At 41.9% G+C, this 72089-nt stretch overlaps 1 non-coding gene across 1 annotated transcript; it reads right to left on the bottom strand.

The window, feature by feature from the left end:
- Positions 1–50163: 50163 nt before the first annotated feature.
- Positions 50164–50238, bottom strand: Trnas-cga (transfer RNA serine (anticodon CGA)). The gene has a single exon. It is a non-coding gene; the product is annotated as a tRNA-Ser (tRNA).
- Positions 50239–72089: the final 21851 nt, after the last annotated feature.

Below are 72089 nucleotides of genomic sequence, written 5' to 3'. Positions count from 1 at the left end.
CCACGAAGGTAATTAACCTCTTGAAGTAAATAAGTTGTGTATACTTTTGTACTACGGAGGTAGCTGATAGAAACCTACGAATTACAAAGATGAAGAATTCCTCACGGTCAGAAGGGAGAATAAAACAACGTTCACTGGAGCACATGTAAGATGACATATTCTATTCGCTTTCTGTAACTTCATATAGCATGAGTCTCAGCATTTTTAACATATGAATGTAACCCCTAAAGTGGCGCTAACTGAATAAATATTTTGATACAATGCAGGAGCAGACGAAATGTTGCTAAAGACACATGTCATCTAATATAAAAGTCCCAGCCGTCTGAAGATGGGCATAGTTGCCCGAACCCTGTAATGACGATGAAATAAAAGCTTTTTAACTGTATTTGTGGCTGGTTATGGTCACTATTACCTATATTTAAAAGGTTTGATTTCACGATTTCCAGTAAAGAATGTGGTTCATATTTAATACCTAGGAGGGGGTCACCAAAATAGCCCTAATGTGATGAAATTAATTACAGGTTTGCATAACATTGCATAAAAGACGGACACACACACACACACACACACACACACACACACACACACACACACACACACACACACACACGTATCAAAGGCAAAAATTTAGAGCTCGTACCATCAATGACACAAATTTCCTGGGATATAAAGTTTGAAAATAATAAATTGCATCGTATGGAACCGTTCTGGGCTGATTCAGAACGACCAAATTCACTTCACTTACTCATCACTGCTGTATGAGTGTTTCATAAAACTGCTCACATACAGACTATAGTAATTTTCCACTCTGTTTTGTTGCTGCACTAGCTCGTCATGATACTGTTTTTTATTTTTTTATTATTGTTTTTACCGAAATATGCCCTCACTGTAAATTCGATAAATTTGAAGTTTGTACACTCGTCCATTGTCTATTCCCTGAGAAGTCTCTTTTTCGAAAGACTCATAAATTATACTCTATCTGATGACAAGCATCCGGACACCTGTTAGTGGTCATTAATATGGGGTGCGTCAACCCTACATCTTTATTATGGCTTGAATTCCGATGGGGATACTTTCAGTGAGTTGTCGAAATGTCTATGGAGGAATGGCAGCTCATTTTTTCTCACGAGCGGGAACCTGATAAGGTAGCGATTTTGGACTCTGGGACCTGAAGCGAGATTGACGTTCTGACATATACCAGACGTGTTCTATTAGGTTCAGTGTAGGACTCTGGGCAGGACAGTCAACGCCAGGATCGTTTTGTCCACAGTACTTTGCCTCGCGGAAGCTGCTTTATGGCAGGGTAGAGTAAGACAGCCTACATTGGACCACATAAGGAACCTCGTAATTTAACAAAAGTTTTAAAGCAAGACAAATTATGATTATATGTGTACATAGAACACATTTATAGTGAATCATAACATACAAATATTACTTAAATTGAAAAATATTTTGTTTAAACATATATCAGTCCAATTTAGGGATACACAGTCTTACATGTGATCTTCAGTTCCCTAAATTGCACTATGGCAATAAAAAAAATTGTTCAAACTCTAACACAATCTTGATGTGATCACTATGAAGAAAAAAGAAGATAACTTTGTAATTCAGCTAAACAATCTAACTAAGTTTATCACATTAATATTTCTTCTTCTTTTTCCCCGCTCCACGGCTGACAGTTCATACAAAAAAAAAAGGCTCCTAGCACTATAGGACTTAACTTCTGAGGTCATTAGTCCCCTATAACTTAAAACTAATTAAACCTAACTAACCTAAGGACGTCACACACATCCATGCCCGAGGCGGGATTCGAACCTGCGACCGTAGCGGTCGCGCGGTGCCAGACTGTAGCGCCTAGAACCGCTCAGCCACTCCGGCCGGCGACAGTTCATACAGTCAATCATGTCCCTAAGGTCATCTTTCTGGGGAATTTACTGAACAATGTGTCTGCACCACTCTTGACACTTCCTTGGCGAGAAAGTCGATCTTCAGGTCCTTGTTTACCAGCTTCTTTTTCAACGGAGACGAAGTCAAACCTGTACAGTACGCTGTTTCCTCTTTCTCACTTCTCTTCGTTTAGGTAGCTGAGGTATTTCCTTTGCCTTTATGTAGTGGGTGCGGGGGTTTCAACCTTGGAGGGCTTTCATATTAATGATAAATGGTATCAGTTTCAGTAGACTTTCTTGTATCAATCTTTAGAGTCGCCGGTGCACGAGCTTCCGCTGTATTACCTCCAGAATTTTCTTGTCCAGTCAACGAAGGAAAATTAGAAGAAAATCGTGTAGCCACTAACTTCTGCACGGTGCTGGGAGGGAGTGCTTCGAACAACACGCCAAAATTCCTTCCCAATGGGGTGTGAGCTTTGGGATGGGGATCACTTTAAAGGTCACTTTACGTTTTTCGCAGAAAAAACTAAAACTTCTAGCGAAAATGTTTCCCAGTACAAAATTAAACTTCATGAAATCTCCTTAAAGAAAGTCGTATTAATTGTTTTCCAGGGCTAGCAGTTTACGCGTTCTGGGGATAGAAAATGGTGGCTTTTTTTAAAAAAATTGCTCTATCGTTTATTAATTGTCTTTATTTTTATTAATGTTTATGTTTAAATGGGGTGGGTTAAAACAAATGTTGAATTTGTATACCACATCTAAGTGCAAATTCAACATTTGTTTTAACCCACTCCATTTAAACATAAACATTAATAAAAATAAAGACAAAAATTAATAATCGATAGAACAATTTAAAAAAAATGTTGAATTTGTATACCACATCTAAGTGCACCCCCCGTGAACAATGGACCTTGCCGTTGGTGGGGAGGCTTGCGTGCCTCAGCGATACAAATGGCCGTACCGTAGGTGCAACCACAACGGAGGGGTATCTGTTGAGAGGCCAGACAAACATGTGGTTCCTGAAGAGGGGCAGCAGCCTTTTCAGTAGTTGCAGGGCAACAGTCTGGATGATTGACTGATCTGGCCTTGCAACATTAACCAAAACGACCTTGCTGTGCTGGTACTGCGAACGGCTGAAAGCAAGGGGAAACTACGGCCGTAATTTTTCCCGAGGACATGCAGCTTTACTGTATGATTAAATGATGATCGCGTCCTCTTGGGTAAAATATTCCGGAGGTAAAATAGTCCCCCATTCGGATCTCCGGGCGGGGACTACTCAGGAGGACGTCGTTATCAGGAGAAAGAAAACTGGCGTTCTACGGATCGGAGCGTGGAATGTCAGATCCATTAATCGGGCAGGTAGGTTAGAAAATTTAAAAAGGGAAATGGATAGGTTATTGTTAGATATAGTGGGAATTAGTGAAGTTCGGTGACAGGAGGAACAAGACTTCTGGTCAGGTGAATACAGGGTTATAAATACAAAATCAAATAGGGGTAATGCAGGAGTAGGTTTAATAATGAATAAAAAAATAGGAGTGCGGGTAAGCTACTACAAACAGCATAGTGAACGCATTATTGTGGCCAAGATAGATACGAAGCCCACACCTACTACAGTAGTAAAAGTTTATATGCCAACTAGCTCTGCAGATGACGAAGAAATTGAAGAAATGTATGATGAAATAAAAGAGATTATTCAGATAGTGAAGGGAGACGAAAATTTAATAGTCATGGGTGACTGGAATTCGTCAGTAGGAAAAGGGAGAGAAGGAAACATAGTAGGGGATTATGGATTGGGGCTAAGAAATGAAAGAGGAAGCCGTCTGGTAGAATTTTGCACAGAGCATAACTTAATCATAGCTAACACTTGGTTCAAGAATCGTAAAAGAAGGCTGTATATATGGAAGAATCCTGGAGATACTAAAAGGTATCAGATAGATTATATAATGGTAAGACAGAGATTTAGGAATCAGGTTTTAAACTGTAGGACATTTCCAGGGGCAGATGTGGACTCATGAGCACAATCTATTGGTTATGACCTGTAGGTTAAAACTGAAGAAACTGCAAAAAGGAGGGAATTTAAGGACGTGGGATATGGATAAGCAGAAAGAACCAGAGGTTGTACAGAGTTTCAAGTAGACCCTAAAGGAACAATTGACAGGAATGGGGGAAAGAAACACAGTAGAAGAAGAATGGGTAGCTCTGAGGGATGAAGTAGTGAAGGCAGCAGAGGATCAAGTAGGTAAAAAGACGAGGGCTAATAGAAATCCTTGGATAACAGAAGAAATATTGAATTTAATTGATGAAAGGAGAAAATATAAAAATGCCGTAAATGAATCAGGCAAAAAGGAATACAAACGTCTCAAAAATGACATCGACAGGAAGTGCAAAATGGCTAAGCAGGGATGGCTAGAGGACAAATGTAAGGATGTAGAGGCGCATATCACTAGGGGAAAGATAGATACTGCCTACAGGAAAATTAGAGAGACCTTTGGAGAGGAGAGAACCACTTGTATGAATATCAAGAGCTCAGATGGCAACCCAGTTCTAAGCAAAGAAGGGAAGGCAGAAAGGTGGAAGGAGTATATAGAAGGTTTATACAAGGGCGATGTACTTGAGGACAATATTATGGAAATGGAAGAGGATGTAGATGAAGACGAAATGGGAGGTAAGATACTGCGTGAAGAGTTTGACAGAACAGTGACGGCCTTGGGAGAGCCAGTCCTGACAAAACTCTACAATCTGGTGAGCAAGATGTATGAGACAGGCGAAACACCCTCAGACTTCAAGAAGAATATAATAATTCCAATCCCAAAGAAAGCAGGTGTTGACAGATGTGAAAATTACCGAACTATCAGTTTAATAAGTCACAGCTGCAAAATACTAACGCGAATTCTTTACAGACGAATGGAAAAACTGGTAGATGTGGATCTCGGGGAGGATCAGTTTGGATTCCGTAGAAATGTTGGAACACGTGAGGCAATACTGACCTTACGACTTATCTTAGAAGAAAGATTAAGAAAAGGCAAACCTACGTTTCTAGAATTTGTAGACTTAGAGAAAGCTTTTGACAGTGTTGACTGGAATACTCTTTCAAATTATGAAGGTGGCAGGGGTAAAATACAGAAGCTAAATGCTATTTCCAATTTGTACAGAAGCCAGGTGGCAGTTATAAGACTCGAGGGCCATGAAAAGGAAGCAGTGGTTGGGAAGGGAGTGAGACAGGGCTGTAGCCTCTTCCCGGTGTTATTCAATCTGTATATTGGGCAAGCAGTAAAGGAAACAAAGGAAAAATTCGGAGTAGGTATTAAAATTCATGGAGAAGAAGTAAAAACTTTGAGGTTCGCCGATGACATTGTAATTCTGTCAGAGACGGCAAAGGACTTGGAAGAGCAGTTGAACGGAATGGACAGTGTCTTGAAAAGAGGATATAAGATTAACATCAACAAAAGCAAAACGAGGATATTGGAATGTAGTCAAATTAAATCGGGTGATGCTGAGGGAATTAGATTCGGAAATGACACTTAAAGTAGTAAAGGAGTTTTGCTATTTAGGAAGTAAAATAACTGATGATGGTCGAAGTAGAGAGGATATAAAATGTAGAATGGCAATGACAAGGAAAGCGTTTCTGAAGAAGAGAAATTTGTTAACATCGAGAATAGATTTAAGTGTCAGGAAGTCATTTCTGAAAGTATTTGTATGGAGTGTAGCCATGTATAGAAGTGAAACATGTACGATAACTAGTTAGGACAAGAATAGAATAGAAGCTTTCTGAATTGTGGTGCTACAGAAGAATGCTGAAGATTAGATGGATAAATCACGTAACTAATGAGGAGGTATTGAATAGGATTGGGGAGAAGAGAAGTTTGTAGCACAACTTGACTAGAAGAAGGGATCGGTTGGTAGGACATGTTTTGAGGCATCGAGGTATCACAAATTTAGCGTTGGAGGGCAGCGTGGAGGGTAAAAATCGTAGAGGGAGACCGAGAAATGAGTACACTAAGCAGATTCAAAAGGATGTAGGTTGAAGTAGGTACTGGGAGATGAAGAAGCTTGCACAGGATAGAGTAGAATGGAGAGCTGCATCAAACCAGTCTCGGGACTGAAGACGACAACAACAACAACAACAACAACAACAACTAAGTGCAGCAGAGCCGTATAAGGGATAGATTGTGTTCAGGGGGTGTAAGAGGGTCGAAGGGGGAGATTTGTGGGGTAGAACTACGAGGGAAAGTAGATCGCCGGATTGCGTTCATGCCTTTATCCCCTTCATATATTTGCAACTGAAGGTCGAGCAGGTGATTCCCCACTTATCTACTCCACTACTTCGCAAGAAGCAACTACAGTGTGTTTCAAAAAGTTATACGGGCCCTCCACGACGCGCCTTATGAATCACAGGCATTGCAGTGTGCAGACATTCCCGGGGAGTACTTATTTTGCACAGAATCAGGTAACACTACATGGAATGCATATATAAGTTGCTAATAACAGTAACGCAGGTAGTGCATATGGACCGAACCTACGTAAATCTCTACGCACTGTTCTGCGCTACTAGAGGAGAAAATGAGTCTTGTTAGAAAAAATGGCTCTGAGCACTATGGGACTTAACTTCTCAGGTCATCAGTCCCCTAGAACTTAAAACTACTTAAACCTAACCAACCTAAGGATATCACACACATCCATGCCCGCGGCAGGATTCGAACCTGAGACCGTAGCGGTCGCGCGGTTCCAGACTGTAGCGCCTAGAACCGCTTTGCCACTCCAGCCGGCTCTTGTTAGTCATCGTGTGCAGCAGCTGCAATGCTCCTCTGGGAAAGGCAACTTGTCACACGATGAACGTTGCTCCCTTTTCAATTTATATAGAGACTATACCTTCCTGGCACTTCCCAATCAGTTCTCGTATGTGAGGAGACAAAATAATTTCTCTCAGCTCGTGTTTATATAGTAGATTTATTTTTGGTTTATTAAGTACGTACTTATTTGCAGTTGCTAAGTAAGCTGTTACAGAAAAAAAGTCAACATCTGAAGCTGTCAACTGTCTTCCACACTGAATAGCCTTTTCCATGTGTAACGTGCTGTCAATATGTATTCGACAATGTCGATTTGTCTCTGCTACCACTGACTGAAATATTTTTCACAGCATGAAGTGTATAAAAACCCATCACCAAAGCCTCAGTTCTCTCAAAATCTGAAGAGGCCCAGAAGCTTAAATTGTCTACCTCTGCAACAGAAGTATGTCTGTCACCTAGGTGTTATAGAATTTCAGATATTTCAGCTTAAGTCAGGCAATGCATTACAGCAGATTACTGTTCCATATTTGAACATTATCAGTACCATTCCATCAAACATACTTACCCCATCGTTGAAGTCGTACTGTGGATGTATCGTAAGTGGCTGAACTCAGCGCAGCCCACCCTTCAAACGGCAGCAACTGGTGAATGGAAAAGATTTATGTAGTCTGCCAGCAACTTAATTAATGGTGAGAGTAGTAACTTTTTTGTCAAACATCAGTTCATCACCAAGTGACTAGAACACAGTTACGCGGCTTTACAATACGCTGTCAACGATAAACAACAGCAGGGTGCAACATTTACCAATCCAGTACTTTTACCACCAACATTACATGGGTCACTGACAGCTTTATACTTGCAAATTAAAAACAGTCTTGTATTTTACGTAATAGTTCATTTTAGAACTGCAAATAAGTGCTTAATAAAGTTAAAATAACTCTGCTATATAAACATGAGCTCAGTGAAGTTATTTTGTCTACTCACGTGTAAGTAGGATGTTTAGGTTTTTTATTGGTAACGCCGCCGTCACGTAGCGCTCTGTATGAAAATCACTGGCTGTGCCGTGTGCAGTCTGTGGCTGGTTTGCATTGTTGTCTGCCATTGTAGTGTTGGGCAGCTGGATGTTAACAGCGCGTAGCGTTGCGCAGTTGGAGGTGAGCCGCCAGCAGTGGTGGACGTGGTGAGAGAGATGGCGGAGTTTTGAAATTTGTAAGACTTGGTGTCATGAACTGATATATATATTATGACTATAAAGGTAAATACATTGTTTGTTCTCTATTAAAATCTTTCATTTGCTAACTGTGCCTATCAGTAGTTAGTGACTTCCGTAGTTTGAATCTTTTATTTAGCTGGCAGTAGTGGCGCTCTTTGTATTGCAGTAGTTCGAGTAACGAAGATTTTTGGTGAGGTAAGTGATTTGTGAAAGGTATAGGTTAATGTTAGTCAAGGCTATTCTTTTGTAGGGATTATTGAAAGTCAGATTGCGTTGCGCTAAAAATATTGTGTGTCAGTTTAAGCACAGTCGTGTATAATTGTTCAAAGGGGACGTTTCACACGTAAGATAACTATGAACAGCACTCATGACCGGTGTAATCTCCCCGCCTCCCCCGCCCTCTATCCTAATTCCAGCTATTGTCCACAATATGCAAAGGCTTTTATGAAAAATTGGAGAGAAGCGAGGATTACAATAAACTTTCTAGTTTACTTAGCTTTTCGTGTAGAGTCGGCTTCAGTTCTTCTTGGCTAGAGGTCTGATTCTTGATGCTGAAATTCTCACATTTTAGGTCCTCATGGTTGAATTGATCTAAATAAATTTGAAGATTGTTGTTGCAGAATTTTTGTGTTACATTAATACATTTTTTCACATTTTAGTATATCATACAGTGTTTCGAATTTTCACATTAGCAAACCCGAAATTACACTGTTCGCCCAAAATACAAAAATACGTCCGATCACTTCAGACGAAGCTTACTACTACTTCACTCTCCGGTGGTAACTATATTTCAAAGAGTTTACAATTTTTCTTGGCAAATGAATTTCTATTAATTTCGATTATTATTTCATAAATGAATTCAGAAATAAACATAGTAAACAGTACTACACTGCGCAATTAATGATATAAATTTTTTAAGTGTGCTAATCCGTAATTTCAAATTTTTCTAAAAAAAATATTTTAACTGCACATTCAGAGCTAGTGTTGATCTATTGTATCATCGAAAATAAAGTAATTCCTTTTCATAAATTTTAGCTTGAAATGTGACAAATGGTTCAAATGGCTCTGAGCACTATGGGACTTAACACCTGAGGTCATCAGTCCCCTAGAACTTAGAACAACTTAAACCTAACTAACCTAAGTACATCACACACATCCATGCCTGAGGCAGGATTCGAACCTGAGACCGTAGCCGTCCCTCGGTTCCAGACTGAAGCGCCTAGAACCTCTTGGCCACACCGGCCGGCGAAAAGTAACATTTGTGTATAAAATTATATCAAAGTTTTCAAAAAAGCAGCTGAGATAATACTGACCTGTCAAAAATTCGAAAAAAATTCTGGTCTCGACAAGTACTGTTGAGGAAAAGTAAGGCTAGAGGAGGACGTCCCGTTACACGGGGAAGTGGCCTTTCCCGGAAGGACATTTCAGCTGTCGTATCGGATGACGAAGAATCAGTTCCTTCTCTAGGAGTGCAGAACATTTTCCAGGGTGCATTACTGTTATTAGTAACTCATATCTGTGTTCCATGTAGTATTAACGCATTTTGTGGCAAATGAACACTTCGTGGGCACGTCTGCCAGTAGTCATAAGGCGTGCTGTGAAGGACTCATATAACTTTGTGAAACATTATATAGTTGTTCTTGTGACGTAGTGGGGTAGATAGTGCGGAATCGTCTGCTTGACCTTCAGTCTCCAGACCTATGAAGAAGGGAAGTGCATGAACAGTCTGGATACTCAGCTTCCCTCGCGCTTCTGCATCACTCATCTGCTCCGTGTTGTAACATCCTTTGCACGCTTTGTGGTTTTATAGTGGATACAGGAGCGAGGAACAGATACGGTTCGTGGACAGAGAAGTCAGATATTAATTTTTTATACATCTAATACCAAATAGTGAAAGTAGTACATAACTTTGTTTACTGCAGCTGCAGCGTCAGTTCTTAACAATAGATTTTAATGTTGAAATATATATACAGATGCAAAGGTTTACAATCCAGGTAGTCTTGAATACAGTGACTATTCCGTAGATGACAAGTCTATAAATGTTATGAAATGGTAAACACTCAAAAATGGGCTTCGTGCTTCGAAGTTTGAACTTAAGTAGACCTGCCACTGGAGCTCAATAGAGACAATGCTTTACATATCATTGGCAGCGGCGTAAGCGTTCGTGGCAGCGATCTCATGCTGCGGTGGCGGCTGTAGGAAACACGCGCGTATTTTAAAGAGCGGCCGAACGGATGGCGGCCGATACCGCACCGCCTTCATCCTGTTACACCCCCAGGACACAGTTTATCTCGTGATATGGCTGTACTGCACTTGGATATGGTACTCACATTTAATATTAGTTCTTACCTACATTAGTTCTTACCTACATTTAAAGATAAACATTAATTTTATGCCGTGACAGTAATATTTTTAATAATTTGCGACATTTCGATCCCTGCAACGTAGAAATTATTATTCTTAGAGAAAAAATTAATAAGACCTTTTTTTGTAGGAAATTAATGTAGTTTGATTTTGTACAGGGAAGCATTTTCGCCAAAAGCCGTGGTTTTCGAGTTATTCGAGAAAAGCGTAAAGAAGTGACCTTTAAACCCATACCCACCCCAAAGCACACATCCCACCGGCCAGGATTTTTGGTTTGTTTCTCAGAACACTCCCTCCCAGCGCTGTGCAAAAATCTGCGACCACGCGATTTTTCCTCTAACCGAACAGTTTTGGTCTTCATTGGCTGGCTGAAGAGTCTGCTAAAAGTGGTGCTGACATCAAACACCGTTCCGTTAACAGACCGAACTCCAGCACTTCTGAACCCATTTACAGCATTGGCTGCTGTTGCAGCTTGCCCATATGAATTGCCGAGCATTTCACTTATCTGAAATAGGGTAACTTTTATCTAAGAGTCAAAAGACTGATCTTGGAACACAGAGAGGAGCTTCAAAATGGCCACATTCAAAGGTTACGGGCGTTGGGTAATTTGCGCTCTAAACGAGAGCATAATGATCCAGTTATCTCTTGCCAAGGTAATTGCAACGATGTCCTTAATGTGTGTAGTGTGTCCAACCAGCTAAAGCAAAAGTTCCTTGTCTTTTTCGGTTTTACATTTCTGTAATGTGTTCGAGCCACTACACAAATGTCTCGCTTAGAGATCCAGCCACTTTCTGAGCATACAAATTTAGTTCTTGGAGGTGCTCTTGTTGAGGGCTAAAATTTAAACCGGAGCCTCTTAAATATAAGCATGGTTGGCACAAACATCCCGGTAGCAACGGACTGCCCTTGCGTTGCTTTCTCTATCGCCCCTTGTTATCGCACCAAAATGATGTTTTTTCTTCCGTATCAGCTGAATATGTCAGGTGTCCACTATACACAGGAGGCGGCTACACGGGTAGCAGGGGCTGTGTGGCGTGGACTGGGGAGTTTTTTAGGTTAGAGGGTGTCGGGAAAACACAAGAAGGGCTTCAACCACAAACGGTGCAGGCTGAACACAGGAAGAGCTAAACACTGTTGGCGGTGGCGTGTTTGTTGCTGTTAGAAGTAGTTTAACTTGTCGCGAAATAGAAGTAGATACTTCCTGTGAGTTAGTAGGATCAGAGGTCATTGTTGGCCACCGGAATAAAATAATAATAGGATCCTTTTACCGACCTCCTAATTCAGATGATACAGTTGCTGAAAGGTTCAAAGAAAACTTGAGATTGATTTCAAACACGTACTCGACTCATTCGACAATAGTTGGTGGCGACTTTAATTTACCCTCGATATGTTGGCGAAAATACATGTCTAATTTCAGAGGTACGCATAAAGTATCATCCTAAATTGTGCTAAACACATTCTCTGAAATTATTTCGAGCAGGTAGTTCATGAGCCCACGCGAATAGTAAACGGTTGTGAAAACACACTTGACCTCTTAGCAACAAATAATCCTGAGTTAATAACGAGCATCAAAACCGATTCAGGGTTTAGTGAACACAGGGTTGTAGTAGCGAGATTGAATATTGTAGCCCCCAAATCCTCAAAAAATAAGCGAAAAATATACCTATTCAAAAAAGCAGATAAAAATTCACTTGACGCCTTCCTGAAAGACAATCTCCACTCATTCCAAATTAATAATATAAGTGTAGACCAAACGTGGCTTGAATTCAAAGAAATAGTATCGGCAGCAATTGAAAGATTTATAGCAAATAAATTAAAAAACGACGGAGCTGATCCTCCTTGGTACACAAAACAAACATACAAAATTTAAACAGACGCAAAATCCCCAAGATTGGCGATCTTTTACAGAAGCTAGAAATTTGGAATAACGTTAACGTCGATGAGCAGCAGGAACAGATATTGAGTTCGAACATTATGGATTACCTCGATGGAAACGGTCTATTGACACACAGTCAATATGGGTTTAGAAAACATCGTTCCTGTGCAACACAACTAGCTTTTTATTCACATGAAGTGTGGAGTGCTATTGACAAGGGATTTCAGATCGATTCCGTATTTCTCGATTTCCGGAATGCTTTTGACACTGTACCACACAAGCGGCTCTTAGTGAAATTGCGTGCTTATGGAATATCGTCTCAGTTAAGTGACTGGATTTGTGATTACCTGCCGGCGAGGTAACAGTTTGTAGTAATTGACGGTAAGTCATGGAGTAAAACAGAAGTGATTTCTGGCGTTCCCCAAGGTAGTGTTATAGGCCCTTTGCTGTTCCTTATCTATATAAACGATTTGGGAGACAATCTGTGCAGCCGTCTTCGGTTGTCTGAAGATGACGCTGTCGTTTACCGACTAATAAAGTCGTCAGAAGATCAAAACAAACTGCAAAAGGATTTAGAAAAAAAGTCTGAATGGTGCGAAAAATGGCAGTTGACCCTAAATAACGAAAAGTGTGCGGTCATCCACATGATTGCTAAAAGGAACTCGTTAAACTTCGGTTACACTATAAATCAGTCTAATCTAAAAGTCGTAAATTCAACTAAATACCTAGGTATTACAATTACGAACAAGTTAAATTGAAAGGAAGACATAGAAAATGTTGTGGGGAAGGCTACCCAAACACTGCGTTTTACTGGTAGGGCACATAGAAAATGTAACAGACCTACTAAGGAGACTGCCTACACTGCGCTTGTCCGTCCCCTTTTAGAATAGTGCTGCGTGGTATGGGATCCTTACCAGATAGGACTGACGGAGTACATCGAAAAAGTTCAAAGAAAGGCAGCACGTTTTGTATTATCACGAAATATGGGGGAGAGTGTCAAAGAAATGATACAGGATTTGGGCTGTAAATCATTAAAAGAAAGGCGTTTTTCTTTGCGACGGAATCTTCTCACGAAATTCCAATCACCAACTTTCTCCTCCGAATGCGAAAATATTTTGTTGACATCGACTTACATAGAGGGGAACGATCACCAAGATAAAATAAGGGAAATCAGATCTCGTACGGAAAGATATAGGTGTTCATTCTTTCCACGCGCTATACGAGATTGGAATGATAGAGAATTGTGTAGATGGTTCGATGAACCCTCTGTCAGGCACTTAAATGTGATTTGCAGAGTATCTATGTGGATGTAGATGTCGAATATTTTCCGTGGTTTCTGGACGGGGGACAGTTCAGTTTCATTTAAGTTGAACATTCCTGTTGCATACACTTTATTTTCATCAACAATATTTTGTAGTACATTAAAAAAAAATATCAACTTTCTCCTCGCGTAAAATGGCTCTGATCATTATGGGACTTAACAGCGGAGGTCATCAGTCCCCTAGAACTTAGAACTGCTTAAACCTAACTAACCTAAGGACATCACACACATCCATGCCCGAGGCAGGATTCGAACCTGCGACCGTAGTAGTCGCGTGGTTCCGGACTGAAGCGACTAGAACCGCTGGGCCACTCCGGCCGGCCTCCTCGCGTAATTCACGAGCTCTGGCCATAGAAGTTGCTTCAGGCTGGCGTAGAGATATTTCAGAGTGACGAGAGATATATTTGTAATACCACTTGTCGCCAGCCATTTCAGCTCCCGGTTGAATGTATGGGGTAAATTGTTCGCTTACGATATTTCAAACGTTGGACATCGAAGGTCATGTCTCGTTACTCCATAAAATGTTTTCTTCCAACGTTAATGGGTGAGTTATCATGCCTTTTTCTACTTGTACGGGAAAATTAACACTTCATCCAAAAGACTGTTTATTTTGTGCCACGTTAATATCAACGTCATCAGTACGCATTTTCAAAGTGACTTTCGGAACATTAACATGCGGGCTGCACAATTCGTCCACATCCCACCATTTCAGTAGACAACATAGACTCTTTCCATCTTATCTTTCTCCCAGATACCGTATTTACCAAGTTTTGAAATTATCTATAAATAAAAGAAAGGTTGTAATTAGTATAGGCTTCACTGATCACGAAACAGAAGCTTTAATTTCAGTACTCATAGTAATAACGAATTTCAATATTATTTAGAAATTCAAAAAGTTCGGCTTAAATTTCTTTTCCTAAAAGGAACCACCCCAAATAAGCAGTCTAAAAAATATTTTTGGTCCCTGAAAGTACAACACGGCATTTTTATTTCCACCAAGAACGCACGGATAACAAAGGCTACAGCCACAAGAGTGAGTACAATATGTTGTTACTATTAAGCAACGTTTACGTAGTGTACAATACAGCTTACCCAGACTGAAGACTGTTTCGTCTGTTGGCTTAGATGTAAGGACGAAAAATTATATATTACAGCCACTCGAAAGAGAAAACCACGTGACAACACAACACGCGGTGCAGTTTCCTCCTCGTAATGAAAAGAGTGCAGATCTCGGTTTAACGCCGCTAAAGGGTTCCGCCATCATTTCTGCATACATTTTCCTGCTCAGTACAATTTAACGAGTGGTTAAATAAAGAGATGATACCCGAAATTGTCAATCATGTTATACAAACAATCATCGTCTCACACTACAACGCTGTAAAATCTGCTCATATCTTTCATCATTTAGCGTTTTCTTAAGCATAATAAGGCGACCAAACACTTCTGTAAGTAACACCATCTCTTCCATACTTCACAGTTGGCGCTACACATGACAGGTAACGTTCTTCGGGCATTCGCGCATGCCCAAATCCTTCGATGGGATCGCCACAGTGTGTTGCGTGATTCGCCGCTCCAAATGACTAGTATATAGTCTTCCAATCTACAGTGACATCGCTTTTTACTCCGCCTCAAGTGTCGGTTGGCTCTGACTACAGAAACGTGTAAATTACGAGGAAGCTGCTCGAGCGTTATACCCCACTATTATAACTCTCTACGCACAGGTATTTTGCTAACGGGACTGCTGGTAGCAATTTGGAAGTGAGGAATGATTCCTTCCGCTGAATTCATGTGATATCTGTACAACTACCCTGCGCCGTGCTCGACGGTACCTCCCCTTCAGGACACGACGCCTGTCTGGTCTTAGTTTAGCTCTGGTTGTTCCTTCGCATTTCCATTTCACAGTCACATCGGCAACAGTCGTCTTGGGCAGCTTTAGAGAAGTTGAAATGTCACTCACGGCTTTGTTTCAAAGGTGCCATCTAATGCCTAATCCACGTTCGAAGTCACAGACTTCCCCTGAGGGACCCACTCTGCTGTTGCTGCACACAATTCTCCTGCCTCGTGACATGTAGGAGTCAATTCCACATTAAATAGTGGTGTCCCGATAATTTTGATCAGGTGGTGTAGGGCTATCTCGCGAAGTAACAGTACTAAAGGTCCAATACATAGAAGCTATTTACCTCTCGACGCTTGACAGTTTGAAACACAAGAAATCCACTTGCGGAAATGTCACAACCCCTCACTTTAAAAGACGTTGAGAAGAAGTCTGATGTCTGGTTTGTGGGGCGCTCAACTGCGCGGCCATCAGCGCCCGTACGAAGTCCTAGTTCTTTCACAGTCCAATTTTTTACACAGTCCAAGAGCCACTATAACGGATGATGATGATGATGATGATGATGATGATGATGATGATGATGATGATGATGAAATGACGAGGACAGCAGAAACACCCACTCCCCGGGCAGGGAAAATCCCCAAATCGTTCGGGACTCGAACCCGGGACCCTTTGATCGAGAGGCAGCAACGCTAGCCACTAGACCACGAGCTGCGGACAAAGTTTAGAGTGTCGCATAGTCAGACGATCAGTAACTGTGTGGCACCATTTCCCCTCCAACATTCAGACTAAGTTATTTCGACAAACTCAGCCATCTGAAATGGGCACTAATTCTGAGAGAGCCAATAACAAAAAAAATCATTTAAAGTTTTGCGCAGTACCGTAATTGGAAATTCCAAATTTCCATTGGGGGTTCGGGTATTACTAAAACGTGCAGAGGAGAGAACATTTTTCTGTCTAAATATATTGTTGCAAGACACTAGTTTGTATTTACGGTCTCTCGACAAGAGAACGGAGGAAAGTGTGGAATGTGTGGTACAGTCAATAAGAAGGAGGTTCTGTTTTTCTTTCCAAAATAATACTATAACCGTCCAGTAAAGATAGTTAAATACTTTTCTAAAGAAAATTCTGTTCGAAAATAGACTGAGAAACGGCAAATTTTTAAGAAAGGTAAGGGTGACAGGTTGCTTCCTTATCCTTCTTTTAGAAAGATCAGTGCAAAGTTTCCTTCGTAGAGTCCTTATTTTCAATTATTTGTTACTTGCTCAGTTTTATGAAGTGCATATGAGGTCAAGTTATGGGACGCAGTGACCTTTTCTCAGCAGAAGAGAAGCTTGTCTATAATAAGAAGAACGCTATACTGCAAAATTCAACTCACTGTTACAAACACCCTACAGGCAGTTATCTAGCCGACTGACCATTTTTTCATCCTCAGCTTTTCACGAGTCCAAGTAGTCAGCGTTACAGTTAGTGTCGGAGGACTCGAATATTCACCCTGAGTTCCCTATGTTGGAGAAGTACACGGTGATGTCTGAGCTACCTTGTATTTTCGTTGCGAAAGAGATTCTAATACAGACAGCGCTGTGATGTGGAAGTACTCAAATGTACCTTATTTAGATGTCATCGTAATCAACGATGCCTCCGAGAAAGTGCTGTACGTATGTAACACCGTTCTTTTCAAAGTGAGGCTTACATAGCATCAATCAATAGTGAACGGCTCTACTTACATATTTGAATGAAACTGCAACATGTGTCGTGAAACATGCGGCGAGGCCTAGACTCTCAAGATTGGAAACCATTATTAATAATTGCTGGGCTCAGCAACAGAAATTTGAGTGGTCTGTACCTACATGTTGCTTCGTCGGGGGAGAATTTTCGAAAAAGGAAGAACAGGAATTTAGAAACAGGACACTTCAGATGTGAATGAATGGCTGGGTTGTGACAACCAGCAACAAAACCTCGACGCAGTATCGAACGAAACCGCAAGACGACAGCATGACATTAGCTACTTAACAAACAAACGGAGTGTTTTGCAACTCTCTACTATTATTGGAAATTCGGGAGTGAAGAACCATCTGATGGAAGCTGCCTGTGCTGCAGTCGCTATGGATAATTGATTGAAAACCACTACCGTTGACCAATTGCCGAAGCCATAACAGGAGAATTCGACAGCCCCGTGATACCATCGTAATCAGCTCTACTCTTCGCGCTGTTGGGGAAAATTTTATTGGTTGTTTCTGCTTACGGGTAACCCGACCGGTTGCAAGTTTCACAGTGGCCAAGCACGTAACTTAAAATGAAAAAGCACAAAATTATTGGATGGCCCACACTGCATCAACACATCCACTATTTCTTAAACGACCTAGGATGTTGAAGCAAAGTTTGCAGAGAAAAATACTGACTTCTCCGTTCCCCCCTCTCCCCCCCCCCCCCCCCCCCCGTCATCCCTGATGCAACCCTAGTTTCAACCTATGCAACTGTTCATGAATTATGATGTGACGCACCTAAGTCCATAGTATTTCCTACTTCACTTTCTGCAGTTGTTTCGATTGGTGTCTCAGCCCTAGTAATTATCCTGCGGGACCGTTAGCGACGCGACACTTCACCCGTTTCATTCTGTTCATTTAAATCTAGATACGACATTTTATCGTCTGCCACAGCTCACTTATTTACAAACAGTAAGTCAATGACGTTCGATTGAGTAACGCCCGTCAGTTGTAGGCAGAGATGTAATTTATTGGTAGCGAGTCGGTTGTCACTGCTACTTCACAAGATCGGAGTGTCGTGAATTGCACGTCACGAGAACAAGTGACTATTCAGAACCGTAAAGGAAGTATGGCTGCACACGGAACAAAATAAATGAAAACTGATAATGGTCAGCTCCGTGAAACGGCAGCGGACATTTAAAAACAACAGATATACGATACACAACAATGGAATTTAAGCAATCGTTAAAGAAATGCCCAATCTACTAAATGCAAACAGCTGAATGTGAAACAAATTTTCTACTGTAACTACTAAAGATCGGCACAAATTAAATAACGACGGCTGAAACTAAGGAAGATTGGCTACGGCTGACAAAAGTTTAACTTACTTTGGTGATGACTGCCTTCGGCGATTCAACAAGATTTTCGCAGAAATTCCGTTCCAAAAAATCTCTTTTCCGCAAATTTCTCTGATTGCCTTACCTCGTTTGTTCGCTCGATGGAAATTTTATTGGATGGTGTTTGAGGCACGTAACAAATCAAAAGCACAAGATTAGCTACAATTCCTTATGAAAATTTTCACAATGCTTATCTTACTGAAAAACTTTATTCTTTTCCGCCGTACACGAGCTTTTTAATTCGTGTCCCTGTTCAGAGGCGCAAATTATAACAATATATTTACTATTGTGCGTTAACATACAGCTATAATCGGCGGTGGAAATATATTTGCAGAGAAAAGTGCATAATGATATATATTGCATTTTAGGCCAATAGACATAACTAGTTATTGTGTGGGTTTGAATACCTTTACTGGTGAGGGCTAAATGACTATTGAAAATATAATTGTTTTTTGGATACCTCAACATGAATATCATAATGGACCGAAGTTTATCATGCATTTACCAGTAGAATAAGGTATACTAAATAATTAGTCCATACACAAGTTTAATTTAACTTTGAATTTATGGCAGTCGATATATAACGAACTTACATCTTTTAACATTTCCAGATACAAGTCCCACAATATAGCTTCTCACATGAATCTATCTACTGCTATGCAGTATGGCACTTTCACATTACATTAAAATAATATTTTTAAACAATAATAATACGGAGGCAAAACATGCGGGTACGACACGAATTACGAGAGACAGAAGAATGAGTAACTGTTCATCGAGAATATCTCGTACATGAAAAGAATGTGTAAAAATGTTCCTCTTTTGTCCGCCTTTCGCGCAGCGGCTTTCAAAGTCAATAGTTCACTGTATCGCTGACGGCGTTTCCACAATATACACGTCACGTCACTGGACGTTATTTGTTAACTGTAGCTGTTGCCGAGCGACTGCTCGGTTAGTGAATGATTTAAAATGGTAGGGCAATTACATAATGTTACAGGTTCCAGACTGAAGGGCACACGAACAAGTTAGGGAGAGAAGGAGTCGTGAATATGGTACTCAGTAATCTGATAAACACCATATGGTTCCCTGCGGAGAAAAAATGTAGAGGTAGATCATTACTGGTGACCCCTTCAATATACTTAAAATGCAGATTTCTTTGATGTAGGTGTTACTGGTGTAACATCTAGGATAAAGCTTCCTGTAAGTACTACTCATAACGATTTTGCAATCGTTTGTTCTTCATAACGTCTTTAAACGTATATTTGACAGTCTCAAATTATGATTCACAACTTGGAAATATGGACCCCAACATCTGATTATAAATTATCTTAAGAATGAACTATTTGCTTTTATTGTAATTTTCCTTTGCTGATTTTAATCCGTCAAATTCTAATCTTATGTCCTTCCTTCTAGAGACTACGAGGTCACGTCTGAGGGCAACGAATATATTGGTGTACCTTAAAGATGCGTCCTTGGCAGAAGACAGAATATGGTCCAGTTTCACAAAGCTTTCATGAAGCCTACAGTAAATTTTCTTGCACAGTGGATAATATAACATTAAGTACCTGAAAACCATATATTCATTGTGTTAGGCTGTCGGCTCATTTTAAGGTTAAAGGATCACGTTGCCGGAGTTCGATCAGAAACAGCCTGCACCTCGACAGTTACCTCCCGAACGCGTTATGATGGACAACTGGCTTCTGCAAGAACGATCCAATGTCAATTCAACTGTTTCCTCTCAAAATCACCTCCAGGCGTTGACACGGAGATAATTATAAATACACTGGTTCAGTGACCAGGTGTCACCCTGGAACAGTTGCGTGTTCATGCAACATTTATTGCTCTTTGTATATACTTCGTCATTAAAGTGTCTATGGCTCTAGAGTCTGATACTCATATATACTCTTCACATCTTACTTTGTCCAGTACCTTACTAAGTTGCCGTCTTACAATCCGTGTGAGTCTGATGCCATCTCAAGAAAAAATACCACGCACATACCGTTCTGATAGCTTCTGAGCTTGGGAACATGACTGATTTGCTCGGCTCAGTGGCTGGCCTATTCAACTCAGGAGCTACTCGACCGATTAGTAGCAATTAGAAGCTGAAGAAACCCGACAACAACCGTAAGAGCGGTGTGCTGGCAGCATGTTCCTCCATACCGAATCGATGACACCACTGGCAGAGGATGACACGGCAGTCGTTCGGGCCCGTTTAATTTAATGCCAGGCCTATATCATTTGCGCTCTTTTACAATCTCCACGATAGCAGACAGTTATTCGCACAATTATCACACACTTTGGGTGATCTACAGCAGACAGATGGGAGTAGAAATTTTTGCTTGACATGACTTTTTTTTTTTTGAGACCGTGGAACGTGGTGCCAGGCCTGGATTTTTTTTTGGATTCATTTGAATCGTTTTTTCTATTCATTAGATTCATTTAAGTTGTCACTGTCATTTCGACAAATATTTCCTTTTTACTAGATGCGAGGAGAGGATCAATCAGTCACACTTGATCGCCGTCTCACGTGAGAACAAAACACCATTGAAGAACCTATTTAAATTCCTTATCGCGATCGCAGTTCGCGTCTCAGATTGACTTTAAAAGAAAAAGTAAAGACATTTCAAAACTAGCTTCTCCCGGTTTCGTACACGCGACTCCTTTTGAAAATCGTTTGCCAAACCAGCCTTCCACGTCAACCGCATTTCTCAATCTGTGACGTCAAGTCTACTGGACGGGTTTAGGCGGGTTAGGATATTTACACAAATTCAGAATAAAGACATATATATAATAGTACATAGAAGAAGAAATATAGCAAACAACTCCTTATTCCTTATGACTTTTTGTTTTCTTTCCGTCGTACGTCTGCATCGCCTGATAAAAAGGTAGCACATAGAAGTGCACATCGAACTAGAGACAGCCAATTGATACAAGGCACTGACTAGCCATTTGTTTGAGGTAAGTTTTACCATTTGTGGCCTCTTTGTGCTTCAAACGGAAGTCATATAATTTTTTCCATTTCAGTTTTGCTGTATCATATGAAAGGGTGGGCGGAAGATAGTGCTATCCCGCAACGTAGTTACGAGTGGAGTGATAAATTTATCTGCAGTGTTTCATTGTATTCATAACATTGTCATTGAATTTAAACAAACATGTCTTTGGTCGTTAACTTATCTATTCGTCTATCTTTTCCAGATACTTCACTACAGGCGACAGTCACCAGACCATAGCTTTTTCTTTTCGGTTAGGACGTTCAACAGTCTCAGAAATTGTGAACCAAGTGTGCCAGGAAATATGGACTGTTCTACAAGCCAAGTATTTACCTACTCCTACTACAGAGATGTGGAAGAAATCTGAAGAAGGATTTCTAGAACTTTGGGGGTTTCCGAACTGCCTTGGAAGCATAGACGGAAAGCATATCAGGTTAAAATGCCCGAAGGATAGTGGATCCCAGTTCTTCTGTTACAAACAATTCTTTTCGCTGATTCTCCTGGCGATCGTTGATACATGCTACGAGTTTACAGTAGTTGATATTGGAAATTATGGACATCACAGTGACAACACTATTTCTGAGAATTCAGCTTTCTATCGAGAGTATATCGAGGGCAAAAGTATTTTAACTCCAAATCAGGATCGCGTGTATCATACAGAAAGTTGTATTGTCTCACCTCCTCTATAAGTCCTTCTGTGTCCATGATGCATGCACTACGTGCTGCAAGACAAATACCGCCTCACGCCACTGCTTCCAGTGTGACCGCAGAGCAGTTGAGTGCGCCAACAGAGGCAAGCAGCCGCTCCGGCTTAGGCGAATCTGTAATGTGTGACAACCCGGCGCCAGCCGGTGCGTCAAAGCCGCACTCTGTGTGACGCCGCCATACAATAAAGAGCGATTCACAGTGCAGCTCAAGGCCACAGGCCGGACGGCCAGGCCGCGTTCTGTCTAGGGAACTCGCCAGGTGCCATACGCGGATTGTCCGGAAGCTTTGCTCAGTGAAGGAGAGGACAAAATAAGCGAACACTCGACCGTTTCCGTGAAAACGACGCGCTGTTGCTACAGTGTAGATATCTTTTGCACCCGAGAATGGAATTGAAGCGGTGGCTCGGTGGCTACCGGCGTTCTTTCTTAACTTTGATTCCCGAGTTAGAGACCATATTGTTTTTTTCATTATTAATTTCTCCTCCCTCTCTATCAGAATTATGTACGAATGTATTTTCCAATTTATGTTGAAATAATGTTGTCGTTATTCGTCAATTAACTTTCTGTGTAATTGACATCTTCAACTTTTGTAGTCCTGTCTTCCTCGGTTGCGTGTAATATTGCGGTATATTGATAATTTTTACTTATGGACCGTCTGACAGCAACTGAATAAAACACAATTTTAGTGCCATACGCGTTTCGCCTTTATTTTCTGCAAGGCATCCGTTGCCTGGAATATGTACATATGTTAGCTATTTAATTTACATTTTTGTCACTGTGCCTATAGGTTATAAACAGTTCTGGTGGTTGGTATTTCCTATTAAGTAGTAATGTTTTGAACTGTACTTACAAGAAATGAAAATAATGAGAACAAGCAACCATGACAAACATCTTACAAAAACGCAAGAAAACTTCCACATCCAGAAAGCCATAGCAGAAAACAAACATGTGATAAATGAACAAACACACATCAATCAGCACAGGCTCCCTACTACACTTAATAAAGGAAATGATAACATGAAACAAAAAACTCTTCCCCACACCATCTGGACACACACACACCCCACAAAAAATATATATATACCACACCAAAATACACATACATACACACTCACACATACACACACACATAAGCAAAGCAAAAAAAAAATGCTACACACACACAGCACAAAAAAATATCACACCAAAACACACACACACACACACACACACACACACACACACACACATATATATATATATATATATATATATATATATATATATATATATATATATATATATATATACAAACGCACACACAAATGCATACACTAACAGACCACAGATACTTCAATAACTAATAACTACATTCGAAAGTTTGGCAATAACATTCGATCTTTGGCAAAAACATTTGACAGTCGGCAACAGAAACCAAAACATTGCATTGAAACAAGCGTTCAGTTCATAGTGCTGTGGAATGGGGGAAAAAGCCACAAATTGGCATTCATAAGAAGAACAACACCACCAAAAATGCAACAGGAGCGTAATATGTAAGAAATTGTCCACGCAACCTGTAAGTACAGTTCAAAATATTACTACTTAATAGGAAATACCAACCACCAGAACTGTTTATAACCTATAGGCACAGTGACAAAAATGTAAATTAAATAGCTAACATATATACATATTCTAGGCCACTCATGATGCCTTGCAGAAAATAAAGGCGAAACGCGTATGGCACTAAAATTGTGTTTTATTCAGTTGCTGTCAGACGGTCCATAAGTAAAAATTATCAATATACCGTTCTGTGTAATTAATTAATTAAAAATAATAAACAAATGAGAAAATAATGTGAAATGGTTTTGAACCTCCTTACAACCTGTAAGGTTTCAAGGACATTCACAAATATTTAATATCATTTTTCATTCGTTTATTTTATTAACTGCTTTCATTACACAGTAAATTAATTGACGAATAACGACAACATTGTTTCAACATAAATTGGAATAAACATTCGTAGATAATTCAGAGAGTGAGGCAAAAAAAAGTAACAACCGGGTTTCGAACTCGCAGCGCAAAGTTTCTGAAGTCGCGACGGTAGCTGCTAAGCTACCGCTCCAATTGTACCCTTACACGCTAAAAGGTATCTACACTATAGCAACAGCGCATTGAAAACTTTGACCGTCGTTTTCTCAGAAGCGGTCTAGTATATGCAGATACGCCGAGACACGAGTTCGCTTATTTTGTCCCATCTTTCACTGAGCGAAGTTTCAGCAAGATCAGGGTATGACACTTTGCGAGTCCCCTCTAAGTGGCGTCCGTTGCGATACAGTAGACGGAATGTGTCCACTTTCCTCGACTACTCATTGACATATTTGGAAACTTTCGTTCTTGTAGTGGCAGTTTGCATTATGAGGGCTGGTTTTCCTGATAAAGATCTACTTATGGAATTTGATCCTAATTTGCGTTACTGTGTAGTAGATAAAAACCATAATTGTTTGTTTATTTGGATAGTCCGGGTCTTAGTTGCCATTTTTCGCTATAATATTTTCCTTTCTTTCAAAACGGCAAGTTTAGATGACCAGTGCAACTTGATAACATCAGTAACAATTTAATACTTTGAAACAGTTAAATGTGGTGTACGAGGAGTGTACTCTGTTGAATGAGGAATACATTGAACACGAAAGGTGAGTCCAATAACAATAATTAACTTTCGGTTACATGACAAAACACAAGTCGAAATACTGTCAATTCATCTCAGTACCCAGGAAAACTTAAACTGGAACGATCGCAATATACTTTTGTGGGAAGGCAAAAGAAAGACTGCGTTTTCTTGGCCGCACACTAAGAATACACAACAGGTCTACTGAAAACACTGCCTACACTACGCTTGTCTGTCCACAGCTATAGTATGCCTGCGCGGTATGGGATCCTTGATAGACGTTAGTGACGGTGCACCCCAAAAACGTCCAAGGAACGATAGCACGATTTGTAATGTCACGAAATAGGGGAAAGACAGTCCCAGATTTCATAAGCGAGTTCGGGCGACATTCATGAAAACAAAAGCGTTTTTCGTTGCCGCGAGATCTTTTTACGCGACTTCAATCACCAGCATCTGTTCTGAATGCCGAAACATTGTTGACTCGGGAACTTACACAGGAAGGAATGACCACAGTAATAATGCAATTCAGGGCTCGTAAGAAAAGATAAAAGTGGTCCTTTTTGCCGCATGCTGTTGAAGACTGGGACGGTAAAGAAATAGTCCGCAGGTGGTTCGATGAACCCTCTGCCAGGCACGTAAGTCTAGACTGCAAAGAAATGCTGTAGATGTACTCATGTAGATGTAACAACGAATTTATGTTGTAATTGCGACATGTGAGTTACGTATGGTTTAAACATCGAAGTTGTTTGCTGTTTATTTTTTTGTTCATTATTTTCAGCCACAGACAAACACCTAGATGCGTTAAATTGATACTGAAATATGGTGTCCTGCATGGACCAATAACAATAAATTCTTAACTACTTGCTATGGTGTTTATAAGTGGATATTGCAGACGACTTCGAACAGAATTTGAATGTAGCTTCGTAAAAGGTCCGTGATCTGACTATCCGAGCTTCTGGCGAATATACTTTATCCTCACTAGACAGTAAATATTTCATTATACATGAGGTGAAAAGGGTCGCCCGGGTGCAGTGGCCGAGCGGTTCTAGGCGCTTCAGTCACGAACCGTGCGGCTGCTTCAGTCGCAGCTTGGAATATTACCTCGGGGATGGATGTGCGTGATGTCCTTAGGTTAGGTAGGTTTAAGTAGTTCTAGGTCTAGGGGACTGATGACCTAAGCAGTTTGGTCGCATAGTTCTTAGAGCCATTTCTTGACCTTCCGCGTAAATTTTCTTTACATAAACGGCCGTATCTTTAGATTGCGTTGACATAGCTCACGTTTTTACACCACCAAGGGACCGTACCCCGCAGGAAGTGGGATACATTTCCACTTATTATGTCTACCAGTACTCGAGGTAAATGGGTTTTAAGGGTTGGGTAGACAGACAGACGATCAAGAAAGTGAGACTAGTAGGGTTCCATTTTTACCGATTCAGGTGACGAAAACCTAACAAAACAGCAATGACAGTTATTGGAGACGAGGACACCACAAATAATTTCCGCTACTCTTTACTCTAAATGTTCTAGTTGCAGTCGATACATTAGCATATCAATCGTACCTACGCTTTCGATCCAAATCACGTTTACTGGACTGCAAATAAAATCCATTTGCCTATACACGTCGTAATTCAGATCCCAGTATTAATGTCACCGCGTTTTAGAAGTGCGAGCCTTCCCACTGCTAGCTAGCTTAGAAAACACTTCGGCTAATGAACGTTTTCTGATTATGGCGAGTCTAATGGAGAATTCGAAACATTGTAGAATACGTTTGGCAGCTACTTCACCGTTTATTTGTTGAGATGGTGCAGAATTATCCTACTAAATCTACTCGCTAATAACAGTATTTTGTTATTTCGACAAACATCCCAAATGCTTGTCAAATAAGCGGTAATATAAAGGTAGAAAATTCATGTTTTTGAGTCCAGAAAGCTCTATGCAACAGAAACTGCAGATCATTTTGCCATTTTCATTTCGAAATTGCCAGGTTATTGATGTCTGGTGTAATAATAGAGGGCTGTTTGCCTGGGTTGTCTGCTAGCGTAGTGAAAGGTTTTTGCTATTCCAAGGCAGGTCTGGTTTGTTTTAGGTTCTAATCTCGATGGAGGCAGATAGACTATCAGTAAAGCAATTTTAAGAAATTCTCGCGCCACTAATACGTTTTATTGCTACCTTTATTCTGTACCGGCGCCATGTGGCTGTCAATATGAAACTCCTGTAGAATTTCATACTTGTTACTGCCTACTATTTCCGCTTCTGTCAATGGCTGAATTGACTTAAGTGTGGCACTGAATGATTTTTAACCGACTTTCGTTATGAATCTTCACGCATTTCTAAATTTCACAGTTTCTTGGTAGGTCAGCAACGGTAATCCGGTATGGCTGGTCTGAACGTTGACACAGACCGTTTCGCGGCAGAATACGCATAATATTTAGCTAATTGTAACGATATGGGGTACTTTGTTTCACTAAAACAGTTATGTTATCTCTATAAGCTGAAATTAATTTTTGTTAGTACAGTTCATACTAATTAGCGTTTCTTTTTTCATTTATGTCTTATATTTACGTGTTGTGTTTAACACACTAATCAGCGTTAATATAGTCTTAAACATGACTGAAAACCGTCTGACAAAGTTCGGATGGTTTTTGAATTTCACGCCTGTGCATAGTATGTTGGTAGCACTTCGTCGCCTTGCCTCTAATGCTGTGTGGCAGACTTTAAAGCTGTGCGGAGCGGCATAACGAAAAGGCGAGGGGTCTCGCACGTTTTGTCCACGACTGTACATTAGAACTTAATCTAGACATCGCTGATTTAGAAACTAGTTACTTATTTTCCTTTCAGTGTCATCGTAAACCATTAATTGTCAAGCGACCATGTCCTTGACGAAAATAAATGTCCTTTTTCTATCATTGCTCCTTGATCTTAAAAAAATTTCTTACATACTACGTTTTAATTTCATTTCTTTACCATTTCACATCGCAGAAGCTGGCTTGTTAGGCACATCCTTCGATTTATATTTTATTTTTCTCTCATAAATACTATATGCTTAAAACTAAATCTTAAAACTAGAGTTCTCGGAGTCGATCACTTTCTTTGTTAAACAAGAATATTTCATCAGCTTGTCTGTACATAATTTATGGCTCAAGATAACATATTTTAATTTCTCTGTTGTATAGTAAGACAGACTCACTATGGTGTAGTTTATGTTCAGCATTTTTTTAACGATGTCAGATCACTTTACACTTAGTTACTAGTGGCTAACCTTCTCTTGCCATTATAAAGCTTTCTATTGACTTATTTTGTGGCATGATACTTTTTAAGATCAAAGTGATGGTATAATCCTTTTATTTTTCCATTTGCGGGATCAGAAAACAGGTAACAACTTCTGTGTGGTATACGGAGGATCTCGTAAGATCCCTCAAAAAGACTTTGCCATTTTCGATTTTTGCGTGAGAGCAACGATGGCTTAAGGTGCGTCTTTAGCAAGACCTTTCCGCCTACTTTATAAGAGAACACATTAATAATATGTTTGTCATGCTCCTTCTTGCGTAAATTGGCTTGGATGATCAATGTTGCTAGAGCTTGTCTTCTCCTGGCGTCTAAACTAGCGCTTGTGTTGTTACACTTAAGAATTGAATTGACCCATACATTTTTCTCTTGGTCAGAAGACATCAACTCACTCAGAGTGAAACCAGTAGACAGGCGCGGTAGATTATTCACAATTTCCTCAAAAGGTGACACAAAGTAAGCCCAACGAGCCTGCTGATTTGGTACATAGATACGAATGAAACGATTAAACTCCTTGAGGACTCGCGCTGTCGGGTTCGACTGGGGCCTGAATTTGGAGATAAAGATTTGCCTAATTTGATGACGAGCAAGGAAAAGTCTCCTTTTTTTGCAATCAAAGTTAGGCCCATTATCTGAGAGAATTGATTCAGGCCTTCCGAATCTAGGAAAGTTGTCACATTCTAAATGACTGATGATTGGTTGAGTGTTTGCAGATTTCATAGCATACAATCTCAAATGTTTGGTAAATAGATCGATGACAGCTCTTAGGTTCCTTAGTCCTCCACAACCTCGTGAGAGTGGTCCTGCCAAATCTATGGCTAGGATTTGTCTAGGTTTCTCTGTGATGGTAGGATTCAAAGGCAGTATATTCGAAAGATTATAAGGTTTTCCCTTTTGACAAATGACACAGTGTTTCAAGAGCTTATGAATTCTGCTATGAAGTTTAGGGATGTAGCAGTACTTTGCAATTTTACATTTACACTTTTCTGGACCAAAGTGTCCCCGTGAAATACTTGTATACCGTAGTATGTGTTCTACATATTCCTGCGGAATTCATACGAGCCAGTTTTCTGACAATGATGTTCGATGGAAAAGAACTTGATTATGCTATTTGTAATATTTGCACATGCGATGGGTAGGATTAGTTTCGAGGATCTGTCTCACACCTCTCCATTTTGGATCAGTTTCCTGCAATTGAACAATCTGCTTACAAGGATCAAGAAAATATTTGCGATGTAGTTGATCCTTCATCAAATGAATTCTGTAACTTGACATTTGTTCCAAAAGTTCAGTACTGTCAGAAGAACCCTCAGGCATGAGAGATAGAACATCTGCAATAATGTTATCTTTGCCTTTTATATAGATTATTTCGAAATCATATTCCTACAAGAAAAGACAGTTTCTGTAAGAACCCTACTAGCAAAACTAATTACTCTGATTTCTGGTTTTCCATTGGCTTCATGGATCTGGAAGAGACATGCGCCTAATCCCTGAAAACTTGCGTCAGATGACGCACAAAATTCCTTTTCCATATCTGGATGATGAAGAATGCTGCTATTTAACAAAGCTTCTTTGATATCAAGGAATGCCTTTTGACAGTCGTCAGTCATATTCTACTGAGCATTTTTCATTAACAATTTCAATAAATGAGGGTTGTTCATCACTTCCTTTAGTAAGAATCTTCTGAAGAACAAAGTGAGTCCGAGATAACCTTTAGGTTGTCGTTTTGAAGATAGGATAGGAAATTTTTTAACTGCACATAGCTTAGCCGGATCAGGACGGACTCCATCAGATGAAATGACATGTCCTAAGAATTTGATTTCAGCTCGGCCAAAGTGTGACTTTTGCAAGTTGGCAGTGACTCCGTATTCCAGGAATCGCTGAAACACTTTCTGGATTAGTTCAACTTGGTCTTCCCAGGTTTTAGTAGCAATTAAAAGATCATCAACGTAGAGAGTGACTTCATCAAGAAGATGTAGAGCAAGAACGTGATCTAGGGCAGAGATGAATGCTCCAGAACTAACATTCAATCCAAAAGGCATGACTCGAAATTGATAAGATCTGCCGGCGAAGATAAATGCCGTATACTTTCGTGAGTTAGGATCTAGTCTCACATGCCAATATGAGATCTTCAAATCAATGCTACTCAAATATTTAATTCCATCAAATCTCTGCAGGTGTTTTTCAATCGCTTCAGATCTCTTTCGTACTGGTACAATAATTTTATTTATGTTTCGCGTGGCCTTGCGGGTCTAGGCGCTTCAGCCTGGAACCGCGTGACCGCTACGGTCGCAGGTTCGAATCCTGCCTCGGGCATGGATGTGCGTGATGTCCTTAGGTTAGTTAGGTTTAAGTAGTTCTAAGTTCTAGGGGACTGATGACCACAGATGTTAAATCCCATAGTGCTCAGAGCCATTTGAACTATTTGAGCCATTATGTTTCGCGCGTCAAGTACGAGTCGTACTGTGTTATCCTGTTTCAAAATCGTCAATAATGTGCTACTACATGGCGAATTAGAATACTCTGTCCTTCCAGCTCAGCATCTTCTTAATTTCATTCCGAACTGCTTTCCTTCTGGCATACGGTATGGGGTACGTCGTCCTACAGAAAGTTTCGTGCGGCACCACTTCCATAGTATATTCGTAGTCCTTTATGATACCAGGTTGTTTGGAAAACACTTCGATATATTGTGACAACAAATTGAATGATTTCTGTCGCTGAGGTTCGGATAGCTCTGTTGATTCTGAGGTCTTATTGGTTATTTCCTGCAGAGAGGGTAAGTCACTGGCTGTTATTGTATCATTTAATGTATCACAGTTACCATAGAACAAAGTGAAATGATTACGACAAGGAGGTCTTCTGCCTATCCTTTGTAATCTAATGCTGTTACAAGTGCCAAAGCTATTTACTCTTTCTTTCACCAACTTCAGCGCTACTTCTGTCTGCTTTACTAACAGTGTGCAAATGCCAGTATAAAGGTATATTCGGGTTCTATAGCGTCTTAGAATATCGCTCCCCAAGAGACATGGCACTGCCAAATTCTTGACAACGAGGAAAATACATTTGATGGGTATTGATTGAATCTCCAGTGGTACACAAGGAGGCATACTGACCTTTTCTGTCTGGGAGTCGATGGCTCCTGTTATTGAACATCCTTGGAGGGTAATGTTGGAATTTTAATTAATGAACTAATTTGCTTATAGAAACATAAGGACATATCATTAATATTTGCACTTGTATCTAAGATTACAGTCGTCAAAATTCCTGCTATAGTAAGTTTTGTCACAGCTTGCACTTGGTCATGTTCGATTCGTCACATTCAGTCGTCTCTTTCTCTTGTAATAATTCTCCTCTCATGTCAATGCCGTCATTGTATCTCAGTACAAGTACGTCATGGTTAGGCTCTTTGCCGAAGTGGTCGCCCCCAGTCTGTCTCACAGCATCTCTTAGGCAGCTTTCAGATGCTGAAATTAGTTTTCCTGTTTGCGTGGTTTTGATTGCCCTTCATCATTAGGAAGTTCGACCAACCTGACATTATGAGAACACTGAGGAACAAAATTACTATTATGTACAAACCTCGTGTCAAGGTGTTATTGCGTTTGTCCTGGTGTCCAATATGTGTTATTGTCTTCCACGTTCGCGAAAAATACAAGAGGGTTGTACTGCCTTCGCGGGGTCTGATGATTTTTATTACCATTATGGTTTCCGGAAAGTTACTTTGAAATCCACCTTCACACTGTGGCATGCCGTTAAACTGTGTGTTTCTATACATTCCCTGCCCTTGATTTTTACTAGGCGCGGAGTTGTGTTGGTATGAGTGGTCGTTTTGAGCTGTTTGTTGCTGCCCGTAATCTGAATGTTGGCCGTGCGAGTACGGTGCATTCCATTGCGATCCGCTCTGCTGTTGCCAACCGTTTTGACTGAAACCATTTCCAAACTTCTGCTTGTACGGTTGATTGCCGTACTGGTTACCAGTCGTCTTATACAATGTATTGAATCGGTTGTATTGATTATGTCTATTCCTTTTGTACGGATACCGATTGCCTTTATTTCCATTTTGCCAATCGTTACTATTTCTGTAACCGTTCCCTGGCTTTTCATAGCCGTTACTCTCGTAAGGTTGTGGCCAAGAACTGTGTATAGTGTTCCTCGGTTTGTTAGCTCTCATGTCCTCGTAGATCAGGTCTATGGAATCTAATATCGACAGAAAGGTATCTGGATCATCATCTGGTATGGCTATCAGCTTTTCACGAATTGATATTGGTAATTTAGAGTTGAGGATCATAATTACATCTTTACTATTAATAGGGGTATTCCAATACCAGATTTTTCCAAGATATTTTTCGAGATACTTTCTCAGGATACTATTCCTCGGGTAAAATTGTTCTGCGTTATAAACTTCTTTACGAAGGCGCTTCTGAACACCTTCACTCCAAAATTTGCTGAGGAATTAATGCTCAAACTCCTCATATGGTTCAAATAGCTCTGAGCACTATGGGACTCAACTGCTGTGGCCATCAGTCCTCTAGAACTTAGAACTACTTAAACCTAAATAACCTACGGACATCACACACATCCATGCCCGAGGCAGGATTCGAACCTGCGACCGTAGCAGTCGCACGGTTCCGGACTGCGCCCCTAGAACCGCGAGACCACCGCGGCCGGCAAACTCCTCATATGTTCGACACTTATCAACCATTTCGGTTCCCCTTATTGCCGATTCCCCACTTATATATCCGGTAACAAATTGGATACGCTGTCTATCGGTCCACGAATTTGGAAAAATGCCAGAGAATCCACGAAGAAAAACAATTGGGTGTATATTTCGTTTTTCCGGGTTAAAGGTTTGAAAAACACGATGTTTTATCATGCTTTATTCCTTCAACATTTGTACTACTGACAAGGGGAGGCGAAGAAAATCGCAACATAATTTCAGTCGTCAGATATATGCCTGTGTGTGGCCATTTTTACCATGAATCGCCGGCAGCCGAATGGTCGCCGGCACGGTTGCTCAGCGTGTTTGGTCAGAGGGCTGCTCGCCCTCTCTAATAATAATAATAATGAGTAAAGGAATCAACGATCAACTTGAACGGATGTCTTGTGACGTCCGTCCAGATCAAACGCTACGAAGAATACCGAACAAAATAAAACAAAAAAGTGGTTAGCGTTCAAGCCCCGTAAGCGCTGGGTCGCAGGATCGAGTGCCGCTCGTCAGTTTTTCTTTTTATTTCTAATACAGTCATTTTCTTTACTATTTATATTACAGTTGATGTAATGGGAAAAATACGTGTAATCGGATGAACTTTTATTAAATTTACAGTGTTACTTGGCAGTCTACAAATTTTTATTATTACAAATAATATAATATTCATAACTACCGACTATTAAACGGCCAAGCGCGTAAAGAGATATCGAAAATGTATATTATTTGTGATAATAAAAATTTGTAGACTGCCCAATAACATTGTAAATTTAACAAAAGTTCATCTGATTACACGTATTTTTCCCATTACATCAATTGTAATATAAATAGTAAAGAAAGTGACTGTGTTAGAAATAAAAAGAAAAACTGACGAGCGGGTCTCGATCCCTCGACCCAGCGATTACGGGGCTTGAACGCTAACCACTTTTTTGTTTGTTTTGTTTTCGTTGTTGATCGTTGTGTTTGGTCGTTGCGGCGGACGTCATATGACATCCGTTGAAGTTCGTTTGTTGATCCTTCCACTCAGTTTTTTTTATTACAGAGGCCAACCAGCTCTCTGACCGAGCTCGCTGAGCTACCGTGGTTCATGGTAAAGATGGACACGCACAGGTATATGTCTGAAGACTGAAATTATCTTGCGATTTTCTCAATAACGCTTGAGAAGCACGCGCTACTGCTTACACATTTTGTTCTCCTGATGGAGTACTACGAGTGTACGAAGTTTGCAGTAAATCGCGTTCCAAACGTCGTGGCCTCGCCTTGTGAGTCAGACTAACTTAAATATGTGGTGGTGAAGTGTGCTCGATAGATACAACAGGTATTGTGAACTGTCGTAATAATTATCCTTCTTCTTCCGCTGAGGCTAAAGAGGTAGGATAATTCGGTTCAAATGGCTCTGAGCACTATGAGACTATATCTTAGGTCATCAGTCCCCTAGAACTTAGAACTACTTAAACCTAACTAACCTAAGGACATCACACACATCCACGCCCGAGGCAGGATTCGAACCTGCGACCGTAGCAGTCGCGCGGTTCGTGACTGAAGCGCCTAGAACCGCTCGTCCACCATGGCCGGCGATAATTCGGTCTCTGTATTCGGGAACTACTACTCACTTGTGCCTTCAAGTTATTTAGCTGTTCCGTTACCTCTTGCATCCAATTTGGTATTTCTTGCCGAAGGGTACACCTAATGCCACCGAATTCAGACATTCCAGTATCTCCGAAGCTTCCAGGAGCTGCCAAGATACTAAAAGTGGTTGCTTTCACAGTCTCTACTAGGTCTTTGTTAATTTCATTTTCGACAAATTTGTCCTTTCCAGCAATCCAGTTCTCAGACTTTTCTCTAAATTCCCTCTCGTGACTATCTAGCCTCTCTTTTACTTTTGTTTCAGTTTCCAGAGTCAAATTTGACATTCCCGTTGTTAGTTTTTCTACCTGCGTAGTTACTCTGTCTAATCTATGATTAACTGTGGTTACAGTGGAGTCAAGATTCTTGGTTATGTCTCGGATGTCAGCTGTCTCCCTTTGCATGCTAGCTAAAGCGTCATTCAGTTCGGAAATTATTCCACTTCGCATTTGAGAAACTGCATCCTTAACTTGATTTGCTACTTCGTTGGCTACGTCTTCTCTAACAGTTTTTATTTCTCCGCTTACTGTGGAAAGTTTATTTTCAAGCGAGCCTAACATTTGTCTGTTTTCCTCCATCAAATCTTCCTTCATTTGGCGATTTCCTTTCTGCATCATTTGACTTATTGATTTAGTAGATGTTTGATTACATCGTCTGTCACTACCCCTGGATTACTTTCACGTGCCTCCCTTGTAACCGGTATATGGCTACGAGTACTAATGGCAGAAACTGTGCTGACATTGTCTAGTTCAGTAACATTATTGTGTCAGGCACCAAATTCCATAATATTTCCTACTTTAGTTTCTACAGTTGTTTCGATTGGTGTCTCAGCCCTACTAATTATCCTGATGGACCGTAAGCGACGCGACACTTCACTCGTTTCATTCTGTTCATTTGAATCTAGAGATGACATTTTATCGTCTGCCATAGCTCACTTCTTTACAAACAGTAAGTCAATGAAGTTCGTTTGAGTAACGCCCGTCAGTTGTAGGCAGAGATGTAATTTATTGGTAGCGAGTCGGTTGTCACTGCTACGTCACAAGTTCGGAGTGTCGTGAATTGCACGTCACGAGAACAAGTGACTATTCAGAACCGTAAAGGAAGTATGGCTGCACACGGAACAAAATAAATGAAAACTGATACTGGTCAGCTCCGTGAAACGGCAGCGGACATTTAAAAACAACTGATATACGATACACAACAATGGAATTTAAGCAATCGTTAAAGAAATGCTCAACCTACTAAATGCAAACAGCTGAATGTGAAGCAAATTTTCTACTGTAACTACTAAAGATCGGCACAAATTAAATAACGACGGCTGAAACTAAGGAAGATTGGCTACGGCTTACAAAATTTTAACTTACGTTGGTGATGACTGCCTTCGGCGACGCAACAAGATTTTCGCAGAAATTCCTTTCCAAAACATCTCTTTTCTGCAAATTTCTCTGATTGCCTTACCTCGTTTGTTAGCTCGATGGAAATTTTATTGGATGGTGTTTGATGCATGTAAGAAATCAAAAGCACAAGATTAGCTACAATTCTTCTTGAAAATTTCCACAATGCGTATCTTAACTGAAAAATTTGATTCTTTTCCGCAGTACACAAGTTTTTTAATTCGTGTTCCTGTTCAGAGGCGCCAATTATAACAATATATTTACTTTTGTGCGCTAACATACAGCTATAATCGGCGGTGGAAATATATTTGCAGAGAAAAGTGCATAATGATATATATTGCATTTTAGGCCAATAGACATAACTTGTTATTGTAGTGGGTTTGAATACCTTCATTGGTCAGGGCTAAATGACTATTGAAAATATAATTGTCTTTAGGATAGCTCAACATGAATTTCATAAGGCACCGATGTTTATCATGCATTTAACGGTAGAATAAGGTGCGGAGAAACACTTCCCCGGTATGCAACTTCCGTCCGATTTCGACGAAACAATTTGTGACTGTGAACCATCAAAATTGTCAGAAACATGAAAGGAAATTAAATACGTAGTATAATGAAGTAGTAACACATAGGTTCTATACTAAATAATTACTCCATACCTAAGTTCCATTTAACTTTGAATTTATGGCAGTCGATATATAACGAACTTACATCTTTTAACATTTCCAGATACAAGTCGCACAATATAGCTTTTCACATGAATCTACTGCTATGCAATATGGCACTTACACATTACATTAAAATAATAATTTTAAACAATGATAATACGGAGGCAAAACATTCGTGTCCGACACCAATTAGGAGAGACAGAAGAATGAGTAACTGTTCATCGAGAATAGCTCGTACATGAAAAGAATGTATAAAGATTTTCTTCTTTTGTCAGCCTTTCGCGCAGCGGCTTCAAAGTCAATAGTTCACTGTATCTCTGACGGCACATCCACAATAAACATGTTACGTCACAGGACGCTATTTGCTAACTGTAGCTGTTGCCGAGCGACAGCTCGGTTAGTGAATGATTTAAAATGGTAGGGCAATCACATAATGTTACAGTTTTCAGACTGAAGGGCACACGAACAAGTTAGGGAGACTAGGAGTCGTGAATCTGGTACTCAGCACTCAGATAAACAACATATCCTCCCTCTCAGAACTTTGCGACAGTGAATCTACTTCCCCCAGCGGAATTATAGCCTACTTATTTCCATTATTACCATAAATGTAAGCATTTACCTCATCTCTGCTACAAATGAATTAGTTGACGCTGCTCTACTATTTCTAATATTTTCTTTTTCAAGCTTATTCCAAGTGTCTAGTGTGTGCAAATACGAGGTGTTCACACAGTCTCTCCGCAGTGCCGTTTGATTGTTCTCCTGCCTGGGTTACTTCCCTTCAAGTGGACTCTACCAACATTCCACTGTTTCGTTTTTCTCAGTAGAAATGAATGTTCAATAAATTAATAACTTGTATTTCTCTGAGCTTTATCTCGGTATATTCACTGCGGCATACGGCACGCGCGGCTTTCAATCATACGGCGCTGCGGAGAGACTTTTTGAACATCCCGTTTGTTTTATTAGATAGTCAGAATGGTAGAACACATTATCAGTACTGGCAGTTCCAACTAAAATATATTTCCTGTCATCGGTTTTTGTATAATGGCTTATTACTTTGGTCTGTTTGTCAAGCAGTGGCTGTATTATTGTTTCCGCCTGGTGAATGCCAGTTTCCTCAGAGATGGGAATTAATTTCCGTCGTGCGACCTTATACACTAATTAGTAATATTTTCATATCGGAATGCATTTTTCTCTCCGTGCTGTCTCAAAGGATATTCTCTCGGTCTTCACAATAATTAGAGTTCGTATTTCGAACTTCCAAGCTCTACACATTTACGTTTGGACTCTATAATCATTTTACCAATTCTAAATATTCGACAAATCTGTTCACGTCATCTTCAGGCGAGTAAATCATTATTTTCTGCCATTTCCAAGGCAGTCTACCTTCTGATCACATTATATTCACTTTCAGTTACATCTTTTCTGTCAAATGTGATTGCTGCGAAACCTGCTTCTGAGAGAAATCTTTAATAAATTCGCTAGCAGCAATGTATTTTCCTCTGCTACAAAATCCCTTTAATTCATCATTTTGTTCATTATGTGAGCAGTCTCACGCTGGAAAGTAGATTTTAATTCAGGCAGTGTTTTACATCGTGTCATTACATCAATGGGTCGTCCTAATGAGCATATTTCCATTTCATTACATCAACTTACTGACTTCTTTACATAAATTTCTCTCATGAGCCTCACACACGTCCTCACATCTCCTTCATGTAACTAAAAGACGAATTTTCTTCCCTTTATAAGGCATAAGCTTATTAAACTCTCTTAGTTACAAACAACATGAAAGCGACGCAAACATCTGGCAGAGATCATGATTATTCATCATGTCAGTATAATAAGCAGCGTAAAATACGATTTTATGTGGACTTCATTTTCACAGATTTCAGAAAACTTCAGCTTTTATAATTCTTTCCATGCAAAGTATTTATATACTTTCCTACTAATTCAGATATTATAACCATTGCCGGCCGGAGTGGCCGTGCGGTTCTAGGCACTACAGTTTGGAACCGAGCGACCGCTATTGTCGCAGGTTCGAATCCTGCCTCGGGCATGGATATGTGTGATATCCTTAAGTTAGTTAGGTTTAATTAGTTCTAAGTTCTAGGTGACTGATGACCTCAGAAGTTAAGTCGCATGGTGCTCAGAGCCATTTGAACCATAACCCATATGACCTACTACCTTTCCTGCTTTTGTCTGAAGTTGCAGCATTTCGACAAAAATCGAAAATTCATTAACGGAAGCTCTTCTCCTGTGGCTGCTATTCCCAAATCAGGTATGTCAAAATAGCTGAATAAGTCTTATACTATGATGATTCTTGTCCAATAACAGCTTATATGCATACGTAATTCTTACTCAGTACAGACAGAAATGGAAAAAGGAATGAAACAAGAAAGTAGAAATAAGGTTTCACTCAGCTAGAACTTAGAAGTACTTAAACCTAACTAACCTAAGGACATCACACACACCCATGTCCGAGGCAGGACTCGAACCTGCGACCGTAGCGGTCGCACGGTGCCGGACTGTAGCGCCTAGAACCGCTCGGCCACTCCAGCCGGCTGAGAGGAAGGATAAGGAGAAGGAATGAAAAATGAAAGAGAAAATAAGATTTCATTTATCTACGACAGCACAGACCTTCAATTTGTGCTACCAAGTCGCGACTCTTTCCTAATCATTGGGTACTCAACACGATAAGCATTTTCACGGTTATTTACCTGTTGTCATAAACAGTCTCTGGTACATACACATGAATTCAGTAACTTCCCCCAAATATCACCTATTATTCATTGCTCTAATGGGTAGCTCCCATGTTTCAGTATCATTAAAAAGTGCTTCCCGATGAAATGCACGTTAGCCGGCAGGGGTAGCCGAGCGGTTCTAGTAGCTACAGTCTGGAACCGCGCTACCGCTGCGGTCGTAGGTTCGAATCCTGCCTCGGTCATGGATGTGTGTGATGTTCTTAAGTTAGTTAGGTTTAAGTAGTTCTAAGTTCTAGAGGACTGATGACCTTAGAAGTTAAGTCCCATAGTGCTCATAGCCAAATGCACGTTAATTAAATCCGAGTTTGGCAACGCAAAATTACTTGACTCTGATCAAAGTCGACCTTTGATTAATACTTTATTAAGAAATCGGTGCCAATTAACATATCCAAACTCAAAACTGACATAAATGAACAAGAATGATTTGTAATTACTTCTCTTACACCAACTGATGTCAAAATCTTCTTGCTTTGCTAATCTAGATTTTTTGCGGCAGCATCTATTGTTCTTAAACCACTTACTCTCATTACAAATAACTTTACTCCTGTTAAGAACACAGCCAAAGAGTGCTTGCCATAACGAATTTGCTTCGCTACCACTCTCAAACACAGTGCACTATTATGCCTGAAATATTTAATACTATAAATGGTGGCTCATTTTACTTTGTCTGGGTGCCTCATGAAATAAGTTAAACAAATATTTCTAAATCTGTCTCAAGTTAGAACAGTCTCTTACAGCTGCAGCTACATTTACACATAGATCCACGGGGTTATCAGTACTCACACTTCCAGCTGACTTTTCTACCTGCCCACCAATTGGCATCAAAGCTTTAGATGACTACTTCTGCTTTCGTTTGCTCCACATGAGCTACACCACTTGAGAATAACTGCTCCTCTACTTCTTTTGACAAGCTAGCACAACTCCAAGGTTCCACATCCTCATTATCTTTGCCACCTTCTTCATCTACTACCTTTGCACTACTTTAATTTTAAGACCTTGTAATTAGAATCATTTATAATTTAATCTTTGTGCAATTTAAATTCAACCCTTAGTTCATTATGACTGGTTTCTGTTTTATTTTGCAGTTTTTCATTTGCTAGAATCTATTTTATTTTGAAAGTCATTATTACTGGGTTGTCGTTCAGCAAATAGCAACTGGATCTAATCTTGTATTCCTACATCGCCATTTTGCATAACAACTGGTATCAATGGAGCCTCTTGCATTATCTGACTCGTTTGAAGCCCTGAACCCTCAAATTCAGTTTCACTATCTGACACATTCAACAATTCTACTTTTCCCTTCCTAACCTCAGATTCTATCACATCATTATCAGAAGTTGGTTCTGCTTTTATTTTAACATAGCCATCAACCGTGTATTGTATCTTCGAGCTACTATCTAGTTCTACCTGATTATCACAAAAAATGGTTCGACTTTAATTTTCATATCATTCTTTTGAGTATACTTTATTTTTAACAATTGGACACATTAAATTAACAAATACTTTAAGCACTTTTGACGTAACTTATTTGCTTGACCTTGAGTACCGATGCTGGCGTGGTGTATCAAAAATCCCATTGTGATACATTGCGACATAATGCAGGCAGCAGCAGCAGCAGCTATAGTGGCAGTGGTAGTGATGGGTGTACCGACTACAGTAGCGCAGGGTGAGTGGGTGGGGTGCTGACAGTGGTGAACGTACAAAGTAGCTTGAAGCCTTACACGGGGCTACAAAAATTATCAGTTCGATAACTTCTAAACTCTAATGTCCAGAATGTTTCAAATGGAACGAAGTGTAGATAATGACTTCTCAACTGTGTCTTTCCTAATTTGTCTACTTCGATCAAATTACAGTATCATTGTGAAAGTTGGTTGAACGTCTTTATGACATACAGTATATCAAATGTAGTGCTACCAGTTTACCTTTGTTTCTTAATTACAAAGGTTAGTTTATCAGACTGTTGGTCGAGAAATCAGTTTACACTTAATGATTGAAAAAGTCAAAGGTTAGCTCCATAAGAACCTCTACTATATATTTTGTTATTAACTGAACTTAATTCCAAGAGTACAACACTCTAATACTGCATACCTTAGAAATTTTGTGAAATGTGAATTCTTATAGAAAGTAATCAGTGGATCTCGCTGCGACTCAAAACATTTAACACTGAGATAGTTTTACATATTGTTGCCAAATCTTATAATATTATTTAAATATTTAATTTCTCCAGAATGAGATTTTCACTCTGCAGCGGAGTGTGCGCTGATACGAAACTTCCTGGCAGGTTAAAACTATGTGCCGGACCGAGACTCGAACTCGGGACCTTTGCCTTTCGCAGGCAAGTGCTCTACCAACTTTTTTCCAATTTTTTTTCCAACCTTTTTTCAACTTTCTTTTTTCTTAGTTGCAGGTAAGGAGAAAACAAATAAAAACCTCTTGTGTATGAAAATAAAAGACGACATTATTCATAAAATAACAATATCCTTTGAAAACGTAAAACATAAAAGGTAGCTATATTTCCGCAATGGCCTTCTTTTTTTATTTGTTTATTTATTTAATTATTTGTTTGTTACATGTGTAAGGAAGAAAAAAAACTTAGAAGAGGAGGAGAAAAGAGAATGAAATAAAAGAGGAATACTTTCCGCACCATGCTCCACTTTGGTGCGCCATCAGAACAAAATGAATTCTATCATTGATCATTAAAGGGGAACGTGGAATCGTCCAGTCTTGGCTGGCACAGTTCGTTGAGGTTCCAGTTTTGAGGCGGGTTGGTGAAAATACTCTGTAAATAGTTCGCGAAAGTGGCCCGACAGTGTCGATGTCGGCGAAGGGTGTGGTGACGTACTTGGAGGCGTGTCCAGAAGTCCACCGGATCGACGATGTCGTCCCGGAAGAGGTAGTTGACAGCCATGCCACTGATCCATGTGATTGCGTGCCACTTAGCCGATGGAAAGTAGGTCGAGTCGGGATATATCATCATGGTAGGAGAAACGTGATGTGGTGGTACTCGGAGGTAGGAAGCCACAATCTTCTGTACGAGGGTCCAGACAGCTGCTACTGGCCCACATTCAAAACGATGTAAATCCGTATGTTCGGCATTGCACTTGAGGCACAGGGGTGAGTCCACCAGTGCGATGCGATGCAGTTTCTGTCTTGTAGTATACTTGCCGTTGACGAGAAGGTATCACATAGAGGTGGTATCAGTGGTGTGATATGGTTGGTGGATCGCTTTCCAAACTGTAGGCCATGAAACCTGGAGGTGACGTGTTTCGACGGGGTTGCGGGGTGGAGACTTTCGGAGAAGGCAATAGATGTCGCGGGTGGTCGTCTTCCTGGTCCTGGGGATCTCGGTGCGTATGTAGGTATACTCCAAAAAGAAACGGCCGATATGTGACATCGGAGGTGGGATATGTGCCAGAGACGTCGGTGGGCGTCTCGAAACAGGCGCGAGCTTAGTGGTCAACATTCCAGTAAAACTAGCATTTTGGCTTTTCCATAACCGGAGCATAGTATTGGTGTAAGGTGCCGTAGTCCTGGCTCCCACATTAACCAGATCGAGGTCACCATCCCGCTTCGGTAAGGTGAGAACTTCATACTGGACTTTGAAGATGTGTCCAGAACAAATAAGATAGCCGAAAGCCGCCTGTAATCTGGCCGCCATTGTCGCAGTGATGGGCAGAATCTGCGCTATATGGGGTATCCGGGCTGCCAGATGGGTATTGACGAAGGTGGCTCTTTGGCACATATTCAGCGGGCGTAGTATGTGATTTTGTATGTTGGCCCGGATGCGTTGCAGTAGTGCCCGAAAATTGACCGCCGAGGTGCGGCGAATGTCTCGCGTGTACACCAACCCGAGACAAAGAAGGGTGTCCACCAGTTGAAATGGGACTACGCTGTCTGCGGGAAGGCCGCGGCCGATCTTCATGGCGCATGATTTTGCCACGTTCATAGCGCTCCCTGCCCCTGCACTGTAACGGGTAATCATTGCATCGCAGCTTGTGCTTCAGCCGCTGAACGTACGACGACGGCCAAGTCGTCCGCGTAAGCTCGGCAGCGGAACATATGATCCCGGAGTGGAATACCTGTCAAACGTCGCCGTAATCCGCAAATGAGTGGTTCCATCGCAATGGCATAAAGCACCGTCGACAAAGGGCAACCCTGCCGTACTGAGCATTCAATCCGTATAGGTTCTTTAAGTCTGCCGTTGACGAGAAGTCTGGACGTTGCTCCACGAAGGAGCCGCATAATCACTTGGGTGAACGTCGGGGGAATTGCCATTCGGTCCATCACTGCGTTGAGGAATGCATGATTGACGCGGTCAAACGCTTGTTTGAAGTCGATGGAGATTAAAGCGCCTGGCAGTCGCGAGTGTGTTGCCACAGCGATCACATCTCGATATTCACTGTTCGTGGGAAACAATGTCTCGTAAGACATTTTTGAGTCGAACTGCTAGAAGGCGTGTGAAAATCTTGTAGTCGGAAATGAGTAACGTGATCGGCCGATAACTGTCGAGTCGTGTTCCTCCTGCGGGTTTCGGGACTGGTACAAGTAAGCCTTCCATGAACATTGGTGGCGGGTTCGCCGCGCCGGACAGAAGTTCCCAGTACATGTCTCTCCATCGTCGCATCATCAAATCTTGGAAGGTTCTGTAAAATTCGAGGGGTAAACCATCCAGGCCGGGAAATCGTTTTAGAGACCCTTTGGCCACAGCGCCTAGGACTTCGTCGGTGGTCACTTCAGCAGTCAGGAGGGTTGCAGCTGCTGCGTTTAGAGTACCAGGTGTCTCCTGGGCAACCTCAGCAATGGCCTCTGCACCGGCAGGTACTTCTTCATAGAAAAGTCTATAGTGCGTTGTGAATGCATACGCAATGGGAGCTTGCGAAGTCAACCGTCGTCCATCAGGTAAGTCTAAAGTTGTCATGAAAGCCTGTCGGCGTCGACGTACATTTTGAACAATATGATGCATAGAAGGTTCTTCAACGTTAACCCTATCTTGGCTGCGTGCTCGTACAATGGCTCCCTCTAGACGGCATCTGGTCAAGGATAAAATCTTTGCCTTGATGCGTTGAGCTTCTTTTAGACGATCCGGGGATGGAGGATGATCCATGAGTTGACGTAGAGTGCTATAGTAGAAATCAGTCGTATGGTGATTCCACCTGGCTTTGGCTCTGCCATAGTGTGTCAATGTGCGTCGGATGGCCGGTTTGGCGCACAGCAACCACCACTGCAGTGTGGTCTCGTAACGCATAATGCGTTGAACACAGGTGTGCCACGTGTCGGTGACCTGTTGTCGACATTCAGGGTCCTGCAGTAGCGCGACATTGAGTTTCCAAGGTCTTGCACTGCGCCATATAGATTGTCGACGTAGGTTCATGGTACAGATGTAGATGTTATGATCCGAAAAGGCAGACGGCCAACGTTCCGCCTCGAGGAGAACTGATTTCAGAGCGTCAGAGATGTATATTCTATCAAGTCGGCTGGCAGAGTGGCTCGTGATGTGTGTATACCCCGGGCGGTCGCCGTGTACCACTCGCCAAGTATAGAGGAGACGAAGGCGACGGACGAGGAAGCGAAGTTCCGAACATCTGGTGAAATGGGAGTATTGGTCTGTGCGCTCGAGAACACAGTTGAAATCTCCTCCTAAGATGAGGTGATCGTATCGGCCGAGGAATAAAGGCGTGATATCTTCTGCGTAGAACTGGGAGCGGTTCCTCCGTTTATCAGTGCACGATGGGGCGTAGAGATTTATGATTTTGAGTTCTTCAACTGTTATGGCCACTCCTCGCGCCGTTGGGGGAGGTATGCGACATCGGAAACTGCGATCCCTTCTCGAAGGAGGATGGCTACGCCTGTGTGTTCCATAGCTGCAGGGGCGGCGTACGTCTCATATCCATAACACCCAGTCCAAGTTGCTGTCCTCGGTTCTTGTAACAGTGCGATGTCGATGTCCGCTGCTCTTAGCGTGTCACGGAGCAGTTGAAGTTTAACGTGGGAGCCGATATTATTAGTATTGATAGTAGCTATTCGGTACGCCTGATGGGAGATCCGTGCTGCCGATAGGTTCGTAGCTGGTGAAGATTGTTGTGGTGGATGCGTTAAGTCCTTAGAAGTCGCAAGAGTCGCCGTAGAAACTTCCCCCATTTTAGTGTTGGTCTAACGGAGGAACAGATCTCATTTCCGCATCGGATGGAGGCGGGAAATCCGTGTAATCAACCCATGAAAAATGTCCGACAGGTTTGATATCGGCGAGAGGTGGCAGCGTTGGCCAAGTCGGCTCAATTGCGTCGGTGAAAACAGGCGTGCTACGTTCCATGGCTTCTGGGCGCGGGACTTGCTCACGATCTCTGTTGGACGGTTCACCGTCTTGTGGATGACGCGTCTCCGTGGCAGAGGAGAAAGTGTTATCGTGTTCTCCGTCAGAGCGATGTGCCATCTCTTCGTCCTGTGGAGGGTGCTCAATGGTCGATTCTGATGTCTTGCGGCGTTTTTTTCGTCGTTTGGGCGACTTCTGCTTTCGGCAATGAGTTTCGGTGTCTGAGGAAGTAAGAGATTCACGTCGTTCCAGTACAAAAGCCGCGGGTGTTATGATGCGGTCGTCATTCTCCAGAACAGTCTCGTTGGTATATTTGTGATCTTCTAGCGTGGGCGTGTCCGGCTGTTGGACATGTTGACGGGTGGCATCGCCGGTGACAAGGTGCTGGGACGCCTCCGGGTGTATTGGACCAGAGAGACGCTCATGAATGGTGTCTTGTGAGGGCTGGACGTGCAGTGTCGCCGCATAGGTGACTGGAAGGGTGGTCGTGGTTCTGTCGGTGTTCGTGTCGTCGTGCCTTAGTTGTGTGATGCGGCGTTGCAGGCATTCATTACGGACGTGGCCTTCTTTGCCACAACCGGAACATGTTCGAGGTTGTTCGTCGTAAATGACTACCGCACGGCAGCCGCAGATACATATGTACGATGGAACGTGCCGTTTGAGATCGATTCGGACTTGTCTCACACCATTAAGCACCGGATACGTCGTAAACTGTGCCCATGTCTCGGCTACGTGGCTCTGGACTTTTCCGAACGGGCTTAGCGCCGCGATGACCTCATCTTCATTCACCTCGAAAGGCAGTTCGAATACACCGATCGTCCGAAGGCCAAGTCCTGCATGGTCGACATCCACAGGCCCGACGTTTCCGTCGGAGTGCCGAAATTTTAGTCCATGTCGTGTCCTTTGAATAATCTCATTGCAGGCAGCGTCGGAAGTCATCTTAACATAAACGACGCTGCTAATGATCGATAGGTGTATGCCGATGAGTTCGTCACGGGGGATCTTCACGTCTTCGCGTAGGAAGCGTTCGACGGCCAGTGCTTTGGGTCGTGCGTATTCATTTGAGAAGGTGAACTTAAGAGTGTTCTTCCTGTAAGAGTTGGCCATTAGAGCGTGTTCGACAGAGAAGCGCGGAGACGACGAAGTAAACAAAACAACACTCCGTGTGGACGGCCGAGCGCGGTGCGCACTGCTGGCCTGCCGAACGCAGACTGTTCCAGCTGAGCCACCCAGGCACGACTCACGCCCTGTCCTCACAGCGGTGCTTCTGCCAGTACCTCGCCTCCTACCTTCCAAACTTTGCAGGAGCTCTCCTGCGAAACTTGCAGAACTAGCACTCCTGAAAGAAAGGATATTGCGGAGACATGGCTTAGCCACAGCCTGGGGGATGTTTCCAGAATGAGATTTTCACTCTTCAGCGGAGTGTGCGCTGATATGAAACTTCCTGGCAGGTTAAAACTGTGTTCCGCGAAAGGGAAAGGTCCTGAGTTCGAGTCTCGGTCCAGCACACAGTTTTAACCTGCCAGGAAGTTTCATTTAATTTCTCTTTAGCTCATTGCGCAACTCTTTGTCTGGGATACACAGACATGTGCCAGGTGCTGCAGCTTGACTTGGGCCGAGTGACGGGGGGCGAGGGGGAACTTATTTGTCGCTCAGCCCTATAGACATACAGATATAGTGTTTACTTTCCCACACTGTGCAATATACCTAAATCAATGCTATAGTTCTTGTGTCTTCAAAAGTAAACAGTAACTGTTGTTTAGCATGCAAATATCATCCCTTTAATGTGGTACACATATTTTAACGCAGACAATATTCCAACATTGTTTGGAAATCTCTTATTCACGGCAAATTGCTAATGAACTAACATGTTCTGTAACCATCAACTTAACAACTATAAAAATTACAGGTTACAGGGAACTTTAAAACGTAAGTTACTGATTATTTCATCCCGAATAACTTTTATTGTGTGCTGTACTACACTTTAAAGTGATGCAGATACATGGCACTATTTATCGATATAGTCGCCAAGTCCCTGTAAACAATGACTGGAACGTTCTGCCAATTGCTCAGCTCCTCAAAGATAGACATCCGCTCCTTGGTCACAGAGCCATTCGAGAACTGCTTTCTGAATTCATCGTTAGAAAATTATGTGATTGCTCCGAATCTTTTCCTTGATTGCCTGGACATTGTCATTGTGGACAATGTCGACAGCCTTTTTACCTGATTAGTAACAACCACATCTGTGTGGCACTGCTCAAATTTTTGGGTCTATCTCAGTACAGCTGGACGCAACATTGCTTTTTTTCACAGTGAACCTGTGTGCAGTTTAGACATTTTGCTTTTAAGAATCAAATTGTCCTGCTTACTTCAACTCTGGAATACGTTTACGGTACTGCATCATTTTGCTCGCACCCTTGTAATGCATCTGTTATTTGTACCGCAGCAGAAATGTGCGCGCTGGAAACCCAGAGCATGTACTATCTTCAGACAGTGTACCACTCTTGGTGCTAAATGGTTTTGGCATGGTATGACAAGTGTAATTTACTTTCTGAAGTACCCTCATAAGAGAGCTACACAGACCAAAAAGTGAAGTAGCGAGAAAACATGCTTGGACGTCAACGTAACTTCATGTACGCTCACACCATCGACTGTATGTACTTGATCATAAATGCAACTCTCTGTAACAGGTAGAGCTGCCATCAGAGTGCATTAGTGGAGGTCGTACTTAGTGTTGTTACCATGCCTGCAAGGGTATATACTGGGCAAGAACAACGTAAAATCACTGTGAAGGACATGAGGCTGCCATGTACTTGTGCGAGGCAGAGTTAAAACCTGTCAGAATTTGAAAGGGGCCTCACTGTGGCTCTCCATTTGGCTGGCTGGTTGAATCATGCAATACCTATAGTGGTATGTCTATGGAGACTCCACACACTTCCTTCTCAGGACACAGAGTTTGGACTTGTTTATGTCATGTAACCCAGGTTATTAACCTCACAGTCCTAGATGGCAGTAGCCACACCCCCTTTTATCTCTCATGTGACAAGCCACGCCCTTTTAATCTCTTCCACTTCAACCTCCCACCAACCACTTCCCACTCCCTACCCTCTTCCCCTATCTACAGCCAATCAAAATCCAAGATGGTGACACTAGCCCAACTATGCAAATGTGAACATTAAAAAATACAAAATGGTGGAACTAGCCCAGCTGCAGTTAATAACCTCACCCTCCCGTTCTCTCTCCTCCAGCCAATCAAAGCGTAATACTGAAATGATATTTAAAAATAACGGAAAGGTCAAAAATGTGCATTATTTCTCTGATGTTCACGTAAAATTGTGCACACACACATACCTCTGGCGTAACGTTAAAATAACCCGTAAAAGTGAAGCCATGGTCAAAGATATGCATTATTTCCATGATATTTATGTAAAATTGCATACACATACATACCTCTATATTCAATGAACTGTATATTACGATGATGCAAGAAAACGGCACACATTTAAAGATATGGATTATTTATCTAAAATGGCGTATTGAACTGCACACACACACACACACACACACACACACACACACACACACACACACACACACACACACACCTCTGTAGTTCACACATCAAATACTGTATCCCTTACACAGATGATCTCTCTCTTTTTTCACATCTGCCTCATCATTAAAATACGAGTATATTACGTACAGAAAGAAATGAAAAACAAACACAATATAAAAAATTGTTATATTATAAAAATTTTCAGAGTGAACTTCGACAATTAATACTGTCGCACCTACTGGAAATAAATGAATTTAATACACATTCTAAGTCATCCTCAACACTTTTTAGAGCACTATCTATTGCAAACAGTAGGTTGTTACACTTCGGGTAAAGATTTGAAACAACTCCATCAGACTGCTACGTTTAGACTGCTGTTTCTGCCTTAATAAAATCGTAATGCCACTGAATTTCATTTTGTGGGTAAACTGTGTAAAATATGAATGATATATACTTAATATAGCAATCAACCAGTTTATTATACTAATAAAGTAACAATTCGGACGATAAATACATTCACATCTATCATGCACTTCAAAAGCAGCAAGGTGTTCAGAATCTGTAAAGTACTTGCTTTTAAGAAAGTATATTATTTTCTCATTCACTTCTGAAATAGTTTTAGATCGCCAATGACTTTATACACCAGAACTAAACACTCTTGTGAATTAAAAAAGGAGCCCTAACAGTATTCTTTTAGAGATCTAATATTAATATCTTTTATGGATCCACTGCATCATACTCTGTGATTGGAAACTGAAACTTTATTCGACAAAAAATTACGTGTTATTATTTTCGAAATCAATTCTCTCCATGAAACTTCCTGGCAGATTAAAACTGTGCGCCCGACCGAGACTCGAACTCGGGACCTTTGCCTTCGCGGGCAAGTGCTCTACCATCTGAGCTACCGAAGCACGACTCACGTCCGGTACTCACAGCTTTACTTCTGCCAGTATGTCGTCTCCTACCTTCCAACCTTTACAGAAGCTCTCCTGCGAAACTTGCAGAACTAGCACTCCTGAAAGAAAGGATATAGTGGAGACATGGCTTAGCCACAGCCTGGGGGATGTTTCCAGAATGAGATTTTCACTCTGCAGCGGAGTGTGCGCTGATATGAAACTTCCTGGCAGATTAAAACTGTGTGCCCGACCGAGACTCGAACTCGGGACCTTTGCCTTTCGCGGGCAAGTGCTCTACCAACTGAGCTACCGAAGCACGACTCACGTCCGGTACGTGAGTACCAGGCGTGAGTCGTGCTTCGGTAGCTCAGATGGTAGAGCACTTGCCCGCGAAAGGCAAAGGTCCCGAGTTCGAGTCTCGGTTGGGCACACAGTTTTAATCTGTCAGGAAGTTTCATATCAGTGCACACTCCGCTGCAGAGTGAAAACCTCATTCTGCAATTCTCTCCATGTTATACACTCTTGCGCAGTACGTCATGCACATGGTACCGCTTTTCAGAATCCAAAGTACAGCAGGTCTGATGGTCGAGAATTTTGACGGCAGATGTATCTTTCAGTCCTTTACATGAGTCAGCATCACCCTCTAAATTTGGTGTCGACATGTCTCGCGCTCATTGTCGGATGGCGCCACCCCTTCTTCAGCGTCAGTAGTCTCTACAGCGTGTACTGTGCTCCCACTCTCACCCATCTTCTTCAAATTCTGTAACATGAAATCCCCGCTTTTACTTATCACAACAAGCAAAATGTACAGATTCCATTAGTAGTAGTAGTAATGTATGTAATATTTACATTTCTCAATGATGGTGGCTAAATTGATGATCGTGGTGGTGACATGTCGTACACAGCAGCTTCAATGACATATCTATTACAGCGAGTCTTCCTGCTTTTATAGTGAGCCACAATGCTAAGTCAGTAGGTAAAAATGCGACAACTAGGCAGAAAATGTGATTACTAAGCACTAGTCAGCAATCTATCTCCTTGTCGCTTACCACATTTCCAATGAACACGATCTCTAAGGTCCGAGATATCGAGGAAGCTCAACTGAATCTTTTTCAACGATGGGCCCATTTCTTTGGACAAAATTTGCTGTACGAAAATTTTCATACTTTTTACGCTGCATGTAGTAATGTAGTACGCTTCTTCGAAGCACCAACACCAGTCTGGCGTTCGCCTGCATCATCCTGCAGTAGGTTAACACATGCAGTTGGATGCTGTCTTAAGACATTGACTCTGTGGCATGCATCCAGACAATGTAGTTACGTAAAGTGTTTCCACATATTTTGCGAGATATGTATTGCAAGCAATGGAATGTTCTGCAATTGTAAACCGTAGGCAATAATCAGAATTTTTCTTCGACGGAATAAATATAATTTTGCAGATCATTAAGAAGTGTTTTTCGTTATAATATTATTATCAAGCTCTGCCAAGCACTGATGGAAATTTCTGTTAAAGATATTATTTAATTAACATGTGAATTATTACCGATCTCTCTCGATTACTTCGTGTTATGGCAAACTGCCTTATTAAAAAGTGCAACATTGTTAAATTAATGCGGGATGTGTCTGCTCTTTGCCCACTTAACAACTTGAAATCTGCTGGGAAGACTTTCAAAGAGACATCAGAATGTCTGTGGTGGAATGGCAGCTCGTTCTTCCTCAATAACTGAAACCAGTGATTTAGGATGCTGAGGTCTTGAGTGAAGTCGACGTTCTAGCTCACCCCAGTGGTGTTTAGGTCGAAACTTTGGGCAGGATAGTCCACTTCAGGAATGTTATTGTCCACAAACAATTGTCTCACAGATGCTGGTTTATGACAGGGTGTATAGTCATGTTGATAAAAACAATCACTGTCTCCTAATTGCTCCTGTACTTACGGCAGTATGCAATGCTGTAAAATGTCTTCATATGCTATTGTTTTGAGCGTTATATTAAGTTCAGTAAGGAGGCTACGCTCTAACAATGAAAACCAGCTCGATTCCGTTACACCACCACCTCTGTAACTTATCGATGGTAGATAATGATCGCCACTCCAAATCACCCATCCTCCAATCGTCCACTGCCCAGTGACATCGCTCTTTACCGTCGCTTAGCACTGACTAGAGAAATGTGTGTGCTGCTCGAAAGTTGCACTCCACTCTTTTTACAGTTATTGTGCTAACTGGACTGCCAGTAGCACTTACATGGTGTGTACATTTCGGTTCAAAGCTTGTGCCCGATTTATCTCCATCCATTAACCTGATTTTCAGCTGCCTTATTAATCAAGAAATCTCCAGAAACAGCCTGTTTTGTGTTTTCCAATACTTTCGCAGTCCAGTCTTACCCACCTCAAATATAAAACATGGATAAGATTAGTTTATAAGATGATGATCACAAGGTTTTATGCTTGCATTTAGGTCCGATTTATTTCCACTCTTTAATATGATTTTTATGTGCTACGAGGTATTTTAATTTTTTTGGAGCCTTTTAAATTGATATACTTCCAGAAGCAGCCTAATTCACCTTTTTCAAATCTTCTGCAGTCATTTAGCTTGCTCCGTCTCCCATATACATGTTCTAACCAATTGAAACATAGAATCCATAGTGCAGCAGTCAGCATGTTTAGTTGCGATGCAGAGGAACCAGTACGGTCATGGGCGTTCCCGCGGTGGGAGGACTGTAACAAGGTGACCTCTGCGTCGTTAAGCCAATTTAGGTGCTACTCGAGTGAGAAGTAGCGTCTCCAAGGTCAAGAAAGGCGACAGCGCCTGCTCACAACACGCCTCTCCACGCCGCATACTAATGACGGCCTTGTCAGAGGATGTCACTGTGGTTGGTCACACTCCGTTGGCCCATCTGTGGTCGGAACACAGGGATTTGCTGTTTAGCTTTTTGAAAAATAAAGAAAATATGTATTAAATGTGTTTTCGTGGCCAAACGGACAATGCTAGGATAATTGTAGGGTGAATGCCATAACCCAGAGTGCATGGTTTCATTCAACAACTATGTAATGTAGAGTGGAGATTACCATTAGAGTGCTGCAACGCTCAATGTTTGACCGATCACGGCTCGCCTGTTCACAGGGGGACCGAGCCGCTCGTGTCCGGCCCCACACGACTCGGCTCGGCCACGTACTCGCCCCATGTCTGGTGTCCGGATTCCGGACACGCGGATAACCGAGCATGACAGGTCACCGCTGACGTCTCACCTCACCTCGTCCTGGCTCGCTGCACTGTACTGTACAAATCTAACGCCTCTCTCTCTCTCTCTCTCTCTCTCTCTCTCTCTCTCTCTCTCTCACACACACACACACACACACACACACACACACACACACACACACACACACACACACACACACACAATATACACTCCTGGAAATGGAAAAAAGAACACATTGACACCGGTGTGTCAGACCCACCGTACTTGCTCCGGACACTGCGAGAGGGCTGTACAAGCAATGATCATACGCACGGCACAGCGGACACACCAGGAACCGCGGTGTTGGCCGTTGAATGGCGCCAGCTGCGCAGCATTTGTGCACCGCCGCCGTCAGTGTCAGCCAGTTTGCCGTGGCATACGGAGCTCCATCGCAGTCTTTAACACTGGTAGCATGCCGCGACAGCGTGGACGTGATCCGTATGTTCAGTTGACGATCTTTGAGCGAGGGCGTATAGTGGGCATGCGGGAGGCCGGGTGGACGTACCGCCAAATTGCTCAACACGTGGGGCGTGAGGTCTCCGCAGTACATCGATGTTGTCGCCAGTGGTCGGCGGAAGGTGCACGTGCCCGTCGACCTGGGACCGGACCGCAGCGACGCACGGATGCACGCCAAGACCGTAGGATACTACACAGTGCCGTAGGGGACCGCAACGCCACTTCCCAGCAAATTAGGGACACTGTTGCTCCTGGGGTATCGGCTAGGACCATTCGCAACCGTCTCCATGAAGCTGGGCTACAGTCCCGCACACCGTTAGGCCGTCTTCCGCTCACGCCCCAACATCGTGCAGCCCGCCTCCAGTGGTGTCGCGACAGGCGTGAATGGAGGGACGAATGGAGACGTGTCGTCTTCAGCGATGAGAGTCGCTTCTGCCTTGGTGCCAATGATGGTCGTATGTGTGTTTGGCGCCGTGCAGGTGAGCGCCACAATGAGGACTGCATACGACCGAGGCACACAGGGCCAACACCCGGCATCATGGTGTGGGGAGCGATCTCCTACACTGGCCGTACACCTCTGGTGATCCTCGAGGGGACACTGAATAGTGCATGGTACATCCAAACCGTCATCGAACCCATCGTTCTACCATTCCTAGACCAGCAAGGGAACTTGCTGTTCCAACAGGACAATGCACGTCCGCATGTATCCCGTGCCAGCCAACGTGCTCTAGAAGGTGTAAGTCAACTACCCTGGCCAGCAAGATCTCCGGATCTGTCCCCCATTGAGCATGTTTGGGACTGGATGAAGCGTCGTCTCACGCGGTTTGCACGTCCAGCACGAACGCTGGTCCAACTGAGGCGCCAGGTGGAAATGGCATGGCAAGCCGTTCCACTGGACTACATCCAGCATCTCTACGATCGTCTCCATGGGAGAGTAGCAGCCTGCATTGCTGCGAAAGGTGGATATACACTGTACTAGTGCCGACATTGTGCATGCTCTGTTGCCTGTGTCTATGTGCCTGTGGTTCTGTCAGTGTGATCATGTGATGTATCTGACCCCAGGAATGTGTCAATAAAGTTTCCCCTTCCTGGGACAATGAATTCACGGTGTTCTTATTTAAATTTCCAGGAGTCTCTCTCTCTCTCTCTCTCTCTCTCTCTCTCTCTCTCTCTCTCTCTCTCTCTCTCTCTCTCTCTCTCTTTTGATACAAAAGTAACGTTTCCAAGAACGGGTACGTGAAACAGCTAAATTGATAAAGCACTTGGAAAATAAAATGATATATCAATAAAATCGCGGACAGAAGAGAGTCTCATTTCCAAACAGAAGATATGTTTTTCCTTTCGTTAATGGGAAACATTAAAGGAAACATTAAATAAGGGCTGTCCCTGTAATCTAGAAGACAACCACCTTCATAAACAAAGCATACAAAGAACATTAAACGTTTATAGACGTAACTTGTCAAACTTTTCACTTGTTTGCAACAGAAACAAAATTATAGTTTTTGTTGATCAGCAGTAAATGACTAACGCGTTCCGGGTTTTATTGGCTGCTGCGATTTGTTAGTAACTAAAGCATCTGTCACTAGGTGCGCTTGTTGCTGAGATACATAAAATACGTCTTGCAACTGCAGCCAGGCCTGGAACATCTTTTTGATATCTGCTCCACCACTTTACGATGTCATTCTCATCTCCGGGATGCATTAAAATGTAGAGATCTACTTCATTTGCTGCGGATGATCGGTTGTTCCTCCATTCCTTGAAACGATCTCTCTTTCTGGTTGGTGATGATACAGTACTTGAAGGATCTATGACAATAAACAAAGGAGACGAGTAATGCAGAACTGATGTGAAAACCATCGAAACGTACCCGTAAAAACGAGGTGTTTCACGTTAATGAAATACTATACGAATTATAACATTCCCGTTTCTCTATAATACACTATTCACTAACTATAAAAACGATTATGTTAATGATTGCATGTTGTACCTGCGTAAGCAGCACACATTTGTCGCACTCTGCTAAGAATTTCGTGCTTTTCATTTATTTCAAGCATATTAAGATCACGGAAAGACGGCCAAAGATACGTAGCAATTTTATGTCTGGAAGTGATAACAACCTTCTCACAAACGATAGTCAAGGCTCGATTTTTAACCCTTTTTACGTCCTGTTGCAAATTCATATCTCTTAGTACACATCAATTGCGCTAGTTAGTTATAAATCTATCGCGTATCATAATGAAACAGTGCTTTTAACTGCAGTAATTACTCGCCTGACAGTCAGTGTCATTGACACTGCAAATTTGTTGCAGTTTGTGAAACCAAAGAAGAAATAACTGGGTTGTCGCTTCTTTTTCGCCTTCTAATTCATCTGTTGCCTCTTTAAATGGTCTCAGAAAATGCGCAATTTTTCAGTCTGTAGGGGCCTTCAGCAAAGCAGCAACTTCAGTTATACTGAGTGTGAAAGGATTCCAGCATAGTGTACAAGCTGTTCTAGCGTGTGCAGACCTCTAGTTTCAACGATGATTTCAAAGACGAGCAGGGGCCACTTTTCTTAATGTACCTTACAATGCATTTTGCAGTATTTATTGTTGATGCGATGTTCGGGGCATGATTTGACAAGAAGTTATCTTCATCGAAAGTATGGCTAAGTGCTGTGTTTAATACAATGAGCAGCACAAGAAATCCTTTAGTGATTTTCCAAGGCCTTTATTACATTGGCACCCTGGTCGGAGACAAAAACAAAACTGTTCAACATGTCCGGCGAAATGTCCCAATCAGCCATCCTCTCTTCAATTTCTCCCGTCTTCTTATCGTCCGGGAATTTTGTTGTAAATAAAACATTGATCACAAGAGACCAATCTGTCTTAATGTAATGTGTTGTAAGCGCCAAATAGTGAACCTGGTTATGCGAATCAGTCCACATATCAACCGCCGCAGCACATGTTTTATTAATAACTTCCGCAATAACAGAAGGCATTATGCTGTTTCGTATTACATCGGCTTGTTCTTTGACAGGCCGGCCGCTGTGGCAAAGCGGTTCTAGGCTCTGCTACGGTCGCAGGTTCGAATCCTGCCTCGGGCATGGATGTGTGTGATGTCCTTAGGTTAGTTAGGTTTAAGTAGTTCTAAGTTCTAGGGGGCTAATGACTTCAGAGCTCAGAGCCATTTTTTGTTCTTTGACATGTCTACTTATAGTAGAGGGATGTGGCATGACATCTGGCACGTTCGCTTCTCCATAATGACCACCTAGATGTTTTAAATTTTGGCCTAGTTCTCTGAAACCTTCACCGGAAACAGCATTAAAAGGTCTCATATCTTTAGCACACACTGCTACACACTTTGCTGTAAAACTATTTTTATTACTGCCAGCATCCCTGAAGGAGTAGTATCTTTGTGAGGTTTCTTGCAACTGTGTTGCTTTAAATGAGTGGTTCCCGACTGGAAATGCAATAGTGTGGAGCAGTTTATGCACGATACGTACCAAGTAGACGCACTGTTTTCGTCTACAACCAACATACTTGGCTTTTTAGACCTTCCCGTTTCTTCAATTTGTGAACATTGGTTTCAGTCTTACGCCTCACTGCACTGGCTTCCTCGCGCTGCATGTTTACAGAGAAAGACACACCACAAATGAGAAGCCCGTACTGGCTGCAGTCTTACACTGATATTACGTGCTACGTATTCGGTCACGGCTTCTATGCTCGGTCACAAGAACTAGTGCGGGCAGCCTATCCAGTTAGGGTGTGCTCGCCCCACCTTGTATTTTGTGCTCGCTTACTCGGTTATGCAGGACTCTAATTACCAAGATGCTGTGTAATCAATAGTGTGTTAGCAGCAGGCAGTTAACTGTGATTTGTCCTGTGGTTTCAAACATTCTTACACGATTAATATACTAATACAAGTAACAGCTCACGAGATAGCTTACACTGTTGTTGTTGTCTTCAGTCCTGAGACTGGTTTGATGCAGCTCTCCATGCTACTCTATCCTGTGCAAGCTGCTTCATCTCCCAGTACTTACTGCAACCTACATCCTTCCGCATCTGCTTAGTGTATTCATCTCTTGGTCTACTTCTACGATTTTTACCCTCCACGCTGTCCTCCAATGCTAAATTTGTGATCCCTTTGTGCCTCAGAACATGTCATACCAACCGATCCCTTCTTCTAGTCAAGTTGTGCCACAAACTTCTCTTCTCCCCAATCCCATTCAATACCTCCTCATGAGTTACGTGATCTACCCATCTAATCTTCAGCATTCTTCTGTAGCACCACATTTCGAAAGCTTCTATTCTCTTCTTGTCCAAACTAGTTATCGTCCATGTTACACTTCTATACATGGCTACACTCCAAACAAATACCTTCAGAAACTACTTCCTGATACATAAATCTATATTCGATGTTAACAAATTTCTCTTCTTCAGAAACGCTTTCCTTGCCATTGCCAGTCTACATTTTATATCCTCTCTACTTCGACCATCATCAGTTATTTTACTTCCTAAATAGCAAAACTCCTTTACTACTTTAAGTGTCTCATTTCCTAATCTAATTCCCTCAGCATCACCCGATTTAATTTGACTACATTCCGTTATCCTCTTTTTGCTTTTGTTGATGTTCATCTTATATCCTCCTTTCAAGACACTGTCCATTCCGTTCAACTGCTCTTCCAAGTCCTTTGCCGTCTCTGACAGAATTACAATGTCATCGGCGAACCTAAAAGTTTTCACTACTTCTCCATGAATTTTAATACCTACTCCGAATTTTTCTTTTGTCTCCTTTACTGCTTGCTCAATATACAGATTGAATAACATCGGGGAGAGGCTACAACCCTGTCTCACTCCTTTCCCAACCACTGCTTCCCTTTCATGCCCCTCGACTCTAATAACTGCCATCTGGTTTCTGTACAAATTGTAAATAGCCTTTCGCTCCCTGTATTTTACCCCTGCCACCTTCAGAATTTGAAAGAGAGTATTCCAGTCAACATTGTCCAAAGCCTTCTCTATGTCTACAAATGCTAGAAACGTAGGTTTGCCTTTTCTTAATCTTTCTTCTAAGATAAGTCGTAAGGTTAGTATTGCCTCACGGGTTCCAACATTTCTACGGAATCCAAACTGATCCTCCCCGAGGTCTGCATCTACCAGTTTTTCCATTCGTCTGTAAAGAATTCGCGTTAGTATTTTGCAGCTGTGACTTATTAAACTGATAGTTCGGTAATTTTCACATCTGTCAACACCTGCTTTCTTTGGGATTGGAATTATTATATTCTTCTTGAAGTCTGAGGGTATTTCACCTGTCTGATACATCTTGCTCACCAACTGGTAGAGTTTTGTCATGACTGGCTCTCCCAAGGCCGTCAGTAGTTCTAATGGAATGTTGTCTACTCCGGGGGCCTTGTTGCGACTCAGGTCTTTCAGTGCTCTGTCAAACTCTTCACGCAGTATCTTACCTCCCATTTCGTCTTCATCTACATCCTCTTCCATTTCCATAATATTGTCCTCAAGTACATCGCCCTTGTATAAACCTTCTATATACTCCTTCCACCTTTCTGCGTTCCCTTCTTTGCTTAGAACTGGGTTGCCATCCGAGTTCTTGATATTCATACAAGGTCTCTTTCATTTTCCTGTAGGCAGTATCTATCTTTCCCCTAGTGATATGCGCCTCTACATCCTTACATTTGTCCTCTAGCCATCCCTGCTTAGCTATTTTGCATTGCCTGTCGATGTCATTTTTGAGACGTTTGTATTCCTTTTTGCCTGCTTCATTTACTGCATTTTTATATTTTCTCCTTTCATCAATTAAATTCAATATCTCTTCTGTAACCCACGGATTTCTATTAGCCCTCGTCTTTTTACCTACTTGATCCTCTGCTACTTTCACTATTTCATCTCTCAAAGCTACCCATTCTTCTTCTACTGTATTTCTTTCCCCCATTCCAGCCAATTCTTCCCTTATGCTCTCCTTGAAACTCTGTACAACCTCTGGTTCTTTCAGCTTATCCAGATCCCATGTCCTTAAATTCCCACCTTTTTCCAGTTTTTTCAGTTTTAACCTACAGGTCATAACCAATAGATTGTGGTCAGAGTCCACATCTGCGCCTGGAAATGTCTTACAATTTAAAACCTGATTCCTAAATCTCTGTCTTACCATTATATAATCTATCTGATACCTTTTAGTGTCTCCAGGATTCTTCCATGTATACAACCTTCTTTTATGATTCTTGAACCAAGTGTTAGCTATGATTAAGTTATGCTCTGTGCAAAATTCTACCAGACGGCTTCCTCTTTCATTTCTTAGCCCCAATCCATAATCACCTACTATGTTTCCTTCTCTCCCTTGTCCTACTGACGAATTCCAGTCACCCATGACTATTAAATTTTCATCTCCCTTCACTATCTGTAAGGATAGCATTCGCTAATGAAATTTCTATACAATGTTTAAGATTGTTATTGACTTGGCAGAATGCTGAGAGCTGCGCCAACTCAACTTGAGTAATTATCCGTTAGAATGTTGCTAGCTACGGTCGAGGCTGAAATGCAGTGAAGTGTAATGTTGTGGAGGAAATATGGGGCTGACAAAAGCTGTAGCGCACAATACCGTAAGCTGCGATGACTGCTGCTCCGCACGCTGCTGACAAATAAGCTAACTCTCGTTGTATCTGGATTGACCTTCGCCTATCAAACTCTCCCTACGCCTTGATGAAGTCAAGGACTCCTATTTGCCCCTAGTCTAACTATTGGCGTGGTACACTGTTCAGATAACCAGTCCACCACAATGCCACTCAAAAATTCGCTCGCAGGCGTTGTAAGCTACCGCTTGTTTTTCTATTTTCTGCTGATGGGAAAGCCTGCGAGCCGAACGTATAAGTGAAAAAATTTTGCACAACGGATTTTATAACGCTAATTTGTCGCTCTGACACTTATACGTTCTCCAAAAGGGCAAGCTTATCCTTTGCTCTATATGTGACGTTAACTAGTCGTATGCAAATCTGGTTGGTTTCTAACCATATCCTCAGTATATGCTAGAATGTTCAGATGTGCTGACCTACAAACACTGCCTCCACCAGGTGGTTGCAAATATGAAGTACACAAATAAGGAGATAATAAAATGACAAAGGAAAGTACTAGCTATGAAGTGATACACGAAGTAGTGCTAAATCCTTTACTCTTCTGCAATTTACTCTATACAAGATTACACAGTACGAGCAACATTTTAGTTATGAGTATTCGCATTTGGTAATCACTCCGTCTGGCACTGTCTTGTAATATATTTGTGGTCGTTAATTCAAGCGTGGAATACTGACATCAGACATGGCAATTGCAATTATATTTAGAACTACATTCGCGACTAGCAACGTGAAGCCTCAGCATAGAACGAAAAAGACACACGATGAGCAATTTACTTTACTTCCCTAACCGCTGTTGCGAATGTACGATCACTACAGTGATGTAACGCTGATCACTGCAAAGGTTCTTGCCTCCCCAAAAGCTTCCGTATGAACCTCCACGGCTGCCTTGGAATACCAGACGATCCTCAGGCTCTCGCTACAAGTACACTGTCCCTGTAACGAGGTCGTACACCTCGCCAGGACCAACCTCTCTCCTCGACGCCCCAGGAACAGGTGTTTCTCAGCCGCTACACTTTTTTGTAGCTCCTGTTCTCTTTTCTTCCCCCCTTTAATGTGCGTGGCCAATCATGTTGCTGGAAGGCGTTCGTTTCCGAGCGCCAACCAATCTGTTTTGCAATCGACCAAAGCTTCTAGAAGCTTCCAGACTGTCCCACAAGCTTCCGCTCCAGCCTATGGGAAAACCACCTACACGCCGCCACGCGTTTTGTGAGCGAGCCCCTGTGTCTTCTCCTTGTCCTCGCCCACGTTGCTCCCGCTTAGCCGCGGTCCACTAGCCTGGGGTTTCCAGGAGCTTACGGGCGCTGTTGTCTTCAGCTTTCAGGCCTGCCTGCCTCGTTTGTGTCTGTTCCCGTTCTCCTGCCAGCATCCCGTCTCCGTCCGCTTCATTATCGCCCAACGTGCAGATATTCTGCTAGAAATTAAGATCCCTAGCCGATGTCAGTGTCGTTAATGGTATCCTGTCTCGATGTCTATACTATTAAAGGGTCTTCTTTCCGGAGTGGTAGTTGTAATGTGGCTCAAAATGGTGCCACCTTACAATACCTTCTAGTTCCCAGAAATTTTGTACTTTTATGAGGTGACTCTAATAGTGTCGTCTTGTGGAGTACAGAATTCATTTACATTTTGCCCTTGTTATCATTCCTAATTTGATGAAGGGAATGGGACAGATGAATACCAATGTGTCTTTATTGCAACATTCATACTTGCGATTCTACCAACTTTGGTTAAATTTAATTGAAATTAATTGACATGGTAATTATTTATAGATTGGTTCGTTCGTGTTTTATGTTGTTAATATTCCTTGTTTGTGGCACGACGATTACAATGTTCAGGTGCAAGATTACACATGTCAACGAAAGAAAACTGTAAACTAACAATGAGCTATATCTATTTAATTATGGCAAATGGTAGTCTCTTTATTTTAAGTTCTTGTTACGTAACCACTCATCCTTCCCTAACTGAGTCTATAGTAATGCTACCTAAAAACATATTTGATACACGTGGTCGTACAATATTAACGGTTCTCATGTTCACAGAGGGCAGTTTCATCATTATCAGTTCATTTAAATAGATATTCAATTTTATTTTAACTAATTAATATTCATCACATATACAATTTCCTGTGTAATTGGATCTGGAAGTGTTTCTGTCTCTGGTGTATGAGCCAGTTAGCTTTACATAATTGATAACCTGTCTGGGTAAGTCCAGTACTTACTTTTAGTGTACATCTTGTAAATTCAATAGAGTCAATATTGTTATTAACTTTGGCAATTTGTGTTAAAGGAGATTATCAATGCCCGTTCTTGGATCTACCTCTTTATTATAAAGAAAAACAATATATAAGTATTCAGTGAGTTCACTTACAGGAAAATGTGTTAACATGATTAATCTGATAGACTTTGAATTAATACAGTTTACAAAATACAAAACAAAGAAGAGAAAAAACCAAAAGGCATTGATAACGTTTTGTCTGTGGGTGTTAATTCGAGTCTATCTGATGTGGCTCTACTATTTGTATGATCATAACACACAGGCACTGCTTATCATTACACTGACACTGAGGATGCTAGTTTATTTACAGGAGGGCACTGTAGTCTGTGTGAGTGAGATATGGCATGAACTGACGCGCGTCTCTGACCTGAATTCACTCTAGTACCTTGGCAATAGGGTCCATGGGCACTCCGCTTTCTCGTCGAATATCACTGATCGTTGAGGTACAGTGACGTAGGGAATGGCATGTCTGTTCACAAGGTGAGGAGCAAGGTAAAGTGCTGCGTTGATGGGCAGTTTCATGGGTTTTCTTCACCGAGACAGATAACTGATCGATAGGAAGGTACACGGCTTTTTATGTGGTGCAAGTAGTGGGTATAAGGAAACACATTCTTTGGCCTTTAGTTTTTGTGTTACTAATCTTCTTGCTTCGTGATCTTCTGTCTCTTGTAAACTCCCGTAATCAGGTAAGGAACATAGGTTTTTGTGGTTCATATTACTATGAGGATTGGGTTAGGTCTCCTGCTTGGAAATCCGAATATTTTTAGTCGCCTCGGTTGCCGTTGGATAGTGTCGGAAGACACGCAACTATTGTATTCGCGACGTAGAAGTCGCTCGTTAAGTAATAATTTTGCTACAATGGTAGCGTTAATGTTTTCTTTCTCAGTACGCAAACGTCGTCTGTGTAAGGCCTGTGTTCGGTTGCTGTGATCCTATCAGTTATCTGCCATGTCATGTGCTGTCGAAGTCTTATTGAACATGCCGCCACTTTGTAGCTCGTTAGGGCGCTCGCTGCGCGGGCCCATTGATACCTGGAAGACAGCGACGCGTGTCTGCTATCCCATTATCTTTTGTGCGTGCACTCCTTGCCAACCGCGGTTTTCTCTACTGCGTCCGCCAGCAGTTCAGTCACCCCGGCATCTGTCTCCTCCAGTGTTATCATGAGCAGCTCGTCATACTCGTCCCGGTTCTCTGAATACCTGCACCCACTAAAGTACACTGTCTCAATCATCAATACCTGTACATGGAATTTAACACACACATAAACATCTTACATGTATAGAATGACTTTCTAAAATGGTCGGCAGTGACTCTTTTTCAGCAAATATTATAATTTCTAATTTTATCCTACTTCCAATTTGATGGATACATGTATTCTATGAAGCTCTCTCTTTACATTTAAACCTGCTTACGAGGGAGAAATATTTTCATTAGTACATTTTGTGCAGTCCAACACCTAGGTCCATGACATGAGTTAAAGGTTTTCTACACTATTTGTTAAATCTATAAAACTAACAAGCTAAAGAATACACAAACGTGCTGGCCAGCGTGTCTACTCTACTTTTATTCTTACAACAGCAAAAAAACTCCCTGTTTTTATAATCGCAGAAACCTTCTTCTGTGCCGTGGTTCTCTGGTTGCGGAAGATGTGTAGTTTTCCCTGTTAACATTTTAACATAAGAACAGAATGCGCCACAGCGCAAAGATTGCGTTTAGTCATGTATTTCTATGTTGGAATTTGTTGTTGTTGTTGAGATCATCGCTGGTTGCGTCTTTGTTTGGTACCTGCACACAGATGAATCATTTGTGATATTGTGATCAGTGCTCAGTATCACAGGTACTATAATGCGATCTTATTATTAACCCATTTTCTCAAGCGACAATTTTCGGAATTAATTGTGCCTACATTTGGTGTGTTCTCTACTTGTATTTAATCTTATGTGATTAACTGTAATTGACATTATGACATCAAATTCCCTCACATTTTTCTCAGTTTTTAGTGGGTTCATACGCCATTGCATAGATCAGTCCACCCTTATACGTTTTATCACTAACAAAAATAAAAGAATTCCCCTTCTATAATCTCGCTGTGCGCTCTCGCGAACTTTACGCAGAGCTGGCCACCCAGTTGACCTCTTACCACTATAAATACATCAAACTTCCCTCTTCATTTCGCGGTCCGCTTTTGTGAACTTTACGCAAAAAAATGGCTCTGAGCACTATGGGACTTAACTTCTGAGGTCATCAGTCCCCTAGAACTTAGAACTACTTAAACCTAACTAACCTAAGGACATCAAGCACATCCATGCCCGAGGCAGGATTCGAACCTGCGACCGTAGTGGTCGCGCGGTTCCAGACTGAAGCGCCTACAACCGCTCGGCCACTACGGCCGGCCTTTACGCAAAGCAGGCCACCAATTCATCAACATAAACACTTCGACACAATATAGCAGGCATACCCATTTGTTTCCGTAAATAATGTCCATCATGTCACTCACTGGTGGCATTCTATTCACGTAAATTAAATATTCTGTACAGTTAGTCGTTCCGAAAACTGTCGCCCCCATTTATACAGGTGATTCTGTTATTACACACTCAGATGACTAGAATATGTTTAAATAGATATAGCTTTTCATGAGTAAACTCATTAGTATAGTTTTGTCCTTTTCAGGTACAGACCAGATGAAATCCATAACAAGTCCTTCATATACTGGTGTCATATCTGTTGTTTATTTTCCACAGCTTAATACTAATCATTTTATACTAGTATTATTATATGCGCTTACTCTAGACTTAGCAATAATTTTCATAATGTACATCTCATTCTCCGTTTGTCTGTCTTCCGTTCCTTGTTTTACTCTACGAAGCACTTGATATGGCTTACGTGGTGTAAACCAAGTGACTTCCCTGTTTTGATGGACTCCAGTTCCACTGCGTTCGCATGTACCAATCGCCTAATCCTTACAGGCCCGTCATAGATATCGAAGAATTTGTGGCAAAGCCTCTTTCGTTTGTTTTACAAACGGTGAGATTATACTAACACTCGCTGCCCAACACCAAAAAAATGGTTCAAATGGCTCTGAGCACTATGGGACTTAACAGCTGCGGTCATCAGTCCCCTAGAACTTAGAACTACTTAAACCTAACTAACCTAAGGACAACACACACATCCATGCCCGAGGCAGGATTCGAACCTGCGACCGTAGCGGTCACGCGGTTCCAGAATGAAGCGCCTAGAACCGCACGGCCCAACAAAAAATTCACGCACATTTGCCTTTGTATCTGCTCGCTTCTTACGTTTTTTTCTCCTGCCATGCGAATGTTACGTACCGCCTCTGCTACGAGGGCTCTATGTTGTTTTCGTTTCCTGGGCGGGAAATCGACTAGTTACCTTATCCTATCTGGAGCCGGCCTATTCTTTAATACAGAAGTTGGTGGTAACAATGTGGCGCTGTGAGGAAGTTCATTAATAACATCCTGAAAATTTTTCAGGAAGACATTCCACGTTGCATGTCTTTTGCCACAATATAGTCGGAACAGGTTTCGTAAGTCCTTCATCGTTCTCTCTGATGGGTTTGAACTGGGTTTAAACCTTGAGAAGAACACGGGCTTTATTTTGTGCCTCCGTAACATTCTCTTCCAAATCTCTGATTTGTATCGCGGGCCATTGTCAGAAAGAACTACATCAACCGTCCCGACCTGGGTCAAGAAGTCTTTGCAGAGCGCCTTGCTTACCGTGAGGCCCGTGGCTCCCCGTAGTGGTGTCAGAGTAGCGAACTTAGACGTTAGTTCTAACACTACCAGGATGTACCTATATCCCCTTGGCGTCGCTGCAAAGGACCCATTAAATCAGTGGCCGCGATATGGCGCAATTTCTTGGGTATGATTGGGTACATCGGGGCTTGCAACGCCACTGTTGTCTTTGCCTTTTGGCACCTTTCCTATTCGCATCTCTATGTTTTTAATCCTTTGTTTCCTGGTGGTACTTAAAAGTACCAGTAAGTTTTGACTGTCATTATTTTCTCGTGGTGCAGTTTCGTGATCTGAGAGCCTGTCGGTACGTAATAGTAACTCTGCTCTACTGTTTCATAGATGTTATCATGCAATACATAGACCTCTCTTGCTGTCAGAGCTTGAAATTGTTTTTTGCTTGCTGCTGTGAAAACAGATTGAAGCAATTTTGTATGAGGACATTCCGACTGATATTACAGAGGATACTCACATCGAAGATGATGACGAAAATGTTAATAATTTTGACAAAGCTTTTTAGTGCAATTTGCAAGAGGCAGATTGTGAAACAAACTCCACTTGTTCGGATAATGATGTCTCAATGTGAATACCGGACACACAGAATGTGGAGAGACAAACACATAGTAAGGTAAATTTATGAGAATTTAAAAAAAATTCAGAAATATCATATTTTTGTTAATTAATTTTCTAATGTAAAAATATTTAATATTAATGTGGAATAAAGTACAAGTTATAAAAATTGGAGCATTTTTCTGCGCATGTTGTGATTCTGTCCATGGAGTCTGACGGTACTTCTGAGTACCAGGAGTGAAAAAAGTTGTAAAAAATGAAATAAAATTTTACAAAAAGTCCTACGTCATTTGAGGCCACAATAGCATAAATTCTGCAAAGAAAATGTCAAAAAGTAAATTGTTTCTTATGTCAGGAAACAAAGGGTTAAAGTGACATATTCCTTTTAATTTTAGAAAACATTTACGAGCACCAAAGCGTGCATAACTTACGTAGGTGTACCAAATTAATTTATTGCTGACTTCTTCTGGCACACACACTACCCATAGTGACTCGTCCATATTCGTTCTATAGAAGAGAATGCCCTTTCTAAGGAGGTAGTGTTGGCGTGTATTTGCCTGTGTACGATCCCTTCATTTCCGTTTTATCTCCACGAGTGTGGGATCCTTGTCCTGTTCCGTCATGATATTCTGCATAGTGACGGTAATGAAATTCTCGAACGCCACCTTTCGGAGGTAAAACAACGTAAAATGTTCGTGTTCTAGCTCCTCTGCTGACTGTTCCGTTATGCCTATCGATGAATGCGACAACGCGTCGGCAATAACATTGGTGGACCCTGGTACGTGTACTGTCGTGACCTTGTATTCCTGTAATGCGGTAATCCATCGAGCCAGTCTTCCGTGCGTGAGTTTGGCAGTCAGCAGGAACTCAAGTGCCTTGTGATCGGTATATACCTTTGTTTTTCTGCCAAAAGGAAATATCTGAATTTTTGAAAACCCCAAACTATGGCTAGGGCTTAGAGTTCCGTCACCGAATAATTGCGTTCACTCTTCGTCAAAACTCTACTCCTAAACGCGATTGTTTTGTGTACCTGTCTTCCGTCGTTCTCGTACTCCTGAAATACCATCACCTCCTAATCCTGTCTTCGCAGTACCCGTCGCCATGCAAAATTCCTGCGACAAATCCGGGTGTGACACTACGGGAGCCGTAACAAGGGCTGATTTGAGCCCCTGAAGCTCCCTGTCCGCATTCTCGTCCCATACGCATGGTGTCTTCTTACTCGTTAACTGACAGAGGCGAGGCGTCGCTAAAGAGCTTACATAATTTCTTGTAGAAATTATTCCGAGGAATCCCCTCAGTTGCTTCCTTGTGTTTGGAGTAGAAAATTCTCCTATAGCTGCCAGGCTTTCAGGGTCAGGAGAGATACCTTCACTATTTACGATGTGACCCAGAAACTGCACCTGACTGCTTCCAAAACATGATTTTCTGATGTTTGCCGTTACCCCATGTTGCTTCAGCCTGCCCAGCATTTCCTCCAGTAGCGCATTATGTCGTTGCCACGTGCTCCCAGCTATGAGGACGTCGTCGACATAACAAGTGATCCTTTCTTTTAGGTTGTCACTTAATATACTACTAAAGTCTCTAATGAATGCTGCTGACGAGATACTTAAACCGAATGGCAACCTACAGAATTGGAAGCACTGTCCAAATGCAATGAATGCAGTGTACTTACGGCACGCTGGATCGGGCTCGATTTGCCAGAAGCTAGACTTCATATCTAATGAGGTGAATACAGTGATCCCGTAGAATTTCTGGAGTAGTTCAAAAATGGTTCAAATGGCTCTGAACACTAGGAGACTTAACATCTATGGTCATCAGTCCCCTAGAACTTAGAACTACTTAAACCTAACTGACCTAAGGACATCACACAACATCCAGTCATCATCTGGAGTAGTTCCTGTAATCGTTCAGGTCCATCCGTTGCCGGGACAATAATTATATTGCTCTGACGCGAATCAAATACAAGCCGGATTCCGCCATCCTTCTTCTCGACTACTCTTAAAGGTCTGTTGTACTCTGATGTTGCCGGTTCAATGGCTCCATCACCCCTCATTTTTTTGCAATTCTAATAAAACTCTGTCTCTGTATGCCCAAGGTATGATGTTGGGTGGGAAGCGAAAAGGTCTACGTTTCCTGACATTGAATTTGTATCTGTATCCTTTTATTGTACCGGTCTTGGGTAGAAAGACTTCTGCATTATTGTGCAGCGTCACTTCTAACTCTTGTTAGGACCTAGAAGGTATCTTAGTTAATGCCTGCATTTTAGTGTCTATTTCCTGATGAATATCCCGTAACTCTTCTCTCTCCGTCATGCAAGGTTCTTTACTGTTTATCCTTTCCCTGGGAACGCCGCTTTCGGCCTGTCGGTCAGTAAACTGTAACCTTCGGCAGTTTGTCGGGATTTGCGCCTTTATGGCTTCCTCGTCAAACCTGATTGTGATTATTTCTTTCTCCCCTATAATAAGTTCGCCTCTTCCCAAATCTATTATTGCCTTTTGGGCGCAGAGAAAATCAACCCCTATTATGATGTCTGCAGTTAAATTGGGAATGAAGAACAGATTTGCTGCGAGCTTGTGTCCTTGGCAGTCAGTCAATTTGCGTCTGTTGCGAAATTTCAGTGCGTTTCCCCACTAGCGCGCCCCTCACTTTCGATTTCCTTACTGCAAGCGTTGGTGGATTTACGGAGTCTCTACATTCATTATATATGGAGTCAGATATTGCTGACAGCTCGCTTCCACTGTCTATTATCTCCGTGCAGCTGATCTCGCCTATATTTACTTTTACCAGAAGGTATATTTCTGCCCTACATTTCGTATCCTTTTCTTCTAATAGTATTTTACCCATATGTTCGTATTTTAGCATGTTCATTTGACCGTATCCGATATTGTTTTCGGGCTGTCTTTGTGTTTTGCCCGACCTGTGGCCTAGTCAATTATCATTGTCTACTTCGATCACTTGTACGCGTCCCGGATTTGGTGGCCGAATTTCAACTTCATGCCTGTTTTCGTTGCGTCCGTTTCCTTGCCAATTCTGATACGTATGCGTTCGGTTGTCGTTTCTGTTGTTGCTCCACTGTTCGCTACTACTCCTCCACTGCCTGTTGTTACGATTGTTTGTTCAATTGGGACTGTTCCCTGTCTGATTTTCACTTTGGATGTTTCGCTGAGGCAATCTGAGGCCATCATTGTGCCAGCCCTGTCCTCTACTGTTTTCGTTCTGGTTTTCCCAATTAGCCCTTTGTGTGTCCTTTTGCACTTTCCTTTCTCTGTTTTGCTGCTCATTAAAAGCGAAATCGAGTTCCCTTAAGATGCCTTTAAATATTTCGATCTAGTCGCCGCACCTACCAGCTAGGGTTTGTTGGTACGCGATCGCTAATTTCATGTAGCAAAATGCGATTATTTCTGCTTGGCTACACGGTTGGTCTAAGTACTGGTTTTCGATATATTTGACGGGGCTGCAGAAACCTCAACTTTCAAAATTTCGGCTCATCATGAGTTCTTGTTTAATTCTGTCTTGCGTTTCTTTCGAGCAATACTTGTTGAGGAACGCAGCACTGAATTCTTCATAGGTATTGCAAGTTCTCGCAATGTTTCGCATCCACTCTGCGGTGGCGCCTTTCATATGTGAACAGACAAAGTCTAGCTGATGTCTGAGCGGCCAATGCGGTGGTAAACTTGGGTCAAATTGTCCGATGAATGTTTTCGGGTGCAACAGATTCCCGTCACCGATATGAAGTGCTTAAAATCGAAGTTGTCTTCTGACTTCGGTATCTCATGTCTTTCTTGTCTTCCTTCCTGTTCACTGTACCGGCAGTTTTCGTTCCTCATTGTAACGGAACATTTGGAATTATACAGTTTAGTGCGATGGTTCGGATTAACAGACTGAAATTATTTGAGTCGACCGTAATGTTGCTATTCGCACGGTTGTTGATTAGAGGGGCAGGTGGGTTCAAAGGATTTGTCCGTTCTATGCCACCACACCGTTAGCCATATTAAATTCCCTCTCCGTGTTCCCATGGTGAATTACATTAATTTCTGATCCGCTATTCGCCGTTTGCGTGTGACTGGTTGGCAGTGAAATTGCTCCTGTTCTCGTCGTTCCCTCTGTACTTGTGGGGCTGTTACTTCGGTCTTCTATAGTCCCTGCATGTTTGCTCAGTGACTTTATTTCCCCTGCTAGCCGTTCCATTTCTTTAGTAACGTCTGTTTTTAGTTGTTCGAGCTCTGCATTCGGTGCTCCGTTCTGTGGTGCGTTTTCGTACGTAATTGTGTTTCTTCGACCTTCTTTATCCGGTTCTGGAGTTTGTGTATCGCTCCCTTTCCCACTTTCGCGGTTTGCAATGTTTTCTCTTTTGTTGCACGAGCCATGCGCTTCGCCCCTTTTGCTATTAATTTCGCTTCGTTTGCCGTTCTTGTAATTTCCGCTACCTCACGTGCCAATGTGGCTTGTAACGCAGCTACATCGTCTTTCATGTCTTTCGTTTCCGTCTTAATCACATTGATATCCCTACTAACGTGATTTATGCGGCTGTGAATTCCCTTGAATTTGTTTTTCATACTACTTTGGATTTCTGTCTTGTTTTCTTGCATTTTCTTTTCCATACTAGTTTGAATTTCTGTCTTGTTACTTTGCATTTCATTACTCATATTTTTTAAGAAACGCGAGTATGTTTCCCATTCCTACCGCGTCAACACCTTGCACGTTATTTGACACAACAGGTTCTGAACAAGCGCGGACATACCGGTACTGTGTTCTGTCAACCTCCTCTTGCCTGCTGCACCTACTCTAACTTGATGCGTGGCTGCGTGCTGACGCATTTGATTGTGGTCGGTCGTAGTAATTACTGTTGCTTTTATGTTCAGGTGGGCTTACTACACCGTAGTTTATGATCGTAACAACTGCATCTACGTGTTCTCTAAGATCTTCCTCGCTTTCAGAGTCTCGTCCCCTGGGCCGGCCGCGGTGGTCTAGCGGTTCTAGGCGCTCAGTTCGGAGCCGCGCGACTGCTACGGTCGCAGGTTCGAATCCTGCTTCGGGCATGGATGTGTGTGATGTCCTTAGGTTAGTTAGGTTTAAGTAGTTCTAAGTTCTAGGGGACTTATGACCTCAGTAGTTGAGTCCCATAGTGCTCAGAGCCATTCGTCCCCTGGCTTGGCTGAGTCTATCTTGCTCCAGAAATTCCCTGTGATCCGATTTTACCTCATCAGTACCCTGCGCACCTAGCATTCTCAATTCTGTCTCGTCCCATCGATTCTCTTTACTCCTAT

This window comes from Schistocerca gregaria, chromosome X, assembly GCF_023897955.1.
Source record: "Schistocerca gregaria isolate iqSchGreg1 chromosome X, iqSchGreg1.2, whole genome shotgun sequence".
Taxonomy (NCBI): Eukaryota; Metazoa; Arthropoda; class Insecta; order Orthoptera; family Acrididae; genus Schistocerca; species Schistocerca gregaria.
The sequence above is the reverse complement of the archived record's forward strand: the minus strand, read 5'-3'. Positions and strand labels throughout refer to the sequence as shown.